The sequence below is a fragment of the Oncorhynchus masou genome, chromosome 18 (genome assembly GCF_036934945.1).
Source record: "Oncorhynchus masou masou isolate Uvic2021 chromosome 18, UVic_Omas_1.1, whole genome shotgun sequence".
In the NCBI taxonomy this organism is placed as follows: Eukaryota; Metazoa; Chordata; class Actinopteri; order Salmoniformes; family Salmonidae; genus Oncorhynchus; species Oncorhynchus masou.
Genome location: NC_088229.1, coordinates 77,830,042 through 77,902,130, shown reverse-complemented (window position 1 = coordinate 77,902,130; position 72,089 = coordinate 77,830,042). Strand labels below are relative to the sequence as shown.

General features: G+C 50.3%; 2 protein-coding genes across 2 annotated transcripts; both read left to right on the top strand.

Moving 5' to 3' along the window:
• Positions 1-30,759: 30,759 nt before the first annotated feature.
• LOC135559434 (uncharacterized) lies at positions 30,760-41,955 on the top strand. Its single transcript, XM_064993585.1, has 4 exons — positions 30,760-30,837; positions 38,980-40,066; positions 40,327-40,983; positions 41,213-41,955. Exons 1-4 carry the CDS (start codon positions 30,760-30,762, stop codon positions 41,953-41,955), a joined length of 2,565 nt encoding a protein of 854 aa, XP_064849657.1.
• Positions 41,956-62,601: 20,646 nt separating this feature from the next.
• Positions 62,602-65,019, top strand: LOC135559433 (uncharacterized). The gene is made up of 3 exons (XM_064993584.1): positions 62,602-63,141; positions 63,196-63,670; positions 64,415-65,019. The coding sequence occupies exons 1-3, from the start codon at positions 62,602-62,604 to the stop codon at positions 65,017-65,019; spliced, it is 1,620 nt and encodes a 539-aa protein (XP_064849656.1).
• Positions 65,020-72,089: the final 7,070 nt, after the last annotated feature.

The following is a 72,089-nucleotide window of genomic DNA, read 5'->3' as shown; positions in this document are numbered from 1 at the left end:
ACGATGCCCCCAGCCTTTAGTTACTATGCCCCCAGCCTTTAGTTACTAAGCCCCTAGCCTTTAGTTACTATGCCCCCAGTCTTTAGTTACTATGCCTCCAGCCTTTAGTTACTATGCCCCCAGCCTTTAGTTACTATGCCCCCAGCCTTTAGTTACTATGCCCCTAGCCTGTAGTTACTATGCCCCCAGCCTTTAGTTACTATGCCCCCAGCCTTTAGTTACTATGCCCCCACCTTTAGTTACTATGCCCCCAGCCTTTAGTTACGATGCTCCCAGCCTTTAGTTACTATGCCCCCAGCCTTTAGTTACTATGCCCCCATCCTTTAGTTACTATGCCCCCAGCCTTTAGTTACAATGCCCCCAGCCTTTAGTTACTATGCCCCCAGGCTTTAGTTACTAAGCCCCTAGCCTTTAGTTACTATGCCCCCAGTCTTTAGTTACTATGCCTCCAGCCTTTAGTTACTATGCCCCCAGCCTTTAGTTACTATGCCCCCAGCCTTTAGTTACTATGCCCCCAGCCTTTAGTTACTATGCCCCCAGCCTGTAGTTACTAAGCCCCCAGCCATTAGTTACTATGCCCCCAGCCTTTAGTTACTATGTCCCCAGCCTTTAGTTACTAAGCCCCCAGCCTGTAGTTACTATGCCCCCAGCCTTTAGTTACTATGCCCCCAGCCTTTAGTTACTATGCCCCCAGCCTCTAGTTACTATGCCCCCAGCCTTTAGTTACTAAGCCCCCAGCCTTTAGTTACTAAGCCCCCAGCCTTTAGTTACTATGCCCCCAGCCTTTAGTTACTAAGCCCCCAGCCTTTAGTTACTATGCCCCCAGCCTTTAGTTACTATAACCCCAGCCTTTAGTTACTAAGCCCCCAGCCTTTAGTTACTATAACCCCAGCCTTTAGTTACTATGCCCCCAGACTTTAGTTACTATGACCCAAGCCTTAAGTTACTATGCCCCCAGCCTCTAGTTACTATGCCCCCAGCCTTTAGTTACTATGCCCCCAGCCTTAAGTTACTATGCCCCCAGCCTTTAGGTACTATGCCCCCAGCCTTAAGTTACTATGCCCCCAGCCTTTAGTTACTATAACCCCAGCCTTTAGTTACTATGCCCCCAGACTTTAGTTACTATGACCCAAGCCTTAAGTTACTATGCCCCCAGCCTCTAGTTACTATGCCCCCAGCCTTTAGTTACTATGCCCCCAGCCTTAAGTTACTATGCCCCCAGCCTTTAGGTACTATGCCCCCTAGCCTTAAGTTACTATGCCCCCAGCCTTTAGTTACTAAGCCCCCAGCCTTTAGTTACTATGCCCCCAGCCTTTAGTTACTATGCCCCCAGCCTTTAGTTACTAAGCCCCCAGCCTTTAGTTACTATGCCCCCAGCCTTAAGTTACTATGCCCCCAGCCTTAAGTTACTATGCCCCCAGCCTTTAGTTACTAAGCCCCCAGCCTTTAGTTACTATGCCCCCAGCCTTAAGTTACTATGCCCCCAGCCTTTAGGTACTATGCCCCCAGCCTTTAGTTACTATGCCCCCAGCCTTTAGTTACTATGCCCCCAGCCTTTAGTTACTATGCCCCCAGCCTTTAGTTACTATGCCCCCAGCCTTTAGTTACTATGCCCCCAGCCTTTAGTTACTATGCCCCCAGCCTTTAGTTACTATGTCCCCAGCCTTTAGTTACTATGCCCCCAGACTTTAGTTACTATGACCCAAGCCTTAAGTTACTATGCCCCCAGCCTCTAGTTACTATGCCCCCAGCCTTTAGTTACTATGCCCCCAGCCTGTAGTTACTATGCCCCAAGCCTTAAGTTACTATGCCCCCAGCCTGTAGTTACTATGCCCCCAGCCTTTAGTTACGATGCCCCCAGCCTTTAGTTACTATGCCCCCATCCTTTAGTTACTATGCCCCCAGCCTTTAGTTACTATGTCCCCAGCCTCTAGTTACTATGCCCCAAGCCTTAAGTTACTATGCCCCCAGCCTGTAGTTACTATGCCCCCAGCCTTTAGTTACTAAGCCCCCAGCCTTTAGTTACTATGCCCCCAGCCTTTAGTTACGATGCCCCCAGCCTATAGTTACTATGCCCCCATCCTTTAGTTACTATGCCCCCAGCCTTTAGTTACTATGCCCCCAGCCTCTAGTTACTATGCCCCAAGCTTTAAGTTACTATGCCCCCAGCCTGTAGTTACTATGCCCCCAGCCTTTAGTTACTAAGCCCCCAGCCTTTAGTTACTATGCCCCCAGCCTTTAGTTACGATGCTCCCAGCCTTTAGTTACTATGCCCCCAGCCTGTAGTTACTATGCCCCCAGCCTTTAGTTACTATGCCCCCAGCCTTTAGTTACTATGCCCCCACCTTTAGTTACTATGCCCCCAGCCTTTAGTTACGATGCTCCCAGCCTTTAGTTACTATGCCCCCAGCCTTTAGTTACTATGCCCCCATCCTTTAGTTACTATGCCCCCAGCCTTTAGTTACGATGCCCCCAGCCTTTAGTTACTATGCCCCCAGCCTTTAGTTACTAAGCCCCTAGCCTTTAGTTACTATGCCCCCAGTCTTTAGTTACTATGCCTCCAGCCTTTAGTTACTATGCCCCCAGCCTTTAGTTACTATGCCCCCAGCCTTTAGTTACTATGCCCCCAGCCTTTAGTTACTATGCCCCCAGCCTGTAGTTACTAAGCCCCCAGCCATTAGTTACTATGCCCCCAGCCTTTAGTTACTATGTCCCCAGCCTTTAGTTACTAAGCCCCCAGCCTGTAGTTACTATGCCCCCAGCCTTTAGTTACTATGCCCCCAGCCTTTAGTTACTATGCCCCCAGCCTCTAGTTACTATGCCCCCAGCCTTTAGTTACTAAGCCCCCAGCCTTTAGTTACTAAGCCCCCAGCCTTTAGTTACTATGCCCCCAGCCTTTAGTTACTAAGCCCCCAGCCTTTAGTTACTATGCCCCCAGCCTTTAGTTACTATAACCCCAGCCTTTAGTTACTAAGCCCCCAGCCTTTAGTCACTATGCCCCCAGCCTTTAGTTACTAAGCCCCCAGCCTTTAGTTACTAAGCCCCCAGCCTTTAGTTACTATGCCCCCAGCCTTTAGTTACTAAGCCCCCAGCCTTTAGTTACTAAGCCCCAGCCTTTAGTTACTAAGCCCCCAGCCTTTAGTTACTATGCCCCCAGCCTTTAGTCACTATGCCCCCAGCCTTTAGTTACTAAGCCCCCAGCCTTTAGTTACTATGCCCCCAGCCTTTAGTTACTATGCCCCCAGCCTTTAGTTACTATGCCCCCAGCCTTTAGTTACTATGCCCCCAGCCTTTAGTTACTATGCCCCCAGCCTTTAGTTACTAAGCCCCCAGCCTTTAGTTACTATGCCCCCAGCCTTTAGTTACTAAGCCCCCAGCCTTTAGTTACTAAGCCCCCAGCCTTTAGTTACTAAGCCCCCAGCCTTTAGTTACTATGCCCCCAGCCTTTAGTCACTATGCCCCCAGCCTTTAGTTACTATGCCCCCAGCCTTTAGTTACTATGCCCCCAGCCTTTAGTTACTATGCCCCCAGCCTTTAGTTACTATGCCCCCAGCCTTTAGTTACTATGCCCCCAGCCTTTAGTTACTAAGCCCCCAGCCTTTAGTTACTATGCCCCCAGCCTGTAGTTACTATGCCCCCAGCCTTTAGTCACTATGCCCCCAGCCTTTAGTTACTATGCCCCCAGCCTTTAGTTACTATGCCCCCAGCCTTTAGTTACTATGCCCCCAGCCTTTAGTTACTAAGCCCCCAGCCTTTAGTTACTAAGCCCCCAGCCTTTAGTTACTAAGCCCCCAGCCTGTAGTTACTATGCCCCCAGCCTGTAGTTACTATGCCCCCAGCCTTTAGTTACTAAGCCCCCAGCCTTTAGTTACTATGCCCCCAGCCTTTAGTTACTAAGCCCCCAGCCTGTAGTTACTATGCCCCCAGCCTTTAGTTACTAAGCCCCCAGCCTTTAGTTACTATGCCCCCAGCCTTTAGTTACTATGCCCCCAGCCTTTAGTTACTATGCCCCCAGCCTTTAGTTACTAAGCCCCCAGCCTTTAGTTACTATGCCTCCAGCCTTTAGTTACTATGCCCCCAGCCTTTAGTTACTATTACCCCAGCCTTTAGTTACTATGCCCCCAGCCTTTAGTTACTAAGCCCCCAGCCTTTAGTTACTATGCCCCCAGCCTTTAGTTACTAAGCCCCCAGCCTTTAGTTACTATGCCCCCAGCCTTTAGTTACTATTACCCCAGCCTTTAGTTACTATGCCCCCAGCCTTTAGTTACTAAGCCCCCAGCCTTTAGTTACTATGCCCCCAGCCTTTAGTTACTATGCCCCCAGCCTTTAGTTACTATGCCCCCAGCCTTTAGTTACTATGCCCCCAGCCTTTAGTTACTAAGCCCCCAGCCTTTAGTTACTATGCCCCCAGCCTTTAGTTACTATGTCCCCAGCCTTTAGTTACTATTCCCCCAGCCTGTAGTTACTATGCCCCCAGCCTTTAGTTACTATGCCCCCAGCCTTTAGTTACTATGCCCCAGCCTCTAGTTACTAAGCCCCCAGCCTGTAGTTACTATGCCCCCAGCCTTTAGTTACTATGCCTCCAGCCTTTAGTTACTATGCCCCCAGCCTGTAGTTACTATGCCCCCAGCCTGTAGTTACTATGCCCCCAGCCTTTAGTTACTAAGCCCCCAGCCTTTAGTTACTAAGCCTCCAGCCTTTAGTTACTAAGCCCCCAGCCTTTAGTTACTAAGCCCCCAGCCTTTAGTTACTAAGCCCCCAGCCTTTAGTTACTAAGCCCCCAGCCTTTAGTTACTAAGCCCCAAGCCTTTAGTTACTATGCCCCCAGCCTTTAGTTACTAAGCCCCCAGCCTTTAGTTACTATGTCCCCAGCCTTTAGTTACTATGTCCCCAGCCTTTAGTTACTATGCCCCCAGCCTTTAGTTACTATGCCCCCAGTCTTTAGTTACTATGCCCCCAGCCTTTAGTTACTATGTCCCCAGTCTTTAGTTACTATGCCCCCAGCCTTTAGTTACTATGCCCCCAGTCTTTAGTTACTATGCCCCCAGCCTTTAGTTACTATGTCCCCAGCCTTTAGTTACTATGCCCCCAGCCTGTAGTTACTAAGCCCCCAGCCTTTAGTTACTAAGCCCCCAGCCTTTAGTTACTATGCCCCCAGCCTTTAGTTACTAAGCCCCCAGCCTGTAGTTACTATGCCCCCAGCCTCTAGTTACTATGCCCCCAGCCTTTAGTTACTAAGCCCCCAGCCTGTAGTTACTATGCCCCCAGCCTTTAGTTACTAAGCCCCCAGCCTTTAGTTACTATGCCCCCAGCCTTTAGTTACTAAGCCCCCAGCCTTTAGTTACTATGCCCCCAGCCTTTAGTTACTATGCCCCCAGCCTTTAGTTACTATGCCCCCAGCCTGCCAGAGATCTTTAAACACATTTTTAGCTTTGCTTTTCCTCAGGGTGATTTTTAGTTGTTCAGTTTGTGTCACTTTAGTTTTTTATCCTCTTATGTTTGTTGTGTTGTCAATATTTCAGCTTCTATTTTCATTGGTCTTTTTAAGTCGTTATCTTCCTGTGAAAAGCACATTGCGTTGCTTTCCATGTCTGTAATGTGCTGTATAAATAAAGCTTGATTTGATTGATTTGACTCTTTGGGAATTGCTGTAGTCCTCTTTCACCTCTAAAGCGATTAGTCACTCAGCCAAACAGTGTACAGAGGGGATCTGTTGGCTGACCTAGAGAGGCTTCACTCACAGCAAAGCCCTGACTGTTTCAACTGTCTCCACCTTCTCTGTTGTTGTTATTAACGGAGGACAGTGTGAGAGTGGCTCCCTCCTAGGATTGGGCAGGACCAGTCATCCATAATGATTAAATACCGCTTGGCTGGACTAGGCTCTCTCTCTCTCTCTCGCCTCCCTCTCTCTCCCCCCTAAGACTCACCCTCTCTCCCCCTGAACATCCCCCTTCCCCCCTCACCCTCTCTCCCCCCTTGCCTTCTCTCCCCCTAACACTCCCCCTCTTACCCCCCTCCGCCTCTCACCATCTAACACCTCCACTCTAGGCTGGGTTAGGCTGGTCCCTGATCTTTCTGCCCTCAACCTCTCTCTACCACACACTATCCTATCTGTCATATATAGCCTATGTATCCTATCTAGCCTATCTATCCTATCTATCCTATCTGTCCTATCTATCCTATCTATCCTATCTATCCTATCTGTCCTATATATCCTATCTGTCCTATATATCCTATCTGTCCTATATATCCTATATATCCTATCTGTCCTTATATATCCTATCTGTCCTATATATCCTATATATCCTATATATCCTATCTGTCCTATATATCCTATCTGTCCTATATATCCTATCTGTCCTATATATCCTATCTGCCCTATATATCCTATCTGTCCTATATATCCTATTTGTCCTATATATCCTATTTGTCCTATATATCCTATCTGTCCTATATATCCTATATATCCTATCTGTCCTATATATCCTATCTGTCCTATATATCCTATATATCCTATTTGTCCTATATATCCTATCTGTCCTATATATCCTATCTGTCCTATTTGTCCTATATATCCTATCTGTCCTATTTGTCCTATATATCCTATCTGTCCTATTTGTCCTATCTATCCTATCTATCCTATATATCCTATCTGTCCTATCTGTCCTATATATCCTATATATCCTATATATCCTATCTGTCCTATATATCCTATATATCCTATTTGTCCTATATATCCTATCTGTCCTATATATCCTATCTGTCCTATATATCCTATCTGTCCTGTCTATCCTATATATCCTATCTGTCCTATCTATCCTATCTGTCCTATATATCCTATCTATCCTATATATCCTATCTGTCCTATCTATCCTATCTGTCCTATATATCCTATTTGTCCTATCTGTCCTATCTATCCTATCTATCCTATATATCCTATCTGTCATATATATCCTATCTGTCCTATCTATCCTATCTATCCTATATATCCTATCTGTCCTATATATCCTATCTGTCCTATCTATCCTATCTGTCCTATATATCCTATATATCCTATATGTCCTATATATCCTATATGTCCTATCTGTCCTATCTATTATATCAAATCAAATCACATGTTATTAGTCACATGGACCGAATACAACAGGTGTAGTAGACCTCACAGTGAAATGCTGAATACAACAGGTGTAGACCTTACAGTGAAATGCTGAATACAACAGGTGTAGTAGACCTTACAGTGAAATGCTGAATACAACAGGTGTAGTAGACCTTACAGTGAAATGCTGAATACAACAGGTGTAGTAGACCTTACTGTGAAATGCTGAATACAACAGGTATAGGTAGACCTTACAGTGAAATGCTGAATACAACAGGTGTAGTAGACCTTACAGTGAAATGCTGAATACAACAGGTGTAGTAGACCTTACAGTGAAATGCTGAATACAACAGGTGTAGTAGACCTTACAGTGAAATGCTGAATACAACAGGTATAGGTAGACCTTACAGTGAAATGCTGAATACAACAGGTATAGGTAGATCTTACAGTGAAATGCTGAATACAACATGTATAGGTAGACCTTACAGTGAAATGCTGAATACACCAGGTGTAGTAGACCTTACAGTGAAATGCTGAATACAACAGGTGTAGTAGACCTTACAGTGAAATAGTGAATACAACAGGTGTAGTAGACCTTACAGTGAAATGCTGAATACAACAGGTATAGGTAGACCTTACAGTTAAATGCTGAATACAACAGGTGTAGTAGACCTTACAGTGAAATGCTGAATACAACAGGTATAGGTAGACCTTACAGTGAAATGCTGAATACAACAGGTATAGGTAGACCTTACAGTGAAATGCTGAATACAACAGGTATAGGTAGACCTTACAGTGAAATGCTGAATACAACAGGTGTAGTAGACCTTACAGTGAAATGCTGAATACAACAGGTATAGGTAGACCTTACAGTGAAATGCTGAATACAACAGGTATAGGTAGACCTTACAGTGAAATGCTGAATACAACAGGTATAGGTAGACCTTACAGTGAAATGCTGAATACAACAGGTGTAGTAGACCTTACAGTGAAATGCTGAATACAACAGGTATAGGTAGACCTTACAGTGAAATGCTGAATACAACAGGTATAGGTAGACCTTACAGTGAAATGCTGAATACAACAGGTATAGGTAGACCTTACAGTGAAATGCTGAATACAACAGGTATAGGTAGACCTTACAGTGAAATGCTTACTTTCAAGCCCTTAACAAACAAATCAGTTTAAAAAAAATACAGACAAGAATAAGAAATAAAAGTAACAGGTAATTAAAGAGCAGCAGTAAAATAACAATAGTGAGACTATATACAGGGGGGTACCGGTACAGAGTCAATGTGTGGGGGCACTGGGTAGTTGAGGTAACATGTACATGTAGGTAGAGATATTAAAGTGACTATGATTAGATGATAACAACAGAGAGTAGCAGCAGTGTAAAAGGGGGGGTCAATGCAAATAGTCTGGGTAGCCATTAGATTAGATGTTCAGGAGTCTTATGGCTTGGGGGTAGAAGCTGTTGAGTAGCCTCTTGGACCTAGACTTGGCGCTCCAGTACCGCTTGCCGTGCGGTAGCAGAGAGAACATTCTGTGACTAGGGTGGCTGGAGTCTTTGACAATTTTTAGGGCCTTCCTCTGACACCGCCTGGTATCGAGGTCCTGGATGGCAGAAAATAACAGCTCAAGGACAGAACTACATACATTTTTTAAAAGGCACATGTAGCCTAGATATCAATGCATACACACAAACTATCTAGGTCCAATAGGGGAGAGAAGTTGTGCCATGTGGTGTTGCTTTATCTGCTTTTTGAAACCAGGTTTGCTGTTTATTTGAGCAAGATGAGATGGAAGGAAGTTCCATGAAGTAAGGGCTCTATGTAATAATGTACCTTTTCTTGAATTTGTTTTGGATTTGGGGACTATGAAAAGTCCCCTGGTGGCATGTCTGGTGGTAAGCGCATGCTCACAGTACACGTCCTGGTAATCCGTCTGGTCCTGCGGCCTTGCGAATGTTGTCCTGTTTAAAGGTCTTACTCACATCGGCTGCGGAGAGCGTGATCACACAGTCTTCTGGAACAGCTGGTACTATCATGCATGGTTCAGTGTTATTTGCCTCAAAGCGAGCATAGAAGTCGTTTTTCTCGTCTGGTAGGCTCGTGTCACTGGGAAGCTCTCAGCTGTGCTTCCCTTTGTAGTCTGTAATGGTTTGCAAGCCCTGCCACAACAAACAAGCGTTAGAGCCGGTGTAGTACGATTTGATCTTAGTCCTGCGTTGACGCTTTGCCTGTTTGATGGTTCGTCGGAGGGCATAGCGGGATTTCTTATAAGCTTCCAGTTTAGAGTCCCGCTCCTTGAAAGCGGCAGCTCTTGCCTTTAGCTCAGTGTAGATGTTGCCTGTAATCCATGGCTTCTGGTTGGGATATGTAAGTACGGTCACTGTGGGGCCGACGTCATTGATGCAATTATTGATGAAGCCAATGACCAATGTGGTGTACTCATTGCCATCGGAAGAATCCCGGAACATATTCCAGTCTGTGCTGCAAAACAGTCCTGTAGGTTAGCATCTGCTTCATCTGACCACTTTTATTGTCGATCTAGTCACTGGTGCTTCCTGCTTTAATTATTGCTTGTAAGAAGGAATCAGGAGGATATAATTGTGGTCAGATTTACTAAATGGAGGGAGAGGGAAAGCTTTGTATGCTTCTTGAAGTTGAAGCTCGCATCCGCTACAAGACCATGGTGCTTGCCTACGGAGCTGTGAGGGGAACGGCACCGCAGTACCTCCAGGCTCTGATCAGGCCCTACACCCAAGCAAGGGCACTGCGTTCATCCACCTCTGGCCTGCTCGCCTCCCTACCACTGAGGAAGTACAGTTCCCGCTCAGCCCAGTCAAAACTGTTCGCTGCTCTGGCCCCCCAATGGTGGAACAAACTCCCTCACGACGCCAGGACAGCGGAGTCAATCACCACCTTCCGGAGACACCTGAAACCCCACCTCTTCAAGGAATACCTAGGATAGGATAAGTAATCCTTCTCACCCCCCCCTTAATGATCTAGATGCACTATTGTAAAGTGGCTGTTCCACTGGATGTCAGAAGGTGAATTCACCAATTTGTAAGTCGCTCTGGATAAGAGCGTCTGCTAAATGACTTAAATGTAAATGTAAATGCTTCTGTGTGTGGAGTAAAGGTGGCCCAGAGTTATGTTCTCCTCTGGTTGCACATTGAACTTGCTGATAAAAATTTGGTAGAAAGGATAAGTTTCCCTGCATTAAAGTCCCCGGCCACTAGGAGCGCCACCTCTGGGTGAACGGTTTCTTATTTGAGGATACAGCTCATTCAATGCTGTCTTAGTGCCAGCCTCTGATAGTTGTGGTATGTTAACAGCTACAGAAAAAGAACCTGATGAAAAGTCTCTAAGGAAATAGTGTGGTCTACAGCTTATCATGAGATACTCTACCTGACTCTATTACTACCACCCAATATCATAATGCTTGACTAGACAGAGATAGGGACTTTATTACTACCACACCATATCATAATGCTTGACTAGACAGAGATAGGGACTTTATTACTACCACCCAATATCATAATGCTTGACTAGACAGAGATAGGGACTTTATTACTACCACCCAATATTATAATGCTTGACTAGACAGAGATAGGGACTATATTACTACCACCCAATATCATAATGCTTGACTAGACAGAGATAGGGACTTTATTACTACCACACCATATCATAATGCTTGACTAGACAGAGATAGGGACTTTATTACTACCACCCAATATCATAATGCTTGACTAGACAGAGATGGGGACTTTATTACTACCACCCAATATCATAATGCTTGACTAGACAGAGATAGGGACTTTATTACTACCACCCAATATCATAATGCTTGACTAGACAGAGATAGGGACTTTGCTCTGCTTTCCTCACCACAAAAAGTACATGGGAATTCAGCCTCCAGTATATAACTCGGTCTACAGCCTCCAGTATATAACACTCTGTCTACAGCCTCCAGTATATAACTCTGTCTACAGCCTCCAGTATATTACACTCTGTCTACAGCCTCCAGTATATTACACTCTGTCTACAGCCTCCAGTATATTACACTCTGTCTACAGCCTCCAGTATATAACTCTGTCTACAGCCTCCAGTATATTACACTCTGTCTACAGCCTCCAGTATATTACACTCTGTCTACAGCCTCCAGTATATTACACTCTGTCTACAGCCTCCAGTATATTACACTCTGTCTACAGCCTCCAGTATATAACTCTGTCTACAGCCTCCAGTATATTACACTCTGTCTACAGCCTCCAGTATATAACTCTGTCTACAGCCTCCAGTATATTACACTCTGTCTACAGCCTCCAGTATATTACACTCTGTCTACAGCCTCCAGTATATTACACTCTGTCTACAGCCTCCAGTATATAACTCTGTCTACAGCCTCCAGTATATTACACTCTGTCTACAGCCTCCAGTATATAACTCTGTCTACAGCCTCCAGTATATTACACTCTGTCTACAGCCTCCAGTATATTACACTCTGTCTACAGCCTCCAGTATATTACACTCTGTCTACAGCCTCCAGTATATTACACTCTGTCTACAGCCTCCAGTATATAACTCTGTCTACAGCCTCCAGTATATTACACTCTGTCTACAGCCTCCAGTATATTACACTCTGTCTACAGCCTCCAGTATATTACACTCTGTCTACAGCCTCCAGTATATTACACTCTGTCTACAGCCTCCAGTATATAACTCTGTCTACAGCCTCCAGTATATTACACTCTGTCTACAGCCTCCAGTATATAACTCTGTCTACAGCCTCCAGTATATTACACTCTGTCTACAGCCTCCAGTATATTACACTCTGTCTACAGCCTCCAGTATATTACACTCTGTCTACAGCCTCCAGTATATAACTCTGTCTACAGCCTCCAGTATATTACACTCTGTCTACAGCCTCCAGTATATAACTCTGTCTACAGCCTCCAGTATATTACACTCTGTCTACAGCCTCCAGTATATTACACTCTGTCTACAGCCTCCAGTATATTACACTCTGTCTACAGCCTCCAGTATATTACACTCTGTCTACAGCCTCCAGTATATTACACTCTGTCTACAGCCTCCAGTATATTACACTCTGTCTACAGCCTCCAGTATATTACACTCTGTCTACAGCCTCCAGTATATTACACTCTGTCTACAGCCTCCAGTATATTACACTCTGTCTACAGCCTCCAGTATATTACACTCTGTCTACAGCCTCCAGTATATTACACTCTGTCTACACCTCCAGTATATTACACTCTGTCTACAGCCTCCAGTATATTACACTCTGTCTACAGCCTCCAGTATATTACACTCTGTCTACAGCCTCCAGTATATAACTCTGTCTACAGCCTCCAGTATATTACACTCTGTCTACAGCCTCCAGTATATTACACTCTGTCTGCAGCCTCCAGTATATTACACTCTGTCTACAGCCTCCAGTATATTACACTCTGTCTACAGCCTCCAGTATATTACACTCTGTCTACAGCCTCCAGTATATTACACTCTGTCTACAGCCTCCAGTATATTACACTCTGTCTACAGCCTCCAGTATATTACACTCTGTCTACAGCCTCCAGTATATAACTCTGTCTACAGCCTCCAGTATATAACTCTGTCTACAGCCTCCAGTATATTACACTCTGTCTACAGCCTCCAGTATATTACACTCTGTCTACAGCCTCCAGTATATTACACTGTCTACAGCCTCCAGTATATTACACTCTGTCTAGGAGGGAGGTCACGTGTATCAGCGAGGTCGAGGGCCCAGTGATTCAGCAATGGGCAGTTTCCCCTGAGTCGGACAGAGACGAAGCTGCTTCTCCTAAAACACTGACGTTGGTGCATCTGATCCACAAAGTCAAGAGGTTCCTTCAGAAGGATCTGTGTTGTCAAAGTTCCCACAAAACACATAACACCATCATCTGCTCCTCTATCACTCCACTGTTCATTTGCTAAAATTGTAATTTCTTCACTATTATGGCCTATTTTTTGCCTTACCTCCTCAAGCCATTTGCACAGACTGTATATAGACTTTCTTTTTTTCTATTGTGTTATTGACTGTATGTTTGTTTATTCCATGTGTAACTCTGTTTGGTTGTTTGTGTCGTACTGCTTTGCTTTATCTTGGCCAGGTCACAGCTGTAAATGAGAACTTGTTCTCAACTAGCCTACCTGCTTAAATAAAGGTGTTCTCAACAAGCCTACCTGGTTAAATAAAGGTGAAATAAAAGAAACAAAATAAAAAGGATTTTCCAAGCAGAATGGTACCCTGGTGAGAACCGTCCTCAGATGAAGTGTGACTCTCTCTCATCTTTCAGACAGTATGCTTTACATATTTTTCTCAAACTGGCAACCAAAGGCCTGGCTGTGCTTGCACTTTGTGAGTAGCTAGCTGCCCGTCAGCTGACAGGAAAATAAATGCATAAATAAATTACATTTGTGGTAAATAAATAATATTTGAAAGGATTTTGCCAGAGGGCCTCAGCTGACTGTTAGAATGCTTGCAGCTGCATTCCGACTTATGAACGGTTACCACGGCAACTGGGCTTCCATCGACTGAGGACTCCGGTCCCTACCTCCCCCTAATCCCCCCCACCCCACCTCCATCCCTACTTCCCCTCATCTCCTCCCTCCTCACATGACCATAACAACAAAACCCTTTCATTGACGTGTCTGTGGAATGTGGCAGTGCTTCCTGGTTGGGTTCAGTTGCCAGGGAAACCTGAGGCCACAGCTGCAGATGCTCACAATACTCAGTACACAGCTGACTGACTGTATTGACTGAATGTACATACGCAGACACGTATTTACATTTTAGTCATTTAGCAGACACTCTTATGTGATTTACAGCTAGTGCACTAATATTAAGACACTTAGGTGGGACAACCACATATCTCAGGCATAGTAAATACATCAGTACAGTCAGAGATAGTAGAAGGGGAAAGAGTCAAATGCCAGTATTAGGTCACAAAAGGCAATTATTTGTTTGTTGTTGTGGCATTATTTAAGATATTCATTGAAGAGGTAGGGTTTCAGATGTTTTTCAGAAGATGGACAGGGACTCTGATGTCCTAGCATCAGGGGGAGATAGACAGGGACTCTGCTGTCCTATCTTCAGGGGGAAGATAGACAGGGACTCTGCTGTCCTAGCTTCAGGGGGAAGATAGACAGGGACTCTGCTGTCCTAGCTTCAGGGGGAAGATGGGCAGGGACTCTGCTGTCCTAGCTTCAGGGGGAAGATGGACAGGGACTCTGCTGTCCTAGCTTCAGGGGGAAGATGGACAGGGACTCTGCTGTCCTAGCTTCAGGGGGAAGATGGACAGGGACTCTGCTGTCCTATCTTCAGGGGGAAGATGGACAGGGACTCTGATGTTCTAGCTTCACGGGGGAAGACGGACAGGGACTCTGCTGTCCTAGCATCAGGGGGAAGATGGACAGGGACTCTGCTGTCCTAGTTTCAGGGGGAAGATGGACAGGGACTCTGATGTCCTAGCGTCAGGGGGAAGATGGACAGGGACTCTGATGTCCTAGCATCAGGGGGAAGCTGGACAGGGACTCTGATGTCCTAGCTTCAGGGGGAAGCTAGTTCCACCATTGGGGTGCCAGGACAGAGAAGAGCTTGGACTGGGCTAAGCGGGAGTTACCCTGCTTTAGTGGTGAGAGGGCCAAGAGACCAGAGGTGGCAGAATGGAGTACTCGGGATGGGGTTTAAGGTTTGAGCATATCTAGACCTTTGGTTACCTGGAACTGTGAGGAGTAACAGCGTCACCTATGTTACTAGCCACCATAACAAAGACCAAAGTTAGCGGGAGTACCGTTGAGGACCGCTGTGTAACTCTATCACAGGTGATGGATCTTTTAAAACCAACAAAAAGAGTTCTACAAGCAAGAAAATAGCTTTAAAAGTGTTTTGTTCAAAATACTGGTGGATTCAACTAATAAAAAAATGGACGACCTGACCAGAGAGGTCCAGGACCTGAAGAACAGTTTGCAGTTTTCCCAGGGTCAGCTCGATGAGTTGAAACAGGAGAACGGTAAGATGAAAGCAACCTGTAAGTCACTGGGGGGGGGAATCATTTCTGAATGTGAATCCATGATAACAATCATGGATAAATCAGACTCGAGGGACAATCAAGGCGAAACAATATGGTTGTGGATGGAATTGCAGAATCTCCACATGAGACCTGGATGGAGTCTGAGGACAAAGGTGGACCTCCAAAGATGGAGTCTGAGAAATTGAAGGTGGACCACAGGAAGTTTGAGATGGAGTGCGCCCACAGGACTGGAAAACCCACCACTGGCCCAGGTGACAGGCACAGGCCGATAGTGGTCCAATTCCTGAGGTTCAAGGACCTGAAAATAGCTGTGCAGCAACGCTCCCCATCCAACCTGACAGAGCATGAGAGGATCTGCAGAGAGGAATGGGAAAACTCCCCAAATAAAGGTGTGTCAATCTTGTATGATCACCCCCAAGAAGACTTGAGGCTGTAATCACTGCCAAAGGTGCTTCAACAATGTGAAGGTAGGAAACAACACCTCCACTTCACTGATCCTCAACACAGGGGCCCCACAAGGGTGCGTACTCAGCCCCCTCCTGTACTACATGTTCACCCATAACCACGTGGCCACACACGCCTCCAACTCAATCATCCAGTTTGCAGACGACACTACCATAGTAGGATTACCAACAATGACGAGACATCCTACAGGGAGGAGGTGAGGGCCCTGGCAGAGTGGTTCCTCAACCTTCGGAGGCTGGAGAAATTTGGCTTGGCCACAAAGATTCTCACAAACTTTTACAGATGGACAATTCAGTGCATCCTGTCGGGCTGTATCACCGCCTGGTACGGCAACTGCACCGCCCACAACCGCAGAGATGTCCAGGGGGTGGTGCGTTCTGCCCCACTGCCGGGCCCTACAGCACCTGATGTCACAGGAAGGCCAAAAGGTTCAACAAGGACATCAACCACCTGAGCCACGTCCTGTTCACCCTGATATCATCCAGAAGGTGTGGTCAGTACAGATGCAGCAAAGCTGGGACTGAGAGACTGGAAAAACAGTTTCTATCTCAAGGCCATCAGACCATTAATCACTCATCACTAGCTGGCTACCACCCGGAAACCCTGCACCTTAGATTCCCAATTAGAGACAACGATAGACAACTGTGGAGGCTCTGGACTGGAGGCCGTCGATGGAGGCTCCGGACTGGAGGCCGTCGATGGAGGCCGTCGATGGAGGCTCCGGACTGGAGGCCGTCGATGGAGGCTCTGGACTGGAGGCCGTCGATGGAGGCTCTGGACTGGAGGCCGTCGATGGAGGCGGTCGCTGGAGGCTCTGGACTGGAGGCCCTCACTGGAGGCTTCGTGCCATGGATCATTGCTAGAGGCTTCTTGTTTATTTTTATTTTATTTCACCTTTATTTTACCAGGTAGGCTAGTTCAGAACAAGTTCTCATTTACAACTGCGCCCTGGCCAAGATAAAGTGTAGCAATTCGACACATACAACAACACAGAGTTACACATGGAGTAAACAAAACATACAGTCAATAATACAGTAGAACAAAAGAAAACAAAAAGTCTATATACAGTGAGTGCAAATGAGGTAGGATAAGAGAGGTAAGGAAATAAATAGGCCATGGTGGCGAAGTAATTACAATATAGCAATTAAACACTGGAATGGTATAATGTGCAGAAGATGAATGTGCAGGTAGAGATACTGGGGTGCAAAGGAGCAAAATAAATAAATAAATACCAGTATGGGGATGAGGTAGGTGGATAGATGGGCTGTTTACAGATAGGCTAAGTACAGGTGTAGTGATCTGTAAACTGCTCTGACAGCTGGTGCTTAAAGCTAGTGAGGGAGATGTGAGTCTCCAGCTTAAGAGATTTTTGCAATTTGTTCCAGTCATTGGCAGCAGAAAACTGGAAGGAAAGACGACTAAACGAGGAATTGACTTTGGGGGTGACCAGTGAGATATACCTGCTGGAGCGCGTGCTACAAGTGGGTGCTGCTATGGTGACCAGTGAGCTGAGATAAGGCGGGGCATTACCTAGAAGAGACTTGTAGATGACCTGGAGACAGTGGGTTTGGCTACCAGTATGAAGCGAGGGACAGCCAACGAGAGCGTATAGGTCGCAATGGTGGGTAGTGAATGGGGCTTTGGTGACAAAACGGATGGCACTGTGATAGACTGCATTCAATTTGTTGAGTAGAGTGTTGGAGGCTATTTTATAGATGACATCACCGAAGTCGAGGATCGGTAGGATGGTCAGTTTTACGAGGGTATGTTTGGCAGCATGAGTGAAGGATGCTTTGTTGCGATACAGGAAGCCGATTCTAGATTTAATTTTGGATTGGAGATGTTTAATGTTAGTCTGGAAGGAGAGTTCACAGTCTAACCAGACACCCAGGTATTTGTAGTTGTCCACGTACTCTAAGTCAGAGCCGTCCAGAGTAGTGATGCTGGACGGGCGAGCAGGTGCGGGCAGCGATCGGTTGAAGAGTATGCATTTAGTTTTACTTGCGCTTAAGAGCAGTTGGAGGCCACTGAAGGAGAGTTGTATGGCATTGAAGCACGTCTGGAGGTTAGTTAACACAGTGTCCAAGGAGGGGCCAGAAGTATACAGAATGGTGTCGTCTGCGTAGAGGTGGATCAGAGAATCACCAGCAGCAAGAGCAACATCATTGATGTATACAGGAAAGAGAGTCTGCCCGTGAATTGAACCCTGTGGCACACCCATAGATACGGTCAGTGGTCCAGATAGAGGTCTTGCCATGGATCATTGCTGGAGGCTTCTTGCCAAGGAGGCTTGGTTCTGGGCGCAGGCACAGGACTCACCGGGCTGGGGAGAAATACTGGAGGCTTTGTTCTTGGAACGGATACACTGGGCCGTGGAGGCGCACTGGAGGTCTCGAGCGTAGAGCCTGCACAAACTGTACTGGCTGGATGGTTATCTTCGCCCTGCAAATGCGGAGCGCTGGCACAGGACTCACCGGGCTGGGGAGACATACTGGAGGCTTGGTTCTGGGAGCTGGCACAGGACTCACCGGGCTGGGGAGACATACTGGAGGCTTGGTTCTGGGAGCTGGCACAGGACTCACCGGGCTGGAGAGACATACTGGAGGCTTGGTTCTGGGCGCAGGTACAGGACTCACCGGGCTGGGGAGACATACTGGAGGCTTGGTTCTGGGCGCAGGTACAGGACTCACCGGGCTGGGGAGACATACTGGAGGCTTGGTTCTGGGCGCAGGTACAGGACTCACCGGGCTGGGGAGAAGTACCGGAGACACAGTGCACAGAGCCGTACATCCCAGTAAGAAATTAGCAAACATTTAAAGTAATTGTTTTTGCTTCGTCATTATGGGGTATTGTGTGTAGATTGATGATGAAAAAACATAATTTAATCCATTTTAGAAAAAGGCCAAAATGAGTCAATGGGTCTGAAAACTTCCCGAATTCACATCAGTTGTTATATGAACTAGGTTATAAAACAAACAAAACAATTATCACACACATTATTATTTTACCCACTACTATAACCACTGTGTCACGCCGACATCAACCAGAGGATCTTGTATTTCCCAGGCCGCAGGGGAACCATAGTTCTTCAGAACATTGACGGTTGTAACAATTAGAGCCTATAAATTAGGTCCATAAACAACACAGTTTATTTCTGGGTTCCCTTTCTGGACTGAAAAAACAACATTTAACAACATTTACACACAATGGAAACTCAGACAAATTAGTTTGTTTGTCTAAGACAGGGATAGTCACAATCTGCAGCATATCACAGTGCCCTCCACTTCCTGACACCCTAGTCCTTATGGGACCTGGACAAAGGCAGTGCACTATATAAGGAACAGGGTGCTTTGTGCGACTCACCCTGTGTGTCAGCCTCTCCAAACAGACACTGACTGCTGAGATAGTTATTATTCTCTCTTGTGTGTTGAAGCCAACGCTTGCTGAACAGCATTGAAGCCAACGCTTGCTGAACAGCATTGAAGCCAACGCTTGCTGAACAGCATTGAAGCCAACGCTTGCTGAACAGCATTGAAGCCAACGCTTGCTGAACAGCATTGAAGCCAACGCTTGCTGAACGGCATTGAACGGCATTGAAGCTGTAGTGGTAGTGGACTACTGTAGACCAGGGTCTATAGGGTAGTGGACTACTGTAGACCAGGGTCTATAGGGTAGTGGACTACTGTTGACCAGGGTAGTGGACTACTGTTGACCATGGTCTATAGGGTAGTGGACTACTGTAGACCAGGGTCTATAGGGTAGTGGACTACTGTTGACCAGGGTAGTGGACTACTGTTGATCAGTGTAGTGGCCTACTGTTGACCAGGGTAGTGGACTACTATAGACCAGGGTAGTGGACTGCTGTTGACCTGGGTAGTGGACTACTGTAGACCAGGGTAGTGGACTACTGTAGACCAGGGTAGTGGACTGCTGTTGACCTGGGTAGTGGACTACTGTTGACCAGGGTCTATAGGGTAGTAGACTACTGTAGACCAGGGTCTATAGGGTAGTGGACTACTGTAGACCAGGGTAGTGGACTGCTGTAGACCAGGGTCTATAGGGTAGTGGACTACTGTTGACCTGGGTAGTGGACTACTGTAGACCAGGGTCTATAGGGTAGTGGACTACTGTTGACCAGGGTAGTGGACTACTGTTGACCATGGTCTATAGGGTAGTGGACTACTGTAGACCAGGGTCTATAGGGTAGTGGACTACTGTTGACCAGGGTAGTGGACTACTGTTGACCAGGGTAGTGGACTAATGTTGACCTGGGTAGTGGACTACTGTTGACCTGGGTAGTGGACTACTGTAGACCAGGGCCTATAGGGTAGTGGACTACTGTTGACCAGGGTAGTGGACTACTGTTGACCAGGGTCTATAGGGTAGTGGACTACTGTTGACCAGGGTAGTGGACTACTGTTGACCAGGGTAGTGGACTACTGTTGACCAGGGTCTATAGGGTAGTGGACTACTGTCGACCAGGCTAGTGGACTACTGTTGAACAGGGTCTATAGGGTAGTGGACTACTGTTGACCAGGGTCTATAGGGTAGTGGACTAATGTTGACCAGGGTAGTCGAATACTGTTGACCAGGGTCTATACGGTAGTGGACTACTGTAGACCAGGGTAGTGGACTACTGTTGACCAGGGTAGTGGACTACTGTTGGCCAGGGTAGTGGACTACTGTTGACCAGGGTAGTGGACTACTGTTGGCCAGGGTAGTGGACTACTGTAGACCAGGGTCTATAGGGTAGTGGACTACTGTTGACCAGGGTCTATAGGGTAGTGGACTACTGGTGACCAGAGTCTATAGGGTAGTAGACTACTGTAGACTAGGGTCTATAGGGTAGTGGACTACTGTAGACCAGGGTCTATAGGGTAGTGGACTACTGTAGACCAGGGTCTATAGGGTAGTGGACTACTGTAGACCAGGGTCTATAGGGTAGTGGACTACTGTAGACCAGGGTCTATAGGGTAGTGGACTACTGTATACCAGGGTAGTGGACTACTGTTGATCAGTGTAGTGGACTACTGTAGACCAGGGTAGTGGACTGCTGTTGACCTGGGTAGTGGACTACTGTTGACCAGGGTCTATAGGGTAGTGGACTACTGTTGACCAGGGTAGTGGACTACTGTTGACCAGGGTAGTGGACTACTGTAGACCAGGGTAGTGGACTGCTGTTGACCTGGGTAGTGGACTACTGTAGACCAGGGTAGTGGACTGCTGTTGACCTGGGTAGTGGACTACTGTAGACCAGGGTAGTGGACTACTGTAGACCAGGGTAGTGGACTGCTGTTGACCTGGGTAGTGGACTACTGTTGACCAGGGTCTATAGGGTAGTAGACTACTGTAGACCAGGGTCTATAGGGTAGTGGACTACTGTAGACCAGGGTAGTGGACTGCTGTAGACCAGGGTCTATAGGGTAGTGGACTACTGTTGACCTGGGTAGTGGACTACTGTAGACCAGGGTCTATAGGGTAGTGGACTACTGTTGACCAGGGTAGTGGACTACTGTTGACCAGGGTCTATAGGGTAGTGGACTACTGTTGACCAGGGTAGTGGACTACTGTTGACCAGGGTAGTGGACTACTGTTGACCTGGGTAGTGGACTACTGTTGACCTGGGTAGTGGACTACTGTAGACCAGGGCCTATAGGGTAGTGGACTACTGTTGACCAGGGTAGTGGACTACTGTTGACCTGGGTAGTGGACTACTGTTGACCTGGGTAGTGGACTACTGTTGACCAGGGTCTATAGGGTAGTGGACTACTGTTGACCAGGGTAGTGGACTACTGTTGACCTGGGTAGTGGACTACTGTTGACCTGGGTAGTGGACTACTGTTGACCAGGGTAGTGGACTACTGTTGACCAGGGTAGTGGACTACTGTTGACCTGGGTAGTGGACTACTGTTGACCTGGGTAGTGGACTACTGTAGACCAGGGCCTATAGGGTAGTGGACTACTGTTGACCAGGGTAGTGGACTACTGTTGACCAGGCTAGTGGACTACTGTTGACCAGGGTCTATAGGGTAGTGGACTACTGTTGACCAGGGTCTATAGGGTAGTGGACTAATGTTGACCAGGGTAGTCGAATACTGTTGACCAGGGTCTATACGGTAGTGGACTACTGTAGACCAGGGTAGTGGACAACTGTTGACCAGGGTAGTGGACTACTGTTGGCCAGGGTAGTGGACTACTGTTGACCAGGGTAGTGGACTACTGTTGGCCAGGGTAGTGGACTACTGTAGACCAGGGTCTATAGGGTAGTGGACTATTGTTGACCAGGGTCTATAGGGTAGTGGACTACTGGTGACCAGAGTCTATAGGGTAGTAGACTACTGTAGACTAGGGTCTATAGGGTAGTGGACTACTGTAGACCAGGGTCTATAGGGTAGTGGACTACTGTAGACCAGGGTCTATAGGGTAGTGGACTACTGTAGACCAGGGTCTATAGGGTAGTGGACTACTGTTGACCAGGGTAGTGGACTACTGTTGATCAGTGTAGTGGCCTACTGTTGACCAGGGTAGTGGACTACTGTTGACCTGGGTAGTGGACTACTGTAGACCAGGGTAGTGGACTACTGTTGACCTGGGTTGTGGACTACTGTAGACCAGGGTAGTGGACTACTGGTGACCAGAGTCTATAGGGTAGTAGACTACTGTAGACTAGGGTCTATAGGGTAGTGGACTACTGTAGACCAGGGTCTATAGGGTAGTGGACTACTGTAGACCAGGGTAGTGGACTACTGTTGACCAGGGTAGTGGACTACTGTAGACCAGGGTAGCGGACTACTGTTGACCAGGCTAGTGGACTACTGTTGACCAGGGTAGTGGACTACCGTTGACCAGGGTAGTGGACTACTGTTGACCAGGCTAGTGGACTACTGTTGAACAGGGTCTATAGGGTAGTGGACTACTGTTGACCAGGGTCTATAGGGTAGTGGACTAATGTTGACCAGGGTAGTCGAATACTGTTGACCAGGGTCTATACGGTAGTGGACTACTGTAGACCAGGGTAGTGGACTACTGTTGACCAGGGTAGTGGACTACTGTAGACCAGGGTCTATAGGGTAGTGGACTACTGTTGACCAGGGTCTATAGGGTAGTGGACTACTGGTGACCAGAGTCTATAGGGTAGTAGACTACTGTAGACTAGGGTCTATAGGGTAGTGGACTACTGTAGACCAGGGTCTATAGGGTAGTGGACTACTGTAGACCAGGGTCTATAGGGTAGTGGACTACTGTAGACCAGGGTCTATAGGGTAGTGGACTACTGTAGACCAGGGTCTATAGGGTAGTGGACTACTGTAGACCAGGGTCTATAGGGTAGTGGACTACTGTAGACCAGGGTCTATAGGGTAGTGGACTACTGTTGACCAGGGTAGTGGACTACTGTTGATCAGTGTAGTGGCCTACTGTTGACCAGGGTAGTGGACTACTGTAGACCAGGGTAGTGGACTGCTGTTGACCTGGGTAGTGGACTAATGTAGACCAGGGTAGTGGACTACTGTAGACCAGGGTAGTGGACTGCTGTTGACCTGGGTAGTGGACTACTGTAGACCAGGGTAGTGGACTACTGTAGACCAGGGTAGTGGACTACTGTAGACCAGGGTAGTGGACTACTGTTGACCAGGGTCTATAGGGTAGTAGACTACTGTAGACCAGGGTCTATAGGGTAGTGGACTACTGTAGACCAGGGTAGTGGACTGCTGTAGACCAGGGTCTATAGGGTAGTGGACTACTGTTGACCTGGGTAGTGGACTACTGTAGACCAGGGTCTATAGGGTAGTGGACTACTGTTGACCAGGGTAGTGGACTACTGTTGACCATGGTCTATAGGGTAGTGGACTACTGTTGACCAGGGTAGTGGACTACTGTTGACCAGGGTAGTGGACTACTGTTGACCTGGGTAGTGGACTACTGTTGACCTGGGTAGTGGACTACTGTAGACCAGGGCCTATAGGGTAGTGGACTACTGTTGACCAGGGTAGTGGACTACTGTTGACCAGGGTCTATAGGGTAGTGGACTACTGTTGACCAGGGTAGTGGACTACTGTTGACCAGGCTAGTGGACTACTGTTGACCAGGGTCTATAGGGTAGTGGACTACTGTTGACCAGGGTCTATAGGGTAGTGGACTAATGTTGACCAGGGTAGTCGAATACTGTTGACCAGGGTCTATACGGTAGTGGACTACTGTAGACCAGGGTAGTGGACAACTGTTGACCAGGGTAGTGGACTACTGTTGGCCAGGGTAGTGGACTACTTTTGACCAGGGTAGTGGACTACTGTTGGCCAGGGTAGTGGACTACTGTAGACCAGGGTCTATAGGGTAGTGGACTATTGTTGACCAGGGTCTATAGGGTAGTGGACTACTGGTGACCAGAGTCTATAGGGTAGTAGACTACTGTAGACTAGGGTCTATAGGGTAGTGGACTACTGTAGACCAGGGTCTATAGGGTAGTGGACTACTGTAGACCAGGGTCTATAGGGTAGTGGACTACTGTAGACCAGGGTCTATAGGGTAGTGGACTACTGTTGACCAGGGTAGTGGACTACTGTTGATCAGTGTAGTGGCCTACTGTTGACCAGGGTAGTGGACTACTGTTGACCTGGGTAGTGGACTACTGTAGACCAGGGTAGTGGACTGCTGTAGACCAGGGTCTATAGGGTAGTGGACTACTGTAGACCAGGGTCTATAGGGTAGTGGACTACTGTAGACCAGGGTAGTGGACTACTGTAGACCAGGGTATTGGACTGCTGTTGACCTGGGTAGTGGACTACTGTTGACCTGGGTAGTGGACTACTGTAGACCAGGGTAGTGGACTGCTGTAGACCAGGGTCTATAGGGTAGTGGACTACTGTTGACCAGGGTAGTGGACTACTGTTGACCTGGGTAGTGGACTACTGTAGACCAGGGTCTATAGGGTAGTGGACTACTGTTGACCAGGGTAGTGGACTACTGTTGACCATGGTCTATAGGGTAGTGGACTACTGTAGACCAGGGTCTATAGGGTAGTGGACTACTGTTGACCAGGGTAGTGGACTACTGTTGACCAGGGTAGTGGACTACTGTAGACCAGGGTAGTGGACTACTGTTGACCAGGGTAGTGGACTACTGTTGACCAGGGTAGTGGACTACTGTTGACCAGGGTAGTGGACTACTGTAGACCAGGGTAGTGGACTACTGTTGACCAGGGTAGTGGACTACTGTAGACCAGGGTAGTGGACTACTGTTGACCAGGGTAGTGGACTACTGTTGACCAGGGTAGTGGACTACTGTAGACCAGGGTAGTGGACTACTGTTGACCAGGGTAGTGGACTACTGTTGACCAGGGTAGTGGACTACTGTTGACCTGGGTAGTGGACTACTGTTGACCTGGGTAGTGGACTACTGTAGACCAGGGCCTATAGGGTAGTGGACTACTGTTGACCAGGGTAGTGGACTACTGTTGACCAGGCTAGTGGACTACTGTTGACCAGGGTCTATAGGGTAGTGGACTACTGTTGACCAGGGTCTATAGGGTAGTGGACTAATGTTGACCAGGGTAGTCGAATACTGTTGACCAGGGTCTATACGGTAGTGGACTACTGTAGACCAGGGTAGTGGACTACTGTTGACCAGGGTAGTGGACTACTGTTGGCCAGGGTAGTGGACTACTGTTGACCAGGGTAGTGGACTACTGTTGGCCAGGGTAGTGGACTACTGTAGACCAGGGCCTATAGGGTAGTGGACTACTGTTGACCAGGGTAGTGGACTACTGTCGACCAGGCTAGTGGACTACTGTTGACCAGGGTCTATAGGGTAGTGGACTACTGTTGACCAGGGTCTATAGGGTAGTGGACTAATGTTGACCAGGGTAGTCGAATACTGTTGACCAGGGTCTATACGGTAGTGGACTACTGTAGACCAGGGTAGTGGACTACTGTTGACCAGGGTAGTGGACTACTGTTGGCCAGGGTAGTGGACTACTGTTGACCAGGGTAGTGGACTACTGTTGGCCAGGGTAGTGGACTACTGTAGACCAGGGTCTATAGGGTAGTGGACTACTGTTGACCAGGGTCTATAGGGTAGTGGACTACTGGTGACCAGAGTCTATAGGGTAGTAGACTACTGTAGACTAGGGTCTATAGGGTAGTAGACTACTCTTGACCAGGGTCTCTAGGGTAGTAGACTACTTTTGACCAGGGAGGTGGACTACTGTAGACCAGGGTCTATAGGGTAGTGGACTACTGTAGACCAGGGTCTATAGGGTAGTGGACTACTGTTGACCAGGGTAGTGGACTACTGTTGACCAGGGTAGTAGACTACTGTTGACCAGGGTCTATAGGGTAGTAGACTACTCTTGACCAGGGTCTATAGGGTAGTGGACTACTGTAGACCAGGGTCTATAGGGTAGTAGACTACTCTTGACCAGGGTCTATAGGGTAGTAGAATACTGTTGACCAGGGTAGTGGACTACTGTTGACCAGGGTCTATAGGGTAGTGGACTACTGGTGACCAGAGTCTATAGGGTAGTAGACTACTGTAGACTAGGGTCTATAGGGTAGTAGACTACTCTTGACCAGGGTCTATAGGGTAGTAGACTACTTTTGACCAGGGAGGTGGACTACTGTAGACCAGGGTCTATAGGGTAGTGGACTACTGTTGACCAGGTTCTATAGGGTAGTGGACTACTGTTGACAAGGGTCTATAGGGTAGTGGACTACTGTTGACAAGGGTCTATAGGGTAGTAGACTATTCTTGACCAGGGTAGTGGACTACTGTTGACCAGGGTCTATAGGGTAGTGGACTACTGTAGACCAGGGTCTATAGGGTAGTGGACTACTGTTGACCAGGGTAGTGGACTACTGTTGATCAGTGTAGTGGCCTACTGTTGACCAGGGTAGTGGACTACTATAGACCAGGGTAGTGGACTACTGTTGACCAGGGTAGTGGACTACTGTTGACCAGGGTAGTGGACTACTGTTGACCAGTGTAGTGGACTACTGTTGACCAGGGTAGTGGACTACTGTTGACCAGGGTAGTGGACTACTGTTGACCAGGGTCTATAGGGTAGTGGACTACTGTTGACCAGGGTAGTGGACTACTGTTGACCAGGGTAGTGGACTACTGTTGACCAGGGTCTATAGGGTAGTGGACTACTCTTGACCAGTGTCTATAGGGTAGTGGACTACTGTTGACCAGGGTCTATAGGGTAGTGGACTACTGTAGACCAGGGTCTATAGGGTAGTGGACTACTGTTGACCAGGGTAGTAGACTACTGTTGACCAGGGTAGTGGACTACTGTTGATCAGGGTAGTGGACTACTGTTGACCAGGGTCTATAGGGTAGTGGACTACTGTAGACCAGGGTAGTGGACTACTGTTGACCAGGGTCTATAGGGTAGTGGACTACTGTTGACCAGGGTAGTGGACTACTGTTGACCAGGGTCTATAGGGTAGTGGACTACTGTTGACCAGGGTAGTGGACTACTGTTGACCAGGGTCTATAGGGTAGTGGACGACTGTTGACCAGGGTCTATAGGGTAGTGGACTACTGTTGACCAGGGTAGTGGACTACTGTTGACCAGGGTCTATAGGGTAGTGGACTACTGTTGACCAGGGTAGTGGACTACTGTTGACCAGGGTCTATAGGGTAGTGGACGACTGTTGACCAGGGTCTATAGGGTAGTGGACTACTGTTGATCAGGGTAGTGGACTATAGGGTAGTGGACTACTGTTGACCAGGGTCTATAGGGTAGTGGACTACTGGTGACCAGAGTCTATAGGGTAGTAGACTACTGTAGACTAGGGTCTATAGGGTAGTAGACTACTCTTGACCAGGGTCTATAGGGTAGTAGACTACTTTTGACCAGGGAGGTGGACTACTGTAGACCAGGGTCTATAGGGTAGTGGACTACTGTTGACCAGGTTCTATAGGGTAGTGGACTACTGTTGACAAGGGTCTATAGGGTAGTGGACTACTGTTGACAAGGGTCTATAGGGTAGTAGACTATTCTTGACCAGGGTAGTGGACTACTGTTGACCAGGGTCTATAGGGTAGTGGACTACTGTAGACCAGGGTCTATAGGGTAGTGGACTACTGTTGACCAGGGTAGTGGACTACTGTTGATCAGTGTAGTGGCCTACTGTTGACCAGGGTAGTGGACTACTATAGACCAGGGTAGTGGACTACTGTTGACCAGGGTAGTGGACTACTGTTGACCAGGGTAGTGGACTACTGTTGACCAGTGTAGTGGACTACTGTTGACCAGGGTAGTGGACTACTGTTGACCAGGGTAGTGGACTACTGTTGACCAGGGTCTATAGGGTAGTGGACTACTGTTGACCAGGGTAGTGGACTACTGTTGACCAGGGTAGTGGACTACTGTTGACCAGGGTCTATAGGGTAGTGGACTACTCTTGACCAGTGTCTATAGGGTAGTGGACTACTGTTGACCAGGGTCTATAGGGTAGTGGACTACTGTAGACCAGGGTCTATAGGGTAGTGGACTACTGTTGACCAGGGTAGTAGACTACTGTTGACCAGGGTAGTGGACTACTGTTGATCAGGGTAGTGGACTACTGTTGACCAGGGTCTATAGGGTAGTGGACTACTGTAGACCAGGGTAGTGGACTACTGTTGACCAGGGTCTATAGGGTAGTGGACTACTGTTGACCAGGGTAGTGGACTACTGTTGACCAGGGTCTATAGGGTAGTGGACTACTGTTGACCAGGGTAGTGGACTACTGTTGACCAGGGTCTATAGGGTAGTGGACGACTGTTGACCAGGGTCTATAGGGTAGTGGACTACTGTTGACCAGGGTAGTGGACTACTGTTGACCAGGGTCTATAGGGTAGTGGACTACTGTTGACCAGGGTAGTGGACTACTGTTGACCAGGGTCTATAGGGTAGTGGACGACTGTTGACCAGGGTCTATAGGGTAGTGGACTACTGTTGATCAGGGTAGTGGACTACTGTTGACCAGGGTCTATAGGGTAGTGGACTACTGTTGACCAGGGTAGTGGACTACTGTTGACCAGGGTCTATAGGGTAGTGGACTACTGTTGACCAGGGTAGTGGACTACTGTTGACCAGGGTCTATAGGGTAGTGGACTACTGTTGACCAGGGTAGTGGACTACTGTTGACCAGGGTCTATAGGGTAGTGGACTACTGTTGACCAGGGTAGTGGACTACTGTTGACCAGGGTAGTGGACTACTGTTGACCAGGGTCTATAGGGTAGTGGACTACTGTTGACCAGGGTAGTGGACTACTGTTGACCAGGGTAGTGGACTACTGTTGACCAGGGTAGTGGACTACTGTTGACCAGGGTAGTGGACTACTGTTGACCAGGGTAGTGGACTACTGTTGACCAGGGTAGTGGACTACTGTTGACCAGGGTAGTGGACTACTGTTGACCAGGGTAGTGGACTACTGTTGACCAGGGTCTATAGGGTAGTGGACTACTGTTGACCAGGGTAGTGGACTACTGTTGACCAGGGTCTATAGGGTAGTGGACTACTGTTGACCAGGGTAGTGGACTACTGTTGACCAGGGTCTATAGGGTAGTGGACGACTGTTGACCAGGGTCTATAGGGTAGTGGACTACTGTTGACCAGGGTCTATAGGGTAGTGGACTACTGTTGATCAGGGTAGTAGACTACTGTTGACCAGGGTCTATAGGGTAGTGGACTACTGTTGACCAGGGTAGTGGACTACTGTTGATCAGGGTCTATAGGGTAGTGGACTACTGTTGACCAGGGTCTATAGGGTAGTGGACTACTGTTGACCAGGGTCTATAGGGTAGTGGACTACTGTAGACCAGGGTCTATAGGGTAGTGGACTACTGTTGACCAGGGTCTATAGGGTAGTGGACTACTGTTGACCAGGGTCTATAGGGTAGTGGACTACTGTTGACCAGGGTCTATAGGGTAGTGGACTACTGTTGACCAGGGTAGTGGACTACTGTTGACCAGGGTCTATAGGGTAGTGGACTACTGTAGACCAGGGTCTATAGGGTAGTGGACTACTGTTGACCAGGGTCTATAGGGTAGTGGACTACTGTTGACCAGGGTCTATAGGGTAGTGGACTACTGTTGACCAGGGTAATGGACTACTGTTGATCAGGGTCTATAGGGTAGTGGACTACTGTTGACCAGGGTCTATAGGGTAGTGGACTACTGTTGACCAGGGTCTATAGGGTAGTGGACTACTGTAGACCAGGGTCTATAGGGTAGTGGACTACTGTAGACCAGGGTAGTGGACTACTGTTGACCAGGGTCTATAGGGTAGTGGACTACTGTTGACCAGGGTCTATAGGGTAGTGGACTACTGTTGACCAGGGTCTATAGGGTAGTAGACTACTGTTGACCAGGGTAGTGGACTACTGTTGACCAGGGTAGTGGACTACTGTTGACCAGGGTCTATAGGGTAGTGGACTACTGTTGACCAGGGTAGTGGACTACTGTTGACCAGGGTAGTGGACTACTGTTGACCAGGGTAGTGGACTACTGTTGACCAGGGTAGTGGACTACTGTTGACCAGGGTCTATAGGGTAGTGGACTACTGTTGACCAGGGTCTATAGGGTAGTGGACTACTGTTGACCAGGGTCTATAGGGTAGTGGACTACTGTAGACCAGGGTCTATAGGGTAGTGGACTACTGTTGACCAGGGTCTAAAGGGTAGTGGACTACTGTTGACCAGGGTCTATAGGGTAGTAGACTACTGTTGACCAGGGTCTATAGGGTCATTTGGGATGTACCCACTGTTAACACGGGATGTTGTTAATATGAGTGACAGGAGAACATTTCCATAATAGACTAATACATCATAGTAAATGTCAAACAGGAAAACAACACAGTTCTGTTAGAGATAGTCCAACTCAGAGCACAGATATAAATATCACAGCACTCCTTGTCACTGTTTGTTCATTGGTCAGGTCCCAGAGGAACACCCAGAGAAATATGCTTATATTTTCAAAAGCTTGCAGTCCAACATAATTATAGTATTAGTAAACAGTCAAAGCCCAGATAATTAAACCCTCCCTATCAGGGCACAAGGCGAGACCCAGATGCAGATGGTTGGACTCTTTGATGTTTATTGATTCAAAATGGGTTAGGCAAGAGAATGGTCGTGGACAGGCAAAAGGTTGAAACCAGTTCAGAGTCCAGGAGGTACAGAGTGGCAGACAGGCTTGAGGTCAAGGTAGGCAGAATGGTCATGCAGGCGGGTACAAAGTCCAGAAACAGGCAAGGGTCAAAAACGGGAAGATTAGCAAATAGAGTTCAAAAAAGGCAGGAGAAGTGGCAAAAACACGCTGGTTGACTTGGACATACTAGACAAACTGGCACAGAGAGACAGGAAACACAGGGAGAAATACACTGGTACAGAGAGACAGGAAACACAGGGATAAAAACACTGGTACAAAGAGACAGGAAACACAGGGATAAATACACTGGTACAGAGAGACAGGAAACACAGGGATAAATACACTGGTACAGAGAAACAGGAAACACAGGGATAAATACACTGGTACAGAGAGACAGGAAACACAGGGATAAATACACTGGGACAGAGAGACAGGAAACACGGGGATAACTGCACTGGTACAGAGAGACAGGAAACACAGGGATAAATACACTGGTACAGAGAGACAGGAAACACAGGGATAAATACGCTGGTACAGAAGGACAGGAAACACAGGGATAAATACACTGGTACAGAGAGACAGGAAACACAGGGATAAATACACTGGTACGGAGAGACAGGAAACACAGGGATAAATACACTGGTACAGAGAGACAGGAAACACAGGGATAAATTCACTGGTACAGAGAGACAGGAAACACAGGGATAAATACACTGGTAGAGAGAGACAGGAAACACAGGGATAAATACACTGGTACAGAGAGACAGGAAACACAGGGATAAATACACTGGTACAGAGCGACAGGAAACACAGGGATAAATACACTGGTACAGAGAGACAGGAAACACAGGGATAAATACACTGGTACAGAGATACAGGAAACACAGGGATAAATACACTGGGACAGAAAGACAGGAAACACAGGGATAACTACACTGGTACAGAGAGACAGGAAACACAGGGATAAATACACTGGTACAGAGCGACAGGAAACACAGGGATAAATACACTGGTACAGAGAGACAGGAAACACAGGGATAAATACACTGGTACAGAGAGACAGGAAACACAGGGATAAATACACTGGTACAGAGAGACAGGAAACACAGGGATAAATACACTGGAACAGAGAGACAGGAAACACAGGGATAACTACACTGGTACAGAGAGACAGGAAACACAGGGATAAATACACTGGGACAGAGAGACAGGAAACACAGGGATAACTACACTGGTACAGAGAGACAGGAAACACAGGGATACATACACTGGTACAGAGAGACAGGAATCACAGGGATAAATAAACTTGTACAGAGAGACAGGAAACACAGGGATAAATACACTGGGACAGAGAGATATGAAACACAGGGATAAATACACTGGTACAGAGAGACAGGAAACACAGGGATAAATACACTGGGACAGAGAGACAGGAAACACAGGGATAAATACACTGGGACACAGAGATATGAAACACAGGGATAAATACACTGGTACAGAGAGACAGGAAACACAGGATACACTGGGACAGAGATATGAAACACAGGGATAAATACACTGGGACAGAGAGATATGAAACACAGGGATAAATACACTGGTACAGAGAGACAGGAAACACAGGGATAAATACACTGGGACAGAGAGATATGAAACACAGGGATAAATACACTGGTACAGACAGGAAACACAGGGATAAATACACTGGGACAGAGAGATAGGAAACACAGGGATAAATACACTGGTACAGAGAGACAGGAAACACAGGGATAAATACACTGGTACAGAGAGACAGGAAACACAGGGAAAAATACACTGGTACAGAGAGACAGGAAACACAGGGATAAATACACTGGAACAGAGAGACAGGAAACACAGGGATAACTACACTGGTACAGAGAAAGGAAACACAGGGATAAATACACTGGGACAGAGAGACAGGAAACACAGGGATAACTACACTGGTACAGAGAGACAGGAAACACAGGGATACATACACTGTTACAGAGAGACAGGAAACACAGGGATAAATAAACTTGTACAGAGAGACAGAAAACACAGGGATAAATACACTGGGACAGAGAGATATGAAACACAGGGATAAATACACTGTTACAGAGAGACAGGAAACACAGGGATAAATACACTGGGACAGAGAGACAGGAAACACAGGGATAAATACACTGGGACAGAGACATATGAAACACAGGGATAAATACACTGGTACAGAGAGACAGGAAACACAGGGATAAATACACTGGGACAGAGAGATATGAAACACAGGGATAAATACACTGGGACAGAGAGACAGGAAACACAGGGATAAATACAATGGTACAGACAGGAAACACAGGGATAAATACAATGGTACAGACAGGAAACACAGGGATAAATACACTGGTACAGAGAGACAGGAAACACAGGGATAAATACACTGGGACAGAGAGACAGGAAACACAGGGATAACTACACTGGTACAGAGAGACAGGAAACACAGGGATACATACACTGGTACAGAGAGACAGGAATCACAGGGATAAATAAACTTGTACAGAGAGACAGGAAACACAGGGATAAATACACTGGGACAGAGAGATATGAAACACAGGGATAAATACACTGGTACAGAGAGACAGGAAACACAGGGATAAATACACTGGGACAGAGAGACAGGAAACACAGGGATAAATACACTGGGACAGAGAGATATGAAACACAGGGATAAATACACTGGTACAGAGAGACAGGAAACACAGGATACACTGGGACAGAGAGATATGAAACACAGGGATAAATACACTGGGACAGAGAGATATGAAACACAGGGATAAATACACTGGTACAGAGAGACAGGAAACACAGGGATAAATACACTGGGACAGAGAGATATGAAACACAGGGATAAATACACTGGTACAGACAGGAAACACAGGGATAAATACACTGGGACAGAGAGATAGGAAACACAGGGATAAATACACTGGTACAGAGAGACAGGAAACACAGGGATAAATACACTGGTACAGAGAGACAGGAAACACAGGGAAAAATACACTGGTACAGAGGGACAGGAAACACAGGGATAAATACACTGGAACAGAGAGACAGGAAACACAGGGATAACTACACTGGTACAGAGAGAAAGGAAACACAGGGATAAATACACTGGGACAGAGAGACAGGAAACACAGGGATAACTACACTGGTACAGAGAGACAGGAAACACAGGGATACATACACTGTTACAGAGAGACAGGAAACACAGGGATAAATAAACTTGTACAGAGAGACAGAAAACACAGGGATAAATACACTGGGACAGAGAGATATGAAACACAGGGATAAATACACTGTTACAGAGAGACAGGAAACACAGGGATAAATACACTGGGACAGAGAGACAGGAAACACAGGGATTCATACACTGGGACAGAGACATATGAAACACAGGGATAAATACACTGGTACAGAGAGACAGGAAACACAGGGATAAATACACTGGGACAGAGAGATATGAAACACAGGGATAAATACACTGGGACAGAGAGACAGGAAACACAGGGATAAATACAATGGTACAGACAGGAAACACAGGGATAAATACAATGGTACAGACAGGAAACACAGGGATAAATACACTGGGACAGAGAGACAGGAAACACAGGGATAAATACACTGGTACAGAGAGACAGGAAACACAGGGATAAATACACTGGGACAGAGAGACAGGAAACACAGGGATAAATACACTGGGACAGAGAGACAGGAAACACAGGGATAAATACAATGGTACAGACATGAAACACAGGGATAAATACACTGGGACAGAGAGATATGAAACACAGGGATAAATACAATGGTACAGATATGAAACACAGGGATAAATACACTGGTACAGAGAGACAGGAAACACAGGGATAAATACACTGGTACAGATATGAAACACAGGGATAAATACACTGGTAGAGAGACAGGAAACACAGGGATAAATACACTGGGACAGAGAGATATGAAACACAGGGATAAATACACTGGTACAGACAGGAAACACAGGGATAAATACACTGGGACAGAGAGACAGGAAACACAGGGATAAATACACTGGGACAGAGAGACAGGAAACACAGGGATAAATACACTGGTACAGACAGGAAACACAGGGATAAATACAATGGTACAGACAGGAAACACAGGGATAAATACACTGGGACAGAGAGACAGGAAACACAGGGATAAATACACTGGTACAGAGAGACAGGAAACACAGGGATAAATACACTGGGACAGAGAGACAGGAAACACAGGGATAAATACACTGGGACAGAGAGACAGGAAACACAGGGATAAATACAATGGTACAGACATGAAACACAGGGATAAATACAATGGTACAGACATGAAACACAGGGATAAATACACTGGTTCAGAGAGACAGGAAACACAGGGATAAATACACTGGGACAGAGAGATATGAAACACAGGGATAAATACACTGGTACAGAGAGACAGGAAACACAGGGATAAATACACTGGGACAGAGAGATATGAAACACAGGGATAAATACACTGGTACAGACAGGAAACACAGGGATAAATACACTGGGACAGAGAGACAGGAAACACAGGGATAAATACACTGGGACAGAGAGATATGAAACACAGGGATAAATACACTGGTACAGAGAGACAGGAAACACAGGGATAAATACACTGGGACAGAGAGATATGAAACACAGGGATAAATACACTGGGACAGAGAGATATGAAACACAGGGATAAATACACTGGTACAGAGAGACAGGAAACACAGGGATAAATACACTGGGACAGAGAGATATGAAACACAGGGATAAATACACTGGTACAGACAGGAAACACAGGGATAAATACACTGGGACAGAGAGATAGGAAACACAGGGATAAATACACTGGTACAGAGAGACAGGAAACACAGGGATAAATACACTGGTACAGAGAGACAGGAAACACAGGGATAAATACACTGGTACAGAGAGACAGGAAACACAGGGATAAATACACTGGAACAGAGAGACAGGAAACACAGGGATAACTACACTGGTACAGAGAGACAGGAAACACAGGGATAAATACACTGGGACAGAGAGACAGGAAACACAGGGATAACTACACTGGTACAGAGAGACAGGAAACACAGGGATACATACACTGTTACAGAGAGACAGGAAACACAGGGATAAATAAACTTGTACAGAGAGACAGGAAACACAGGGATAAATACACTGGGACAGAGAGATATGAAACACAGGGATAAATACACTGTTACAGAGAGACAGGAAACACAGGGATAAATACACTGGGACAGAGAGACAGGAAACACAGCGATAAATACACTGGGACAGAGACATATGAAACACAGGGATAAATACACTGGTACAGAGAGACAGGAAACACAGGGATAAATACACTGGGACAGAGAGATATGAAACACAGGGATAAATACACTGGGACAGAGAGACAGGAAACACAGGGATAAATACAATGGTACAGACAGGAAACACAGGGATAAATACAATGGTACAGACAGGAAACACAGGGATAAATACACTGGGACAGAGAGACAGGAAACACAGGGATAAATACACTGGTACAGAGAGACAGGAAACACAGGGATAAATACACTGGGACAGAGAGACAGGAAACACAGGGATAAATACACTGGGACAGAGAGACAGGAAACACAGGGATAAATACAATGGTACAGACATGAAACACAGGGATAAATACACTGGGACAGAGAGATATGAAACACAGGGATAAATACAATGGTACAGATATGAAACACAGGGATAAATACACTGGTACAGAGAGACAGGAAACACAGGGATAAATACACTGGTACAGAGAGGCAGGAAACACAGAGATAAATACACTGGTACAGAGAGATATGAAACACAGGGATAAATACAATGGTACAGATATGAAACACAGGGATAAATACACTGGTACAGAGAGACAGGAAACACAGGGATAAATACACTGGGACAGAGAGATATGAAACACAGGGATAAATACACTGGTACAGACAGGAAACACAGGGATAAATACACTGGTACAGAGAGACAGGAAACACAGGGATAAATACACTGGGACAGAGAGATATGAAACACAGGGATAAATACACTGGTACAGACAGGAAACACAGGGATAAATACACTGGGACAGAGAGACAGGAAACACAGGGATAAATACACTGGGACAGAGAGACAGGAAACACAGGGATAAATACACTGGTACAGACAGGAAACACAGGGATAAATACAATGGTACAGACAGGAAACACAGGGATAAATACACTGGGACAGAGAGACAGGAAACACAGGGATAAATACACTGGTACAGAGAGACAGGAAACACAGGGATAAATACACTGGGACAGAGAGACAGGAAACACAGGGATAAATACACTGGGACAGAGAGACAGGAAACACAGGGATAAATACAAGGGTACAGACATGAAACACAGGGATAAATACAATGGTACAGACATGAAACACAGGGATAAATACACTGGTTCAGAGAGACAGGAAACACAGGGATAAATACACTGGGACAGAGAGATATGAAACACAGGGATAAATACACTGGTACAGAGAGACAGGAAACACAGGGATAAATACACTGGGACAGAGAGATATGAAACACAGGGATAAATACACTGGTACAGACAGGAAACACAGGGATAAATACACTGGGACAGAGAGACAGGAAACACAGGGATAAATACACTGGGACAGAGAGACAGGAAACACAGGGATAAATACACTGGTACAGAGAGATAGGAAACACAGGGATAAATACACTGGTACAAAGAAACAGGAAACACAATGAGGGAGGGAGGGAGGGAGGGAGGGAGGGAGGGAGGGAGGGAGGGAGGGAGGGAGGGAGGGAGGGAGGGAGGGAGGGAGGGAGGGAGGGAGGGAGGAGGGAGGGAGGGAGGGAGGGAGGGAGGGAGGGAGGGAACTCCATATCTCAGAGGATGTTGGTAAGAAACTTCTTCTGTTTGAATTTCACTTCGGCATAACATTTCCTACACATTTCCTTGTGGTGTATAGTATTTAAACGTTTATGGGAGGTTTTCTTCATCTGAGAATGGAATTGAGAGCTAATTTAATTTTAAAAACAGTAAAGTCGATTGACACAACAGTGCGTCAATCTAAGTAACATAATAAACAATTCCCCTTTGAGAAATCCGTAAATTTAAGATAGAGACAGACATCAGTTGTTGTGTTTTGCATTGGATGTGCCTCAATCCACCACATTCTCCAACATCTGCATCTGAGCTGAAAGGTGGCAGAGCTAGAGAGCAGTGTTTGAAATGGAACATCCCAAAAATCAGTCCCATAACGTCTGTAGCGTCCAAACGGTTTGACCTGCCAACTTTGATGACCCCTGGAAAGGGGAGACTCTCACGAACACGACGGTGACCTCCCCAGAACTCTCACGGGACTCGTCTGACGGAAACCAGTACCTGTAAAAGAGAAAAGAATATGAATGTAGTTTTCTGCCTACCCAAAAAAAGGGTTAAATATGTGTAAACATACGGTGCCTTGCGAAAGTATTCGGCCCCCTTGAACTTTGCGACCTTTTGCCACATTTCAGGCTTCAAACATAAAGATATAAAACTGTATTTTTTTATGAAGAATCAACAACAAGTGGGACACAATCATGAAGTGGAATGACATTTATTGGATATTTCAAACTTTTTTAACGAATCAAAAACTGAAAAATTGGGCGTGCAAAATTATTCAGCCCCTTTAAGTTAATACTTTGTAGCGCCACCTTTTGCTGCGATTACAGCTGTAAGTCGCTTGGGGTAGGTCTCTATCAGTTTTGCACATCGAGAGACTGAATTTTTTGTTGTTGTTGATTCTTCACAAAAAATACAGTTTTATATATTTATGTTTGAAGCCTGAAATGTGGCAAAAGGTCGCAAAGTTCAAGGGGGCCGAATACTTTCGCAAGGCACTGTATATATTTCCTTTCTTATATCTCCTAGATTTAACACAGAGACTTCAAAATCATTTTTGTTTATGTATTGTTTTATACCTAAAGGGTTCCATCATATCCCAAATCAAACAGCTAAAGTATATACCATCTTAAAACAGTTCAATATTTAAACTTAGAACACCCACACCCCTCACCCCCAATCCTACTACCAGGTCGACCCCCCCACCCCTCACCCCCAATCCTACTACCAGGTCGACCCCCCAACCCTCACCCCCAATCCTACAACCAGGTCGACCCCCCACCCCTCACCCCCAATCCTACTACCAGGTCGACCCCCCCCACCCCTCACCCCCAATCCTACTACCAGGTCGACCCCCACCCCTCACCCCCAATCCTACAACCAGATCGACCCCCACCCCTCACCCCCAATCCTACTACCAGGTCGACCCCCCACCCCTCACCCCAATCCTACTACCAGGTCGACCCCCCACCCTCACCCCCAATCCTACTACCAGGTCGACCCCCACCCCTCACCCCCAATCCTACTACCAGGTCGACCCCCCCACCCCTCACCCTCAATCCCACTACCAGGTCGACCCCCCACCCCTCACCCCCAATCATACTACCAGTTCGACCCCCCACCCTCACCCCCAATCCTACTACCAGGTCGACCCCCCACCCCTCACCCCCAATCCTACTACCAGGTCGACCCCCCACCCCTCACCCTCAATCCTACTACCAGGTCAACCCCCACCCCTCACCCCCAAACCTACTACCAGGTCGACCCCCCACCCCTCACCCCCAATCCTACTACCAGGTCGACCCCCACCCTCACCCCCAATCCTACTACCAGGTCGACCCCTCACTCTCAATCCTACTACCACCCGACCCCCACCCTCACCCCCAATCCTACTACCAGGTCGACCCCCACCCTCACCCCCAATCCTGCTACCAGGTCGACCCCCCACCCCTCACCACCAATCCTACTACCAGGTCGACCCCCCGCCCCTCACCCCCAATTCTACTACCAGGTCGACCCCCACCCCCACCCCTCACCCCCAATCCTACTAAAAGGTCGACCCCCCACCCCTCACCCCCAATCCTACTACCAGGTGGACCCCCACCCCTCACCCCAATCCTACTACCAGGTCGACCCCCACCCCTCACCCCCAAACCTACTACCAGTTCGACCCCCCACCCCTCACCCCCAATCTTACTACCAGGTCGACCCCCCCACCCCTCACCCCCAATCCTACTACCAGGTCAACCCCCACCCCTCACCCCCAATCCTACTACCAGGTTGACCCCCCCCCCCACCCCTCACCCCAATCCTACTACCAGTTCGACCCCCCACCCCTCACCCCCAATCCTACAACCAGGTCGACCCCCCACCCCTCACCCCCAATCCTACTACCAGGTCGACCCCCCACCCCTCACCCCCAATATTACTATACCATCTTAAAACAATTCAATATTTAAACTTAGAACACCCCCACCCCTCACCCCCAATCCTACTACCAGGTCAACCCCCCACCCCTCACCCCCAATATTACTACCAGGTCGACCCCCCACCCCTCACCTCCAATCCTACTACCAGGTCGACCCCCCACCCCTCACCTCCAAACCTACTACCAGGTCGACCCCTCACCCCCAATCCTACTACCAGGTCGACCCCCACCCCTCACCCCAATCCTACTACCAGGTCGACCCCCACCCCTCACCCCCAATCCTACTACCAGGTCGACCCCTCACCCCCAATCCTACTACCAGGTCGACCCCCCACCCTCACCCCCAATCCTACTACCAGGTCGACCCCCCACCCCTCACCCTCAATCCCACTACCAGGTCGACCCCCACCCCTCACCACCAATCCTACTACCAGGTCGACCCCCCACCCCTCACCCTCAATCCCACTACCAGGTCGACCCCCCACCCCTCACCCCCAATCCTACTACCAGGTCGACCCCCACCCCTCACCCCCAATCATACTACCAGTTCGACCCCCACCCTCACCCCCAATCCTACTACCAGGTCGACCCCCACCCCTCACCCCCAATCCTACTACCAGGTCGACCCCCCACCCCTCACCCTCAATCCTACTACCAGTTCGACCCCCACCCCTCACCTCCAAACCTACTACCAGGTCGACCCCCACCCTCACCCCCAATCCTACTACCAGGTTGACCCCCACCCATCACCCCCAATCCTACTACCAGGTTGACCCCCACCCCTCACCCCCAATCCTACTACCAGGTTGACCCCCACCCCCTCACCCCCAATCCTACTACCAGGTCGACCCCCACCCCTCACCCCCAATCCTACTACCAGGTCGACCCCCACCCCTCACCCCCAATTCTACTACCAGGTCGACCCCCACCCCCACCCCTCACCCCCAATCCTACTAAAAGGTCGACCCCCACCCCTCACCCCCAATCCTACTACCAGGTCGACCCCCACCCCTCACCACAATCCTACTACCAGTTCGACCCCCACCCCTCACCCCCAATCCTACTACCAGGTCGACCCCCACCCCTCACCCCCAATCCTACTACCAGGTCAACCCCCACCCCCCACCCCTCACCCCCAATCCTACTAAAAGGTTGACCCCCACCCCCTCACCCCCAATCCTGCTACCAGGTCGAGGCCCCCCACCCCCTCACCACCAATCCTACTACCAGGTCGACCCCGCACCCCTCACCCCCAATTCTACTACCAGGTCGACCCCCACCCCCACCCCCTCACCCCCAATCCTACTAAAGGTCGACCCCACCCCTCACCCCCAATCCTACTACCAGGTCGACCCCCACCCCCACCCCTCACCACAATCCTACTACCAGGTCGAGCCCCCCACCCCTCACCCCCAATCCTACTACCAGTTCGACCCCCACCCCTCACCCCCAATCCTACTACCAGGTCGACCCCCACCCCTCACCCCCAATCCTACTACCAGGTCAACCCCCACCCCTCACCCCCAATCCTACTACCATGTCGACCCCCCACCCCCCACCCCTCACCCCAATCCTACTACCAGTTCGACCCCCACCCCTCACCCCCAATCCTACAACCAGGTCGACCCCCCACCCCTCACCCCCAATCCTACTACCAGGTCAACCCCCACCCCTCACCCCCAATCCTACTACCAGGTCGACCCCCCACCCCTCACCCCCAATATTACTATACCATCTTAAAACAATTCAATATTTAAACTTAGAACACCCCCACCCCTCACCCCCAATCCTACTACCAGGTCAACCCCCCCCCTCACCCCCAATATTACTACCAGGTCGACCCCCCACCCCTCACCTCCAATCCTACTACCAGGTCGACCCCCTGCAGCGGGGAGCAGTGAGAGGTAGGGGCAGCGGGGGGGGCAGCGGGGAGCAGTCCCTCCCTCCCTCCACATGCCTCTCCTCTCAGCAGATCTGGTCTGCCCTCCAGGAAGCCTCAGCAGACACACCACTGCTGCAGCACAGTGATCTTTTGAAAAGGGCGTATTTGAGCGTCTGCCAGGCAGAACCAGGGCCAACGACCTCTCATCTGGAGCTCTGGCCTGGAGATGACTTGACTGCTGCTGGACTCCTGAGAGGAGATAAAACAACACTAGGAGGAGAGAGGGAGGGAGACAGGGGGAGAGAGGGAGGGAGACAGGGGGAGAGAGGGAGGGAGACAGGGGGAGAGAGGGAGGGAGACAGGGGGAGAGAGGGAGGGGGACAGGGGGAGAGAGGGAGGGAGACAGGGGGAGAGAGGGAGGGAGACAGGGGGAGAGAGGGATGGAGACAGGGGGAGAGAGGGAGGGGGACAGGGGGAGAGAGTGAGGGAGACAGGGGGAGAGAGGGAGGGAGACAGGGGGAGAGAGGGAGGGAGACAGGGGGAGAGAGGGAGGGAGACAGGGGGAGAGAGGGAGGGAGACAGGGGGAGAGAGGGGGGAGACAGGGGGAGAGAGGGAGGGAGACAGGGGGAGAGAGGGAGGGAGACAGGGGGAGAGAGGGAGGGAGACAGGGGGAGAGAGGGAGGGAGACAGGGGGAGAGAGGGAGGGAGACAGGGGGAGAGAGGGATGGAGACAGGGGGAGAGAGGGAGGGAGACAGGGGGAGATAGGGATGGAGACAGGGGGAGAGAGGGAGGGAGACAGGGGGAGAGAGGGATGGAGACAGGGGGAGAGAGGGAGGAGACAGGGGGAGAGAGGGAGGGAGACAGGGGGAGAGAGGGAGGGAGACAGGGGGAGAGAGGGGGAGGGAGACAGGGGGAGAGGGGGGGGGAGACAGGGGGAGAGAGGGAGGGAGACAGGGGGAGAGAGGGAGGGAGACAGGGGGAGAGAGGGAGGGAGACAGGGGGAGAGAGGGAGGGAGACAGGGGGAGAGAGGGAGGGAGACAGGGGGAGAGAGGGAGGGAGACAGGGGGAGAGAGGGAGGGAGACAGGGGGAGAGAGGGAGGGAGACAGGGGGAGAGAGGGAGGGAGACAGGGGGAGAGAGGGAGGGAGACAGGGGAGAGAGGGAGGGAGACAGGGGGAGAGAGGGAGGGAGACAGGGGTAGAGTGGGATGGAGACAGGGGGAGAGAGGGAGGGAGACAGGGGTAGAGTGGGATGGAGACAGGGGGAGAGAGGGAGGGAGACAGGGGTAGAGTGGGATGGAGACAGGGGGGAGAGAGGGAGGGAGACAGGGGGAGATAGGGATGGAGACAGGGGGAGAGAGGGAGGGAGACAGGGGGAGAGAGTGATGGAGACAGGGGGAGAGAGGGATGGAGACAGGGGGAGAGAGGGAGGGGGACAGGGGGAGAGAGTGAGGGAGACAGGGGGAGAGAGGGATGGAGACAGGGGGAGAGTGGGATGGAGACAGGGGAGAGAGGGAGGGAGACAGGGGTAGAGTGGGATGGAGACAGGGGGAGAGAGGGATGGAGACAGGGGGAGAGTGGGATGGAGACAGGGGGAGAGAGGGAGGGAGACAGGGGGAGAGAGGGAGGGAGACAGGGGGCGAGAGGGAGGGAGACAGGGGGAGAGAGGGAGGGAGACAGGGGGAGAGAGGGATGGAGACAGGGGGAGAGAGGGATGGAGACAGGGGGAGAGAGGGAGGGAGACAGGGGGAGAGAGGGAGGGAGACAGGGGTAGAGTGGGATGGAGACAGGGGGAGAGAGGGATGGAGACAGGGGGAGAGTGGGATGGAGACAGGGGGAGAGAGGGAGGGAGACAGGGGGAGAGAGGGATGGAGACAGGGGGAGAGAGGGAGGGAGACAGGGGGAGAGAGGGAGGGAGACAGGGGGCGAGAGGGAGGGAGACAGGGGGAGAGAGGGAGGGAGACAGGGGGAGAGAGGGATGGAGACAGGGGGAGAGAGGGATGGAGACAGGGGGAGAGAGGGAGGGAGACAGGGGGAGAGAGGGATGGAGACAGGGGGAGAGAGGGATGGAGACAGGGGGAGAGAGGGAGGGAGACAGGGGGAGAGAGGGATGGAGACAGGGGGAGAGAGGGAGGGAGACAGGGGTAGAGTGGGATGGAGACAGGGGAGAGAGGGATGGAGACAGGGGAGAGTGGGATGGAGACAGGGGGAGAGAGGGAGGGAGACAGGGGGAGAGAGGGAGGGAGACAGGGGGCGAGAGGGAGGGAGACAGGGGGAGAGAGGGAGGGAGACAGGGGGAGAGAGGGATGGAGACAGGGGGAGAGAGGGATGGAGACAGGGGGAGAGAGGGAGGGAGACAGGGGGAGAGAGGGATGGAGACAGGGGGAGAGAGGGATGGAGACAGGGGGAGAGAGGGAGGGAGACAGGGGGAGAGAGGGATGGAGACAGGGGGAGAGAGGGAGGGAGACAGGGGGAGATAGGGATGGAGACAGGGGGAGAGAGGGAGGGAGACAGGGGGAGAGAGGGATGGAGACAGGGGGAGAGAGGGAGGGAGACAGGGGGAGAGAGGGAGGGAGACAGGGGGAGAGAGGGATGGAGACAGGGGGAGAGAGGGAGGGAGACAGGGGGAGAGAGGGATGGAGACAGGGGGAGAGAGGGAGGGAGACAGGGGGAGAGAGGGAGGGAGACAGGGGGAGATAGGGATGGAGACAGGGGGAGAGAGGGAGGGAGACAGGGGAGAGAGTGATGGAGACAGGGGGAGAGAGGGATGGAGACAGGGGGAGAGAGGGAGGGGGACAGGGGGAGAGAGTGAGGGAGACAGGGGGAGAGAGGGATGGAGACAGGGGAGAGTGGGATGGAGACAGGGGGAGAGAGGGAGGGAGACAGGGGGAGAGAGGGATGGAGACAGGGGGAGAGAGGGAGGGAGACAGGGGGAGAGAGGGAGGGAGACAGGGGAGAGAGGGAGGGAGACAGGGGGAGAGAGGGAGGGAGACAGGGGGAGAGAGGGAGGGAGACAGGGGGAGAGAGGGAGGGGAGACAGGGGGAGAGAGGGGGGAGACAGGGGGAGAGAGGGAGGGAGACAGGGGGAGAGAGGGAGGGAGACAGGGGGAGAGAGGGAGGGAGACAGGGGGAGAGAGGGAGGGAGACAGGGGGAGAGAGGGAGGGAGACAGGGGGAGAGAGGGAGGGAGACAGGGGTAGAGTGGGATGGAGACAGGGGGAGAGAGGGAGGGAGACAGGGGTAGAGTGGGATGGAGACAGGGGGAGAGAGGGAGGGAGACAGGGGTAGAGTGGGATGGAGACAGGGGGAGAGAGGGAGGGAGACAGGGGGAGATAGGGATGGAGACAGGGGGGAGAGAGGGAGGGAGACAGGGGAGAGAGTGATGGAGACAGGGGGAGAGAGGGATGGAGACAGGGGGAGAGAGGGAGGGGGACAGGGGGAGAGAGTGAGGGAGACAGGGGAGAGAGGGATGGAGACAGGGGGAGAGTGGGATGGAGACAGGGGGAGAGAGGGAGGGAGACAGGGGTAGAGTGGGATGGAGACAGGGGGAGAGAGGGATGGAGACAGGGGGAGAGTCGGATGGAGACAGGGGGAGAGAGGGAGGGAGACAGGGGGAGAGAGGGAGGGAGACAGGGGGCGAGAGGGAGGGAGACAGGGGGAGAGAGGGAGGGAGACAGGGGAGAGAGGGATGGAGACAGGGGGAGAGAGGGATGGAGACAGGGGGAGAGAGGGAGGGAGACAGGGGGAGAGAGGGAGGGAGACAGGGGTAGAGTGGGATGGAGACAGGGGGAGAGAGGGATGGAGACAGGGGAGAGTGGGATGGAGACAGGGGGAGAGAGGGAGGGAGACAGGGGGAGAGAGGGATGGAGACAGGGGGAGAGAGGGAGGGAGACAGGGGGAGAGAGGGAGGGAGACAGGGGGCGAGAGGGAGGGAGACAGGGGGAGAGAGGGAGGGAGACAGGGGGAGAGAGGGATGGAGACAGGGGGAGAGAGGGATGGAGACAGGGGGAGAGAGGGAGGGAGACAGGGGGAGAGAGGGATGGAGACAGGGGGAGAGAGGGATGGAGACAGGGGGAGAGAGGGAGGGAGACAGGGGGAGAGAGGGATGGAGACAGGGGGAGAGAGGGAGGGAGACAGGGGTAGAGTGGGATGGAGACAGGGGAGAGAGGGATGGAGACAGGGGGAGAGTGGGATGGAGACAGGGGGAGAGAGGGAGGGAGACAGGGGGAGAGAGGGAGGGAGACAGGGGGCGAGAGGGAGGGAGACAGGGGGAGAGAGGGAGGGAGACAGGGGGAGAGAGGGATGGAGACAGGGGAGAGGGATGGAGACAGGGGGAGAGAGGGAGGGAGACAGGGGAGAGAGGGATGGAGACAGGGGGAGAGAGGGATGGAGACAGGGGGAGAGAGGGAGGGAGACAGGGGGAGAGAGGGATGGAGACAGGGGGAGAGAGGGAGGGAGACAGGGGGAGATAGGGATGGAGACAGGGGGAGAGAGGGAGGGAGACAGGGGGAGAGAGGGATGGAGACAGGGGAGAGAGGGAGGGAGACAGGGGGAGAGAGGGAGGGAGACAGGGGGAGAGAGGGATGGAGACAGGGGGGAGAGAGGGAGGGAGACAGGGGGAGAGAGGGATGGAGACAGGGGAGAGAGGGAGGGAGACAGGGGGAGAGAGGGAGGGAGACAGGGGAGATAGGGATGGAGACAGGGGGAGAGAGGGAGGGAGACAGGGGGAGAGAGTGATGGAGACAGGGGAGAGAGGGATGGAGACAGGGGGAGAGAGGGAGGGGGACAGGGGGAGAGAGTGAGGGAGACAGGGGGGGAGAGAGGGATGGAGACAGGGGGAGAGTGGGATGGAGACAGGGGGAGAGAGGGAGGGAGACAGGGGGAGAGAGGGATGGAGACAGGGGGAGAGAGGGAGGGAGACAGGGGGAGAGAGGGAGGGAGACAGGGGGCGAGAGGGAGGGAGACAGGTGGAGAAAGAGGAGGGCCAGGAGAGGGGGGGAGGGGGAGGGAGACAGGGGGCGTGAGGGAGGGAGACAGGGGGCGAGAGGTAGGGAGACAGGTGGAGAAAGAGGAGGGCCAGGAGAGGGGGGGGGGTGTTGGAACATTTTATTTGCCTCTTTCAAAAGTTTTCCCTCATTTCTTCTTTCATCCTCCCCTCCTCTCCTCCTCTCCTTCTCCCACATGTCAAGTGTTTTTTCTGTTTTTTTACAGGACTTTGGCCCGTAGAGCCGTGGACTAAGCCCAAACCAAACCTAACAGGCTTTTTCCACCTTCCAGCATGAGTAGAGAGAGAGAGAGCTGTATGTGACACAGTCCAGTTTACCGCCTGGCCGCCTGCTTCTCTCCTCTGCCCTGCAATGGCTGTCTGTTTCTCTGCCTCCCTTCCTGACTGCCTCTCTCTTCCCCGTCTCCCTGCCTGCCTCTCTCTTCCTCGTCTCCCTTCCTGCCTCTCTCTTCCCCGTCTCCCTGCCTGCCTCTCTCTTCCTCGTCTCCCTTCCTGCCTCTCTCTTCCTCGTCTCCCTTCCTGCCTCTCTCTTCCTCGTCTCCCTTCCTGCCTCTCTCTTCCCCATCTGCCTTCCTGCCTCTCTCTTCCTCGTCTCCCTTCCTGCCTCTCTCTTCCTCATCTCCCTTCCTGCCTCTCTCTTCCTCGTCTCACTTCCTGCCTCCCTCTTCCTCGTCTCCCTTCATGCCTCTCTCTTCCTCGTCTCCCTGCCTGCCTCTCTCTTCCCCATCTGCCTTCCTGCCTCTCTCTTCCTCGTCTCCATTCCTGCCTCTCTCTTCTTTGTCTAACTTCCTGCCTCTCTCTTCCTCGTCTCCCTTCCTGCCTCTCTCTTTCCCATCTGCCTTCCTGACTGCCTCCCTCTTCCTCGTCTCCCTTCCTGCCTCTCTCTTCCTCGTCTCCCTTCCTGCTTCTCTCTTCCTCGTCTGCCTTCCTGCCTCTCTTTTCCTCATCTCCCTGCATGCCTCTCTCTTCCTCGTCTCCCTTCCTGCCTCTCTCATTCCCATCTGCCTTCCTGACTGCCTCCCTCTTCCTCTTCTCCCTTCCTGCCTCTCTCTTCCTCGTCTCCCTTCCTGTCTCTCTCTTCCTTGTCTCCCTTCCTGCCTCTCTCTTCCTCGTCTCCCTTCCTGCCTCTCTCTTCCTCGTCTCCCTTCCTGCCTCTCTCTTCCTCGTCTCCCTTCAGGCCTCTCTCTTCCTCGTCTCCCTTCCTACCTCTCTCTTCCTCGTCTCCCTTCCTGCCTCTCTCTTCCTCGTCTCCCTGCCTGCCTCCCTCTTCCTCGTCTCCCTGCCTGCCTCTCTCTTCCTTGTCTCCCTTCCTGCCTCTCTCTTCCTCGTCTCCCTTCCTGCCTCTCTCTTCCTCGTCTCCCTTCCTGCCTCTCTCTTCCTCGTCTCCCTTCCTGCCTCTCTCTTCCTCGTCTCCCTTCCTGCCTCTCTCTTCCTCGTCTCCCTTCCTGCCTCTCTCTTCCTCGTCTCCCTTCCTGCATCTCTCTTCCTCATCTCCCTGCCTGCCTCTCTCCTCCCCATCTGCCTTCCTGCCTCTCTCTTCCTCGTCTCCCTTCCTGCCTCTCTCTTCCTCGTCTCCCTTCCTGCCTCTCTCTTCCTCATCTCCCTTCCTGCCTCTCTCTTCCTCGTCTGCCTTCATGCCTTTCTCTTCCTCGTCTCCCTTCCTGCCTCTCTCTTCCTCATCTCCCTTCCTGCCTCTCTCTTCCTCGTCTGCCTTCCTGCCTCTCTCTTCCTCGTCTCCCTTCCTGCCTCTTTCTACCTCGTCTGCCTGCCTCTCTCTCCCCCAGTCTGCCTGCCTGCCTGCCTCTCTTTCTCCTGTCTGCCTGTCTTCCTGCCTGCCTCTCTCCTGTCTGTCTGCCTGCCTCTCTCTCTACTGTCTGTCTGGCTCTCTCTCTCCCTCTCCTGTCTGTCTGCCTCTCTCGCTCTCCTGTCTGTCTGCCTCCCTGTCTCTCCCCTGTCTGCCTGCCTCTCTCTCCCTCGTCTCCCTGCCTGCCTCTCTCTTCCTCGTCTCCCTTCCTGCCTCTCTCGTCCTCGTCTCCCTTCCTGCCTCTCTCTTCCTCGTCTCCCTTCCTGCCTCCCTCTTCCTCGTCTGCCTTCCTGCCTCTCTCTTCCTCGTCTCCCTGCCTGCCTCTCTCTTCCTCGTCTCCCTTCCTGCCTCTCTCCCTTCCTGCCTCTCTCCCTCTCCTGTCTGTCTGCCTGCCTGTCTCTCTCCTGTCTGCCTGCATGTCTCTCTCCTGTCTGTCTGCCTCTCTCGCTCTCCTGTGTGTCTGCCTGCCTGTCTCTCTCCTGTCTGCCTGCCTGCCTCTCTCCTGTCTGCCTGCCTCTCTCTCCTGTCTGCCTGCCTGCCTCTCTCCTGTCTGCCTGCCTCTCTCTCCTGTCTGCCTGCCTGCCTCTCTCCTGTCTGCCTGCCTCTCTCTCCCTCATGTCTGCCTGACTGCCTCTCTCTCTCCTTACTGTCTGTCCTCTGTTTTTCACTGCTTGTTGTTTAGTGACTGATTGATTGATCAGGATGCATGATTGATTGACAGGGGTTACCATAGCATTAAGGGCTTTAGACTGCAGCAGCCGCTGGTTATTTGCCTCTCTGCTAAGCCTGTCTACCTGCTGACTAGCGGAGGCTCTAAAAGCCGACCAGATGATTTCTGGGGATATTGAGAGAGAAGCCCCACATGCAGTTAGAGAGGTCTCCATCACTACAGATCCTCTACCACTAGGATTCTCTGTCTGGCTCTACCACTGTCTGTGTTAATGTGTTCCACCGACCTGTCTCCATTAATACAGACCCTCTACCACTAGGATTCTCTGTCTGGCTCTACCACTGTCTGTGTTAATGTGTTCCACCGACCTGTCTCCATCACTACAGATCCTCTACCACTAGGATTCTCTGTCTGGCTCTACCACTGTCTGTGTTAATGTGTTCCACCGACCTGTCTCCATCACTACAGATCCTCTACCACTAGGATTCTCTGTCTGGCTCTACCACTGTCTGTGTTAATGTGTTCCACCGACCTGTCTCCATCACTACAGACCCTCTACCACTAGGATTCTCTGTCTGGCTCTACCACTGTCTGTGTTAATGTGTTCCACCGACCTGTCTCCATCACTACAGATCCTCTACCACTAGGATTCTCTGTCTGGCTCTACCACTGTCTGTGTTAATGTGTTCCACCGACCTGTCTCCATTAATACAGACCCTCTACCACTAGGATTCTCTGTCTGGCTCTACCACTGTCTGTGTTAATGTGTTCCACCGACCTGTCTCCATCACTACAGATCCTCTACCACTAGGATTCTCTGTCTGGCTCTACCACTGTCTGTGTTAATGTGTTCCACCGACCTGTCTCCATCACTACAGATCCTCTACCACTAGGATTCTCTGTCTGGCTCTACCACTGTCTGTGTTAATGTGTTCCACCGACCTGTCTCCATCACTACAGACCCTCTACCACTAGGATTCTCTGTCTGGCTCTACCACTGTCTGTGTTAATGTGTTCCACCGACCTGTCTCCATTAATACAGACCCTCTACCACTAGGATTCTCTGTCTGGCTCTACCACTGTCTGTGTTAATGTGTTCCACCGACCTGTCTCCATCACTACAGATCCTCTACCACTAGGATTCTCTATCTGGCTCTACCACTGTCTGTGTTAATGTGTTCCACCGACCTGTCTCCATTAATACAGACCCTCTACCACTAGGATTCTCTGTCTGGCTCTACCACTGTCTGTGTTAATGTGTTCCACCGACCTGTCTCCATTAATACAGACCCTCTACCACTAGGATTCTCTGTCTGGCTCTACCACTGTCTGTGTTAATGTGTTCCACCGACCTGTCTCCATTAATACAGACCCTCTACCACTAGGATTCTCTGTCTGGCTCTACCACTGTCTGTGTTAATGTGTTCCACCGACCTGTCTCCATTAATACAGACCCTCTACCACTAGGATTCTCTGTCTGGCTCTACCACTGTCTGTGTTAATGTGTTCCACCGACCTGTCTCCATTAATACAGACCCTCTACCACTAGGATTCTCTGTCTGGCTCTACCACTGTCTGTGTTAATGTGTTCCACCGACCTGTCTCCATTAATACAGACCCTCTACCACTAGGATTCTCTGTCTGGCTCTACCACTGTCTGTGTTAATGTGTTCCACCGACCTGTCTCCATTAATACAGACCCTCTACCACTAGGATTCTCTGTCTGGCTCTACCACTGTCTGTGTTAATGTGTTCCACCGACCTGTCTCCATCAATACAGACCCTCTACCACTAGGATTCTCTGTCTGGCTCTACCACTGTCTGTGTTAATGTGTTCCACCGACCTGTCTCCATTAATACAGACCCTCTAACACTAGGATTCTCTGTGGTAGAGAGTCTTGCATTTTCATATTTTACTGTCCCATACAATAATAATATCTTATTGTCCCATACAATATTAACATCTTATTGTCCCATACAATAATCATCTCTATCTGCCCCATACAATATTAATTGTTAATTATTTATATAAAAATACAAGTTTTTTGTTTTATTGTGATACCCCACTGCAGTTCCCCCTGTTGCATCCCTTAATTTGAATATCAATCAATCAAATGTATTTATAAAGCCCTTCAAACATCAGCCGATGTCACCAAGTGCTGTACAGAAACCCAGCTTAAAACCCCAAACAGCAAGCAATGCAGATGCAGAAGCACGGTGGCTAGGAAAAACTCCCAAGAAAGGCAGGAACCTAGGAAGAAACCTAGAGAGGAACCAGGCTCTGAGGGGTGGCCAGTCCTCTTCTGGCTGTGCCGGGTGGAGATAACAGTACATGGCCAAGATGTTCAAATGTTCATAAATGACCAGCATGGTCAAATAATAATAACCACAGTGGTTGTAGAGGGTGCAACAGGTCAGCACCTCAGGAGTAAATGTCAGTTGGCTTTTCATAGTCGATCATTCAGAGTTAGAGGACAGCAGGTGCAGTAGAGAGAGAGAGTCGAAAACAGCAGGTCTGGGACAGGTAGCACGTCCGGTGAACAGGTCAGGGTTCCATAGCTGCAGGCAGAACAGTTGAAACTGGAGTAGCAGCATGACCAGGTGGACTGGAGACAGCAAGGAGTCATCAGGCCAGGTAGACCTGAGGCATGGTCCTAGGGCTCAGGTCCTCAGAGAGAAGAGAAAGAGAGAGAGAGAACGAGAATTACAGGGAGCATACTTAAATTCACACAGGACACCGGATAAGACAGGGAAATATTCCAAATACAACAGACTGACTCTAGCCCCCCCGACACACAAACTATTGCAGTATAATTACTGGCGGCTGAGACAGGAGGGGTCAGGAGACACTGTGGCCCCATTCCGATGATACCCCCGGACAGGGCCAACCAGACAGGATACAACCCCACCCACTTTGCCAAAGCACAGCCCCCACACCACTAGAGGGATATCTGCAACCACCAATTTACTACCCTGAGACAAGGCTGATTATAGCCCACGAAGATCTCCCCCACGGCACAAACCCAAGGGGGGTTTGATCACATCAGAGACTCAACCCACTCAAGTGATGCACCCCTCCTAGAGACGGCATGGAAGAGCCCCAGTAAGCCAGTGACTCAGCCCCCGTAAGGGTTAGAGGCAGAGAATCCTGGTGGAGACATGGAAGAGCACCAGTAAGCCAGTGACTCAGCCCCCGTAAGGGTTAGAGGCAGAGAATCCTGGTGGAGACATGGAAGAGCACCAGTAAGCCAGTGACTCAGCCCCCGTAATAGGGTTAGAGGCAGAGAATCCTGGTGGAGAGAGGGGAACCAGAGTAATATGATAAAAATGTTGGGTTCCAGTCAAGATTCTAGCAGCCGTATTTAACACCAACTGAAGTTTATTTAGTGCTTTATCCGGGTAGCCGGAAAGTAGAGCATTGCAGTAGTCTAATCTAGAAGTGACAAAATCATGGATTAATTTTTCGACAGAAAGTTGTCCTTGAAACAGTCTTGATATGTTCGTCAAAACAGAGAAACAGGATCCAGAGTAAAGCCGAGGTCCTTCACAGTTTAATTTGAGACGACTGTACAAACATCAAGATTAATTGTCAGATTCAACAGAAGATCTCTTTGTTTCTTGGGATCTGGAACTAGCATCTCTGTTTTGTTCGAGTTTAAATGTAAAACATTTGCCATCATCTACTTCCTTATGTCTGAAACACAGGCTTCCAGGGAGGGCAATTTTGGGGCTTCACCAAGTTTCATCGAAATGTACCACTGTGTGTCGTCCACATAGCAGTGAAGCTAATATTATGTTTCCAAATGACATCACCAAGAGGTCAAATAAATAGCGAAAGCAATTGAAACGGAACCTTGAGGAACACCGAAATTCACAGTTGATTTGTTAGAGGACAAACCATCCACAGAGACAAACCGATATCTTTCCGACAGATAAGATCTAAACCAGGCCAGAACTTCTCCGTGTAGACCAATTTGGGTTTCCAATCTCTCAAAAAGAATGTGGCGAGCGATGGTTTCAAAAGCAGCACTAAGGTCTAGGAACACGAGGACAGATGCAGAGCCTCGGTCCGACGCCATTAAAAGGTCATTTACAACGAGTGCCGTCTCAGTGCTATGATGGGTCTACAATCAGACTGAAGTGTCCGTATAACATTTTGGAGAGGAATGAAAGATTCGATATAGGCCAAAGGTTTTTTATATTTTCTGGGTCAAGGTTTGGCTTTTTTCAAGAGAGGCTTTATTACTGCCACTTCTAGTGAGTTTGGTACACATCCGGTGGATAGAGAGACGTTTATTATGTTCAACATAGGAGGGCCAAGCACAGGAAGCAGCTCTTTCAGTAGTTTAGTTGGAATAGGGTCCAGTATGCAGCTTGAAGGTTTAGAGGCCATGACTATTTTCATCAATGTGTTTAGAGATATACAGTTGAAGTCGGAAGTTTACGTACACTTAGGTTGGAGTCATTAAAACTTGTTTTTCAACCACTCCACAAATTTCTTGATAACAAACTATAGTTAGGACATCAAGTCGGTTAGGACATCTACTTTGTGCAGGTCACAAGTCATTTTTCCAACAATTGTTTACAGACAGATTATTTCACATATAATTCACTGTATCACAATTCCAGTGGGTCAGAAGTTTACATACACTAAGTAGACTGTGCCTTTAAACTGCTTGGAAAATTCCAGAAAATGATGTCATGGCTTTAGAAGCTTCTGATAGGCTAATTGACATCATTTGAGTCAATTGTGGGTGTACCTGCAGATGCATTTCAAGGCCTACCTTCAAACTCAGTGCCTCTTTGCTTGACATCATGGGAAAACCAAATGAAATCAGACAAGACCTCAGAAAAAAATTGTAGACCTCTATCGGTCTGGTTCATCCTTGGGAGCAATTTCCAAACGCCTGAAGGTACCACATTCCTTAGTACAAACAATAGTATGCAAGTATAAACCATGGAACCATGCAGCCATCATACCGCTCAGGGAGGAGACGCGTTCTGTCTCCTAGAGATGAACGTACTTTGGTGCGAAAAGTGCAAATCAATCCCAGAACAACAGCAAAGTACCTTGTGAAGATGCTGGAGGAAACAGGTACAAATGTATCTCTATCCACAGTAAAACGAGCTCATCACTCCGAGCTCATCACTCCGAGCTCATCACTCCGAGCTCATCACTCCGAGCTCATCACTCCGAGCTCATCACTCCGAGCTCATCACTCCGAGCTCATCACTCCGAGCTCATCACTCTCCCTAACTGGGAGTGCGCCAGAGACAATTACACATCTTTCTAGCTGATTTACACGCTGAGGCTATGTTGCGCTTGGTGATCTCTGACTGTTTCATCCTAACATTGTTGGTGCCGACGTGGATAACAATATCTCTATACTCTCTACACTTGCCAGTTTTAGCTTTAGCCAGCACCATCTTCAAATTAGCCTTAACGTCGGTAGCCCTGCCCGCTGGTAAACAGTGTATGATCGCTGGATGATTCATTTTAAGTAAAATACTGCAGGTAATGGAGTCGCCAATGACTAGGGTTTTCAATTTGTCAGAGCTAATGGTGGGAGTCTTCAGTGTCTCAGACACTGTAACGGGAGGAGTAGAGACAAGAGAAGGCTTGGCCTCAGACCCCGTAATGGGAGGAGTAGAGACCAGAGAAGGCTTGGCCTCTGACCCCGTAATGGGAGGAGTAGAGACCAGAGAAGGCTTGGCCTCAGACCCCGTAATGGGAGGAGTAGAGACCAGAGAAGGCTTGGCCTCTGACCCCGTAATGGGAGGAGTAGAGACCAGAGAAGGCTTGGCCTCAGACCCCGTAATGGGAGGAGTAGAGACCAGAGAAGGCTTGGCCTCTGACCCCGTAACGGGAGGAGTAGAGACCAGAGAAGGCTTGGCCTCTGACCCCGTAATGGGAGGAGTAGAGACCAGAGAAGGCTTGGCCTCTGACCCCGTAATGGGAGGAGTAGAGACCAGAGAAGGCTTGGTCTCTGACCCCGTAATGGGAGGAGTAGAGACCAGAGAAGGCTTGGCCTCAGACCCCGTAATGGGAGGAGTAAAGACCAGAGAAGGCTTGGCCTCTGACCCCGTAATGGGAGGAGTAGAGACCAGAGAAGGCTTGGCCTCTGACCCCGTAATGGGAGGAGTAGAGACCAGAGAAGGCTTGGCCTCTGACTCCGACTCGTTGCTTAAAGGGGAGAACCAGTTGAAAGATAATGCCTGCTGAATGAGAGACGTGATGAGGATGGACAGCTAGCAGCAGTGTCTGTCTGTGATGAGGATGGACAGCTAGCAGCAGTGTCTGTGATGAGGATGGACAGCTAGCAGCAGTGTCTGTGATGAGGCTGGACAGCTAGTAGCAGTGTCTGTGATGATGATGGACAGCTAGCAGCAGTGTCTGTGATGAGGCTGGACAGCTAGCAGCAGTGTCTGTGATGAGGCTGGACAGCTAGTAGCAGTGCCTGTCTGTGATGAGGATGGACAGCTAGCAGCAGTGTCTGTGATGAGGCTGGACAGCTAGCAGCAGTGTCTGTCTGTGATGAGGATGGACAGCTAGCAGCAGTGTCTGTGATGAGGATGGACAGCTAGCAGCAGTGTCTGTGATGAGGATGGACAGCTAGCAGCAGTGTCTGTGATGAGGATGGACAGCTAGCAGCAGTGTCTGTCTGTGATGAGGATGGACAGCTAGCAGCAGTGTCTGTGATGAGGATGGACAGCTAGCAGCAGTGTCTGTGATGAGGATGGACAGCTAGCAGCAGTGTCTGTCTGTGATGAGGATGGACAGCTAGTAGCAGTGTCTGTGATGAGGATGGACAGCTAGCAGCAGTGTCTGTCTGTGATGAGGATGGACAGCTAGTAGCAGTGTCTGTGATGAGGATGGACAGCTAGCAGCAGTGTCTGTGATGAGGATGGACAGCTAGCAGCAGTGTCTGTGATGAGGATGGACAGCTAGTAGCAGTGTCTGTGATGAGGCTGGACAGCTAGCAGCAGTGTCTGTGATGAGGATGGACAGCTAGTAGCAGTGTCTGTGATGAGGCTGGACAGCTAGCAGCAGTGTCTGTGATGATGATGGACAGCTAGCAGCAGTGTCTGTGATGAGGCTGGACAGCTAGCAGCAGTGTCTGTGATGAGGATGGACAGCTAGCAGCAGTGTCTGTCTGTGATGAGGCTGGACAGCTAGCAGCAGTGTCTGTGATGAGGCTGGACAGCTAGCAGCAGTGTCTGTCTGTGATGAGGATGGACAGCTAGCAGCAGTGTCTGTGATGAGGCTGGACAGCTAGCAGCAGTGTCTGTGATGAGGATGGACAGCTAGCAGCAGTGTCTGTCTGTGATGAGGCTGGACAGCTAGCAGCAGTGTCTGTGATGAGGATGGACAGCTAGCAGCAGTGTCTGTGATGAGGATGGACAGCTAGCAGCAGTGTCTGTGATGAGGCTGGACAGCTAGCAGCAGTGTCTGTGATGAGGCTGGACAGCTAGCAGCAGTGTCTGTGATGAGGCTGGACAGCTAGCAGCAGTGTCTGTGATGAGGATGGACAGCTAGCAGCAGTGTCTGTGATGAGGATGGACCGCTAGTAGCAGTGTCTATGATGAGGATGGACAGCTAGCAGCAGTGTCTGTCTGTGATGAGGCTGGACAGCTAGCAGCAGTGTCTGTGATGAGGCTGGACAGCTAGCAGCAGTGTCTGTGATGAGGCTGGACAGCTAGCAGCAGTGTCTGTGATGAGGATGGACAGCTAGCAGCAGTGTCTGTGATGAGGCTGGACAGCTAGTAGCAGTGTCTGTGATGAGGATGGACAGCTAGCAGCAGTGTCTGTGATGAGGATGGACAGCTAGCAGCAGTGTCTGTGATGAGGATGGACAGCTAGCAGCAGTGTCTGTGATGAGACTGGACAGCTAGCAGCAGTGTCTGTGATGAGGCTGGACAGCTAGCAGCAGTGTCTGTGATGAGGATGGACAGCTAGCAGCAGTGTCTGTGATGAGGCTGGACAGCTAGCAGCAGTGTCTGTGATGAGGATGGACAGCTAGCAGCAGTGTCTGTGATGAGGCTGGACAGCTAGCAGCAGTGTCTGTGATGAGGATGGACAGCTAGCAGCAGTGTCTGTCTGTGATGAGGATGGACAGCTAGCAGCAGTGTCTGTGATGAGGATGGACAGCTAGCAGCAGTGTCTGTGATGAGGATGGACAGCTAGCAGCAGTGTCTGTGATGAGGCTGGATCCCTCTGCTGCTATGTACATTTACATGTATGTTTACAATGGGCACCTTTTCCTCCAAGCTACTCAATAATGCCCCTGCAGCCATTTAATAACACTTTACTAAGACACAGTTGGAAGGGCCAAAGGCTCCAGGCAGACACAGTAGTATAGTCAGTATGCTGTTGGGGTGTCTGTACAAGTCAAAGGCTCTGCTTGACAATTCAATGACGGATACACAAGACTCATTTAAATGCAGGAATTGATCTTCCATTTTGTAAATGAGATGTCTGATTTGCATGTGCGTGTGTGTTTGTGGACCTCATTGTTAATGATGACGAACAAGAGTCGCTCAGGGTGTTGATTATACAGTGAGTGGAGAGACGTGCTCGGTGTTTTGCATATTCAATACACACACACACGGTACGTGATGTTTTAAATATTCAACATCCATTTCTATTAGTTTCATGGTAGACCTTTTCATACTCCACCAGCAGCCCAGATCCTCAGCCCCCACAATCCCAGCAGCCCCTCACTCTCCACTCCCACCCCCCTTGCAGCCCGAACCCTCAGCCCCCACAATCCCAGCAGCCCCTCACTCTCCACTCCCCCCCCCAGCAGCCCCTCACTCTCCACCCCCCCCCCAGCAGCCCCTCACTCTCCACTCCCCCCCTTGCAGCCCGAACCCTCAGCCCCCACAATCCCAGCAGCCCCTCACTCTCCACTCCCCCCCCAGCAGCCCAGACCCTCAGTCCCCACAATCTCAGCAGCCCCTCAACCCCCCTTCAGCTGCCCAGACCCTCAGTCCCCACAATCCCAGCAGCCCCTCACTCTCCACTCCCCCCTGCAGCCCAAACCCTCAGCTCCCACAATCCCAGCAGCCCCTCACTCTCCACTCCCAGCAGCCCCCCCCCTGCAGCCCAAACCCTCAGCCCCCACAATTCCAGCAGCCCCTCACTCTCCACTCCCCCCCCCCCCGCAGCCCAAACCCTCAGCCCCCACAATCCCAGCAGCCCCCCACTCTCCACTCCCCCCCCCCTGCAGCCCAAACCCTCAGCCCCCACAATCCCAGCTGCCCCTCACTCCACAGCTCCCCTCCAGATCTAGCTAGGCCTGTCTTTCTGGCGGATCGATATGTCTCCAGATCAATAGCAGATTAGACTGACAGACACAAACAGAAAGCGGTCTTGAGGAGAACACACACAGACTAGGAGTGGTGAGGGGGGGGGGTGAGATGGATGACATTAGCAGGGGGTTATTACAGTTGTTTCAGTTCTACCAACCCTTTCCACCTGGGACCACTCCATGTCTGAAACGCAGCCAACGGACACTCTGTCGAGAGAACTTTGTGAATCATACTCTATCCACGATACAAGACGTAGCATACATGGTGCTGAATGAAAGAGATGTATTCAGGACCTGACTGAGGGTCTGGTGGTGTTGGGGGAGCCATAGGAGCCCTGCCAAGTGCTGTATGTCACGGGCTGCCTAAGTCTCAATACAATCATTTGATAGAATCACACAGTCATTCGTGAAACCTTCTGTGATGCGTCTGTTTTTACAAGATCAATTTGCTCAGTGGAAATGCACAGCGCTCAGTTACTGTTCCTGGAGATTTTGCAGTATTTACTAGTGTTTGTTGGAATTCCCAATTAGCCTGGGGTCCTAACAGGAAACAAAACAGAATATACATTAATTAGCCTGGGGTCCTAACAGGAAACAAAACAGAATATACATTAATTAGCCTGGGGTCCTAACAGGAAACAAAACAGAATATACATTAATTAGCCTGGGGTCCTAACAGGAAACAAAACAGAATATACATTAATTAGCCTGGGGTCCTAACAGGAAACAAAACAGAATATACATTAATTAGCCTGGGGTCCTAACAGGAAACAAAACAGAATATACATTAATTAGCCTGGGGTCCTAACAGGAAACAAAACAGAATATACATATGAATAATATACATAATACAATACACATAATATACATCAGCATGTGCAACCAGAGAAAAAAATAACAACTATGGACCACCTTTACTCCGCAGAGACACATACAAAGCTTTCCCTCGCCCTCCATTTGGCAAATCTGACCATAATTCTATCCTCCTAAATACCTACTTACAAGCGGGACTCTAACCCAGAAGCTTATAAGAAACTCCTCTATGCCCTGCGACAAACCATCAAATTTAAATGAGTCTTGTGTATCCGTCATTGAATTGTCAAGCAGAGCCTTTGACTTGTACAGACACCCCAACAGCATACTGACTATACTACTGTGTCTGCCTGGAGCCTTTGGCCCTTCCAACTGTGTCTTACTAAAGTGTTATTAAATGGCTGCAGGGGCATTATTGAGTAGCTTGGAGGAAAAGGTGCCCATTGTAAACAGCCAGCTCCTCAGTCTCAGTTGCTAATATATGCATATAATTATTAGTATTGGATAGAAAACACTCTAAAGTTTCCAAAACTGTCAAAAATATTGTCTGTGAGTATAACAGAACTTATATTGCAGGTGAAACCCTGAGGAAAATCAAAACAGGAAGTGGCTTCTATTTTGGCCCTTCCAATTATATTTTATTAATCTCTTCAGTCACAGAGAGAAATAAATGTTGTTTTCCCTGTTTAACCGTTCTTCTTTCACAGTCTGGTTAGCGTCAGGCAGAGATAGTGTCTCAGAGGCCAAACCCCGTGTGTGTGTGTGCGTGCGTGCGTGCGTGCGTGAGTGAGTGAGTGAGACAGATTTTATACACCTGCCAGCAACGGCTGTGGCTGAAATAGTCACTCATGAAGGTGTGTCCACATACTTTTGGCAATGTCCTGTATATATTTACTCTGGCCCGCAAGCTAATTTCCTGCCATGGAGTTGAGTGTGTGCCTGCCTGCCTTCACACAACGTGATCTGGCTTCAGCTGAACCAATTAACCATGCTGAATAATTGATCTGGCGGTCAGTGAAACCGAGCCCTGTCACATGGGAGGATGACATCATCGTTTAAAGCTTGCCGGGTGAAGCTGGACTCCTTTGAAGCAAGGTTACATGGCTGGGCTGACTGGAGTACCCCATGTTGTTTGACCCACTATTATGTCCACTGTGACTATCTGATTACTGTCATTGGAGGACACTGACCAGACTGTTAGGACAGTTGATGAGGTTACAGTGGACTAGCAGACTGTTAGGACAGCTGAGGAGGTTACAGTGGACTAGCAGACTGTTAGGACAGCTGAGGAGGTTACAGTGGACTAGCAGACTGTTAGGACAGCTGAGGAGGTTACAGTGGACTAGCAGACTGTTAGGACAGCTGAGGAGGTTACAGTGGACTAGCAGACTGTTAGGACAGCTGAGGAGGTTACAGTGGACTAGCAGACTGTTAGGACAGCTGAGGAGGTTACAGTGGACTAGCAGACTGTTAGGACAGCTGAGGAGGTTACAGTGGACTAGCAGACTGTTAGGACAGCTGAGGAGGTTACAGTGGACTAGCAGACTGTTAGGACAGCTGAGGAGGTTACAGTGGACTAGCAGACTGTTAGGACAGCTGAGGAGGTTACAGTGGACTAGCAGACTGTTAGGACAGCTGAGGAGGTTACAGTGGACTAGCAGACTGTTAGGACAGCTGAGGAGGTTACAGTGGACTAGCAGACTGTTAGGACAGCTGAGGAGGTTACAGTGGACTAGCAGACTGTTAGGACAGCTGAGGAGGTTACAGTGGACTAGCAGACTGTTAGGACAGCTGAGGAGGTTACAGTGGACTAGCAGACTGTTAGGACAGCTGATGAGGTTACAGTGGACTAGCAGACTGTTAGGACAGTTGATGAGGTTACAGTGGACTAGCAGACTGTTAGGACAGTTGAGGTTAAAGTGGACTAGCAGACTGTTAGGACAGTTGAGGAGGTTACAGTGGACTAGCAGACTGTTAGGACAGCTGATGAGGTTACAGTGGACTAGCAGACTGTTAGGACAGTTGAGGAGGTTACAGTGGACTAGCAGACTGTTAGGACAGCTGATGAGGTTACAGTGGACTAGCAGACTGTTAGGACAGTTGGGGAGGTTACAGTGGACTAGCAGACTGTTAGGACAGCTGATGAGGTTACAGTGGACTAGCAGACTGTTAGGACAGCTGAGGAGGTTACAGTGGACTAGCAGACTGTTAGGACAGTTGGGGGGGTTACAGTGGACTAGCAGACTGTTAGGACAGTTGGGGAGGTTACAGTGGACTAGCAGACTGTTAGGACAGCTGATGAGGTTACAGTGGACTAGCAGACTGTTAGGACAGCTGAGGAGGTTACAGTGGACTAGCAGACTGTTAGGACAGTTGGGGAGGTTACAGTGGACTAGCAGACTGTTAGGACAGCTGATGAGGTTACAGTGGACTAGCAGACTGTTAGGACAGCTGAGGAGGTTACAGTGGACTAGCAGACTGTTAGGACAGTTGAGGAGGTTACAGTGGACTAGCAGACTGTTAGGACAGCTGAGGAGGTTACAGTGGACTAGCAGACTGTTAGGACAGCTGAGGAGGTTACAGTGGACTAGCAGACTGTTAGGACAGTTGATGAGGTTACAGTGGACTAGCAGACTGTTAGGACAGCTGAGGAGGTTACAGTGGACTAGCAGACTGTTAGGACAGCTGAGGAGGTTACAGTGGACTAGCAGACTGTTAGGACAGTTGGGGAGGTTACAGTGGACTAGCAGACTGTTAGGACAGTTGATGAGGTTACAGTGGACTAGCAGACTGTTAGGACAGTTGAGGTTAAAGTGGATAATCAGAAACTTGGACTAGTTTACCATCAGGACCATAAATTCATGATGACTGGATGAAAACCCTTAGTGTCTGAGGAGGAGGATGTGGGAGAGGATGAGCCCCCCTCACAGCCCCCCAGCCACACACCCTCTCAGCCCCCCAGCCTCACACCCTCTCAGCCCCCCAGCCTCACACCCTCTCAGCCCCCAGCCTCACACCCTCTCAGCCCCCAGCCTCACACCCTCTCAGCCCCCAGCCTCACACCCTCTCAGCCCCCAGCCTCACACCCTCTCAGCCCCCCAGCCTCACACCCTCTCAGCCCCCAGCCTCACACCCTCTCAGCCCCCAGCCTCACACCCTCACAGCCCCCAGCCTCACACCCTCACAGCCCCCAGCCTCACACCCTCTCAGCCCCCAGCCTCACACCCTCACAGCCCCCAGCCTCACACCCTCTCAGCCCCCAGCCTCACACCCTCACAGCCCCCAGCCTCACACCCTCTCAGCCCCCCAGTCTCACACCCCCTCAGCCCCCAGCCTCACACCCTCTCAGCCCCCAGCCTCACACCCTCTCAGCCCCCAGCCTCACACCCTCTCAGCCCCCCAGCCTCACACCCTCACAGCCCCCAGCCTCACACCCTCATAGCCCCCAGCCTCACACCCTCATAGCCCCCAGCCTCACACCCTCTCAGCCCCCAGCCTCACACCCTCTCAGCCCCCAGCCTCTCAGCCCCCCAGCCTCACACCCCCTCAGCCCCCCAGCCTCACACCCCCTCAGTCCCCCAGCCTCACACCCTCACAGCCCCCCAGCCTCTCAGCCCCCAGGCTCACACCCTCTCAGCCCCCAGCCTCACACCCTCTCAGCCCCCAGCCTCACACCCTCTCAGCCCCCCAGCCTCACACCCTCATAGCCCCCCAGCCTCACACCCTCATAGCCCCCAGCCTCACACCCTCTCAGCCCCCAGCCTCACACCCTCTCAGCCCCCCAGCCTCTCAGCCCCCAGCCTCACACCCCCTCAGCCCCCCAGCCTCACACCCCCTCAGTCCCCCAGCCTCACACCCTCACAGCCCCCAGCCTCACACCCTCACAGCCCCCAGCCTCACACCCTCTCAGCCCCCCAGCCTCACAGCCCCCAGCCTCACACCCTCTCAGCCCCCAGCCTCACACCCCCCAGCCTCACACCCTCTCAGCCCCCAGCCTCACACCCTCTCAGCCCCCAGCCTCACACCCTCTCAGCCCCCAGCCTCACACCCTCACAGCCCCCAGCCTCACACCCCCTCAGTCCCCCAGCCTCACACCCTCACAGCCCCCAGCCTCTCAGCCCCCAGCCTCACACCCTCTCAGCCCCCCAGCCTCACACCCTCTCAGCCCCCAGCCTCACACCCTCTCAGCCCCCAGCCTCACACCCTCTCAGCCCCCAGCCTCACACCCTCTCAGCCCCCAGCCTCACACCCTCTCAGCCCCCAGCCTCACACCCTCTCAGCCCCCAGCCTCACACCCTCTCAGCCCCCAGCCTCACACCCTCTCAGCCCCCCAGCCTCACACCCTCTCAGCCCCCAGCCTCACACCCTCACAGCCCCCAGCCTCACACCCTCTCAGCCCCCCAGCCTCACACCCTCTCAGCCCCCAGCCTCACACCCTCTCAGCCCCCAGCCTCACACCCTCTCAGCCCCCAGCCTCACACCCTCACAGCCCCCAGCCTCACACCCCCTCAGTCCCCCAGCCTCACACCCTCACAGCCCCCAGCCTCTCAGCCCCCAGCCTCACACCCTCTCAGCCCCCCAGCCTCACACCCTCTCAGCCCCCAGCCTCACACCCTCTCAGCCCCCAGCCTCACACCCTCTCAGCCCCCAGCCTCACACCCTCTCAGCCCCCAGCCTCACACCCTCTCAGCCCCCCAGCCTCACACCCTCTCAGCCCCCAGCCTCACACCCTCTCAGCCCCCAGCCTCACACCCTCACAGCCCCCAGCCTCACAGCCCCCAGCCTCACACCCTCTCAGCCCCCAGCCTCACACCCTCACAGCCCCCAGCCTCACACCCTCACAGCCCCCAGCCTCACACCCTCACAGCCCCCCAGCCTCACACCCTCACAGCCCCCAGCCTCACACCCTCACAGCCCCCAGCCTCACACCCTCTCAGCCCCCCAGCCACACACCCTCACAGCCCCCAGCCTCACACCCTCACAGCCCCCAGCCTCACACCCTCACAGCCCCCAGCCTCACACCCTCACAGCCCCCAGCCTCACACCCTCACAGCCCCCAGCCTCACACCCTCTCAGCCCCCCAGCCTCACACCCTCTCAGCCCCCAGCCTCACACCCTCACAGCCCCCAGCCTCACACCCTCTCAGCCCCCCAGCCTCACACCCTCTCAGCCCCCCAGCCTCACACCCTCTCAGCCCCCCAGCCTCACACCCTCACAGCCCCCAGCCTCACACCCTCTCAGCCCCCCAGCCTCACACCCTCTCAGCCCCCCAGCCTCACACCCCCCCAGCCTCACACCCTCTCACCCACAGTCACATAAGCTCTTAAGGTTCCTTATTGCTCGATAAAGAACCGGAGTTAAGTTTGTGGTACTTGACGTGGCAGCTATAGTTCTTCAGAATTCTAAAAGTTTCTTGAAATATATGGAAGCCTACAGATGTGTCCCTATTTCATAGCACACAGCAAATGGGCCGGTGTTAAATAGTGTTGGTTTTTCAGTGTAACATTTCTAGTGTTGATTCAGGAGTTAAACTAACACTGTAAAGAGTTAAACTAACACTGTAAAGAGTTAAATTAACACTCAGTGGTGTAAAATACCACACTCATCATTGTCATATTTCCCAGCATGCTCTATTGCAGGTTGATTTTCAGGATTGTTTGTTTGAATATAATATTTGTTGAATTAATCTTACGCTACTCAGATATGAATAACATACTATTCCAATCTGCTAGCTGGACTTACTGTTACTGAAATGGCTGTTCCCGTTTAGATGTTTAAGGGAATCTCATATCTTAGTCTTACCAATGCTGACAGTCATTCTGAATGCAGGTTGCGGGTGAATATCCCTCATCTGGCTTGTTTCCAATTGGAATTTTTATTTTTATTTTTTATTTTTTTTATAACCTTTATTTAACGAGGCAAGTCAGTTAAGAACAAATTCTTATTTTCAATGACGGCCCGAGGAACAGTGGGTTAACTGCCTGTTCAGGGGCAGAAGACAGATTTATACCTTGTCAGCTCGGGGGTTTGAACTTGCAACCTTCCGGTTACTAGTCCAACGCTCTAACCACTAGGCTACCCTGCCGCCCCAAATTGCACAATAGGGATGGGAAGTTCGGCTCTTTTTACTGACTCTGTTCATTTCAACTCGTTGATTCGACTCATTTCGTTCAGTTGAGTCAGTAATGACCCACACAGAAGCCCCTACCGGTAAGCAAAATGTCCATTCGTAAGATACCCGGAGACAAAGTCATTCGTATCTGTTGGGTGATTGGTTGAGGTTTATTGGGTGCATGTCACCCTTACCAAAATACAACAAACATTGTCTCTCGCCTCAGATCTGAAATTAGTAGTAACCACTAACCACCAACTTCAATGACAGTTAACATCTGATATTCCCGCACCCCAGTAACATTGCCGCAGAGGAGGGCTTGCTAGCTAGCTACAGTGTTTGATTCACATCAGCCATTTTCTTAGAAACAGCTCCGCTCGCTAGCGAAATGCTAATTTATGACACTAGTTAACGTTAGCTGGACTCGGGAGCTCATGGGGACATAGGCATCGAGAGCCAACGGGTTAGACAGGAATCTGTGCTTCAAACAATGTACATATGTGATTGCTAGGAAAACAAATAAGATGTTTTATCGAAACCCTTGAAACAAGGTCTATTTGCGGCCTCAAACGGACTAGATTGTGAACGACTCTTGGCAGCAGAATGCACTGACTGCCGCATGAGAGATTTGCCCAATAGGCTATCGTTTGCGAACTGCAGCAGCCACACAAATGATTTGTTCTCAAGTTTGAATGTTCAGCAGGAGCAGGCTATGTATGTTTCGGTTCTACACAGCTGTGTCCATCGATTAACATTCAATAATAAATTGAGTGCATTCATTTCTTGCACCATGCCATCAATTATCAGCTGTAAACATGTCTTTTTCTTCTCTATGCTGACTGCAACGTGATCTTTTTGCCTGTGTGCGTACATGAGCGTGTCTCCAGATCCACTGAACTGGAGGAGCACATATTCTACTGGAGAATTGATAGCTGCCAACAGGTCAACCAAATGACTAAAATGAACGATTCACTTGGGAAAACAAATCATGAGTCTCGAGCCAGTAAAAAGAGTAGTGCAAAAAGACTATCACTATTAAACAAAATTAACAAGCCAGTTTGGGCCTGATGTGGCCTGTAGCCAGTTTAATGTGACTTAGTGGGCCTGATGTGGCCTGTAGCCAGTTTAATGTGACTTAGTGGGCCTGATGTGGCCTGTAGCCAGTTTAATGTGACTTAGTGGGCCTGATGTGGCCTGTAACCAGTTTAATGTGACTTAGTGGGCCTGATGTGGCCTGTAGCCAGTTTAATGTGACTTAGTGGGCCTGATGTGGCCTGTAGCCAGTTTAATGTGACTTAGTGGGCCTGATGTGGCCTGTAGCCAGTTTAATGTGACTTAGTGGGCCTGATGTGGCCTGTAGCCAGTTTAATGTGACTTAGTGGGCCTGATGTGGGCTGTAGCCAGTTTAATGTGACTTAGTGGGCCTGATGTGGCCTGTAGCCAGTTTAATGTGACTTAGTGGGCCTGATGTGGCCTGTAGCCAGTTTAATGTGACTTAGTGGGCCTGATGTGGCCTGTAGCCAGTTTAATGTGACTTAGTGGGCCTGATGTGGCCTGTAGCCAGTTTAATGTGACTTAGTGGGCCTGATGTGGCCTGTAGGCAGTTTAATGTGACTTAGTGGGCCTGATGTGGCCTGTAGCCAGTTTAATGTGACTTAGTGGGCCTGATGTGGCCTGTAGCCAGTTTAATGTGACTTAGTGGGCCTGATGTGGCCTGTAGCCAGCTTAATGTGATTTGCTGGGCCTGATGTGGCCTGTAGCCAGTTTAATGTGACTTAGTGGGCCTGATGTGGCCTGTAGCCAGTTTAATGTGACTTAGTGGGCCTGATGTGGCCTGTAGCCAGTTTAATGTGACTTAGTGGGCCTGATGTGGCCTGTAGCCAGTTTAATGTGACTTAGTGGGCCTGATATGGCCTGTAGCCAGTTTAATGTGATTTGCTGGGCCTGATGTGGCCTGTAGCCAGTTTAATGTGACTTAGTGGGCCTGATGTGGCCTGTAGCCAGTTTAATGTGACTTAGTGGGCCTGATGTGGCCTGTAGCCAGTTTAATGTGACTTAGTGGGCCTGATGTGGCCTGTAGCCAGTTTAATGTGACTTAGTGGGCCTGATGTGGCCTGTAGCCAGTTTAATGTGACTTAGTGGGCCTGATGTGGCCTGTAGCCAGTTTAATGTGATTTGCTGGGCCTGATGTGGCCTGTAGCCAGTTTAATGTGACTTAGTGGGCCTGATGTGGCCTGTAGCCAGTTTAATGTGACTTAGTGGGCCTGATGTGGCCTGTAGCCAGCTTAATGTGACATTTGAACATCTTGGCCATGTTTTGTTATAATCTCCACCCGGCACAGCCAGAAGAGGACTGGCCACCCCACATAGCCTGGTTCCTCTCTAGGTTTCTTCCTAGGTTTTGGCCTTTCTAGGGAGTTTTTCCTAGCCACTGTGCTTCTACACCTGCATTGCTTGCTGTTTGGGGTTTTAGGCTGGGTTTCTGTGAAGCGCTTTGAAATATCAGCTGATGTACGAAGGGCTATATAAATAAATGTGATTTGATTTTGATTCGATCAGAGTTGCCTCTGTTATTTCTCCAGTTCTCCATCTCAATTTTTTTCTCAGGAAATACCAAGCAGTCATTTCGAAAAGACCCAACACAAAGCTTTCATTAATTTACAAAACTGTAGATAGATGTTCATCCAAATCCCTATACTGAGGAGGGACTGGATGGAAAATCAGACTGCAGTAGCTCATCTCAATAGCACCAGTAGGATCAAGCTAAACTCAATATTTCCTCTCGTCTTTCCATCAAGCCGTAGTCCTTCAGTCATAACTCAAATGAAACAGCCAACCATTAATTTCTATTACTGTTACAGACCAGCTGTCATTTCTAGTCTGGCACCATATCGATCGTTGGGGTCTTCTTATTGGGAACATAGTATTAGTTGATATATAGAGCTGATAATGTATATGATATACATCCGACAAAAACAATGTCCAGTGTGTTCTCAGGGACTGAATCCCTGCAATAAAAGTGACACTGTAGATTGGAGCATGATACCACAGTGCCCCCTACAGGTAGACTGAGCACTTACAGCGTTTGATCATTACTGACTTGACGGACACAAACAGAAACACTGTTAAGGCCTGGGGGCGTGTTCAGCAGGGCAGTGTGGAACGTTCCGACAGGCTTTTCTTTTAATTGGCCAGAGTGGATGTTAGAGGCTGCAGACAGAGGGTGCAAATGTCACCGTTTTGGATATGGTGCTCCTATAGTGTTCATATGGTGCTCCTATGGTGCTCCTATAGTGTTCCTATGGTGCTCCTATGGTGCTCCTATAGTGCTCCTATGGTGCTCCTATGGTGCTCCTATGGTGTTCCTATGGTGCTCCTATGGTGTTCCTATGGTGCTCCTATAGTGTTCATATGGTGCTCCTATAGTGTTCCTCTGGTGCTCCTATGGTGTTCCTATGGTGCTCCTATGGTGTTCCTATGGTGCTCCTATAGTGTTCATATGGTGCTCCTATAGTGTTCCTATGGTGCTCCTATGGTGTTCCTATGGTGCTCCTATGGTGTTCCTATGGTGCTCCTATAGTGTTCATATGGTGCTCCTATGGTGCTCCTATGGTGCTCCTATAGTGTTCCTTTGGTGCTCCTATGGTGCTTCTAATGTGTTCCTATGGTGTTCCTATGGTGCTCCTATGGTGCTCCTATGGTGCTCCTATGGTGTTCCTATGGTGCTCCTATGGTGCTCCTATGGTGCTGCACTTGTTCCTTGGGGCTGCAGCCTCTGCTGCTTTTCTCTGAAGATAACCATGACTTATCCATAGATAACATCACCAACGACGATCACCAACGACGATGAGATAGGGAGGAGGTCAGAGACCTGGCAGTATGGTGCCAGGACTACAACCTCCCCCTCAACGTCAGCCAGACAAAGAGCTGATCATGGACGACAGGAAACGGCGGTGCGAGCACGGCCCCATCCACCATGATGGTGCTGAAGTGGAGCGGGTTTAACGTGTGACCACATCGTTAAGGAATTATCAGGGTCTAAACACACCAACACAGTCGTGAAATATGAACGACTGCGCCTCTTCCCTCTCAGGAGGCTGAAAATATTTTGCACGGGCCCTCAGATTCTCAAAATGTTCTACAGCTGCACCATCGAGAGCATCTTGACTGGCTGCATCACCGCTTGGTAAAACTGCTTGACATCCGACCGAAAGGAGCAACAGAGGACGGCGCAGAAAGCCCAGTACATCACTGGGACCAAGCTCACTGCCATCCAGGACCTCTATACCAGGCGGTGTCAGAGGAAGGCCCAGAACATCACTGGGGCCAAGCTCACTGCCATCCAGGACCTCTATACCAGGCGGTGTTAGAGGAAGGCCCAGTACATCACTGGGGCCAAGCTCACTGCCATCCAGGACCTCTATACCAGGCGGTGTCAGAGGAAGGCCCAGAACATCACTGGGGCCAAGCTCACTGCCATCCAGGACCTCTATACCAGGCGATGTCAGAGGAAGGCCCAGAACATCACTGGGGCCAAGCTTCCTGCCGTCCAGGACCTCTATACCAGGCGGTGTCAGAGGATGGCCCAGAACATCACTGGGACCAAGCTCACTGCCATCCAGGACCTCTATACCAGGCGGTGTCAGAGGAAGGCCCAGAACATCACTGGGACCAAGCTTCCTGCCATCCAGGACCTCTATAACAGGCGGTGTCAGAGGAAGGCCAGTACATCACTGGGACCAAGCTCACTGCCATCCAGGACCTCTATACCAGGCGGTGTCAGAGGAAGGCCCAGAACATCACTGGGACCAAGCTCACTGCCATCCAGGACCTCTATACCAGGCGGTGTCAGAGGAAGGCCCAGAACATCACTGGGGCCAAGCTCACTGCCATCCAGAACCTCTATACCAGGCGGTGTCAGAGGAAGGCCCAGAACATCACTGGGGCCAAGCTCACTGCCATCCAGGACCTCCATACCAGGCGGTGTCAGAGGAAGGCCCAGAACATCACTGGGACCAAGCTTCCTGCCATCCAGGACCTCTATACCAGGCGGTGTCAGAGGAAGGCCCAGTACATCACTGGGACCAAGCTTCCTGCCATCCAGGACCTCTATACCAGGCGGTGTCAGAGGAAGGCCCAGAACATCACTGGGGCCAAGCTCACTGCCATCCAGGACCTCTATACCAGGCGGTGTCAGAGGAAGGCCCAGAACATCACTGGGACCAAGCTCACTGCCATCCAGGACCTCTATACCAGGCGGTGTCAGAGGAAGGCCCAGAACATCACTGGGACCAAGCTCACTGCCATCCAGGACCTCTATACCAGGCGGTGTCAGAGGATGGCTCGTAAAATTGTAAAAGACCCCAGCCACACAAGCCGTAGCATGTTCTCACTGATACTGCATGGCAAGCGGTACCAGAGCGCCAAGTCTGGGACCAAAAGGTCCCTGAAAACCTTCCAACCCTAAGCCATAAGACTGCTGAACAGTTCATCAAATTGCTACCCTGACCACCAGCACTGGCTCTATGCACACTGACTGGACTCTACCCACACACTGACTGGACTCTACCCATACACTGACTGGACTCTACCCACACACTGGACTCTACCCACACACTGGACTCTACCCAACATACTGGGCTCTACCCACACACTGGACTCTACCCACACACTGGACTCTACCCACACACTGGACTCTACCCATACACTTAATGAACTCTACCCACACACTGGTCTCTACCCACACACTGGACTCTACCCACACACTGGACTCTACCCATACACTTAATGAACTCTACCCACACACTGGTCTCTACCCACACACTGGACTCTACCCACACACTGGACTCTACCCACACACTGGACTCTACCCATACACTTAATGAACTCTACCCACACACTGGTCTCTACCCATACACTGGACTCTACCCACACACTGGACTCTACCCACACACTGGACTCTATGGACTCTACCCACACACTGGACTCTACCCACACACTGGACTCTACCCAACACACTGGACTCTACCCACACACTGGACTCTACCCAACACACTGGGCTCTACCCACACACTGGACTCTACCCACACACTGGACTCTACCCACACACTGGTCTCTACCCATACACTTACTGGACTCTACCCATACACTGGACTCTACCCACACACTGGACTATACCCACACACTGGACTCTACCCACACACTGGACTCTACCCATACACTTAATTAACTCTACCCACACACTGGTCTCTACCCATACACTTACTGGACTCTACCC

Bases quoted from the DNA above. Each gene is read 5' to 3' on its own strand.
- LOC135559434 (XM_064993585.1), top strand. From the start codon at position 30,760: ATGGTCGTGGACAGGCAAAAGGTTGAAACCAGTTCAGAGTCCAGGAGG. The intron at 30,838-38,979 runs GTAGGCAGAATG...TCCTACTACCAG, and splicing joins CAGACAGGCTTGAGGTCAAG to GTCGACCCCCCCACCCCTCA. The intron at 40,067-40,326 runs GTTGACCCCCCC...TATTACTACCAG, and splicing joins ACCCCCAATCCTACTACCAG to GTCGACCCCCCACCCCTCAC.
- LOC135559433 (XM_064993584.1), top strand. From the start codon at position 62,602: ATGTGGGAGAGGATGAGCCCCCCTCACAGCCCCCCAGCCACACACCCT. The intron at 63,142-63,195 runs GCCCCCAGCCTC...CTCAGCCCCCAG, and splicing joins CCCAGCCTCACACCCTCATA to CCTCACACCCTCTCAGCCCC. The intron at 63,671-64,414 runs GCCTCACACCCT...ACACCCTCTCAG, and splicing joins CCCCAGCCTCACACCCCCCA to CCCCCAGCCTCACACCCTCT.